The following is a 72,089-nucleotide window of genomic DNA, read 5'->3' on the forward strand; positions in this document are numbered from 1 at the left end:
GTTAGATTGTTTATCGGATCTCTTCTCGTTATTCTGAAAGATCTCCTACACGTGATCACGTTGTTGATATTGTTAATTTTATTGACATTTAATTATGTTGCTTTTATATTCAATAGATTTATTATTTGCAGTTAGTAACATAATAGTTGGTTATGATATAACAAGCTTTGACCAGACCACATTAAATTACAAACAATAATGTTTTGCTTACAACTGGGTCATACAACTGTTATACAAAATTTAGATAAAATGACTGCTCCATTCTTTGTTTTTTGTTCGTTTGTATGACTCAGTTATAAACATAGCATCGTTCAACTGCAAATACACATCCAAAAAGTAACTCCGCTAGAAAGTTGAAGGGCATTACGATTATTTTTGCTTTCCTAAACCCTAGATAAAAATAAAAAATGAAGAAAAAGAATAACATAACTTGAAAAAAAATTAAAAAATAAAAGGGGAAAAAAACTGAAAAATTAAAATAAAATCTGAAAAATGGAGAGAAAAATCGAAATTATGAGAAAATTGAAAAATGGAAATTTTTGAAAAGAAAACAAAAATAACTTAAAAATCTAAAAAAAAAAAAACAAAAAAAAAAACAACAACAAATGGGTAATTTTGGCTCTGTTAATCTCGTTTCTTTTCTCTCTCATGACCCCCAAAAAAGTACCCAAACAGAGAAGAATATCGAAACTCATCCAGTCTTTTCAGTCTTTCTGCAAACTCAACAAGGCGGTTTTTGGGGGCCAAATCCTGGGGTAGAGCATGACCATCACAGAGAGTCGTATCCTGATGCTGAGAAGATTGTGAGGTCAATATTGTATTGATGTGCCAGCTTTATTGTGAGCAGAAAGATGTCTCTGCCGCTCTCTTGCGCCTCTTTTTTCAAGACTCTTTCATCAGGGTATATATGTATGCTTTTTGTTGCTTCTTTTCTTGATTCTTACTTCATTTTGACCTTCTCTCAAATGGATTTTGTTCATTTCTTGTACTTCTCTTGATCTTGTGTGTTTTGTTGTAATGTGATTCTGTTAGTAAATTTTGCTTCTTAGCATTAATTTAATTGATTAAGGTTTTCAATCTCTTAAGCTCTTGATATTCTGTGGATTTTCTTGGATTAGTGGTGCCTTTTTGTTTATGTATGCTATCTTATGACTGTTTGAGTCAATCTTGTTATGATATTTGTTTTGCCTGAATTGTAACTTCGTGAATTTAATACTTGATGTGGTTTATTGCGTTTCTTTCTTTCATTTTGTGGGTTTTGTGATTATAATATAAGTTCTGATTCCCAAATGGTAATTATAAGTTTGTTGTTATGCCTTGGTTTGTGATCAGTTGATTCTACACTTTGTAGCTTGCTATTGAGCTTTTAGATAAGGGAATTGTTCTTAATTTTGAGAGTTTTCTTGAACCAGGCCTTTGATGCTTCATTGTTCTTGGATGATAGCAATGGAAATACTAACCATTCCATTGAGAGGTGGGCGGTTCTCCATAGCACCCTGAATTGTTTTGATAAAATTGATCTGATTAAGGCAGAGCTTGAAAGGGCTTGTCCAGGGGTGGTTTCTTACGCTGACACGCTAGCACTCGCCACAAGAGATGGCATTCTTCTGGTATAATTCAATGCTCAGCTCTTACTTTGTTGATTGATGAGTTTTCAGGCCACAGGATTTTGGCTATAATTAAGTTTAGGTTTGCATAATTCAATGCTCAGCTCTGCATGGTTTTGTTGTAGAAGACAAATTAGATTAATCTACTGCTTGGTCTTGTTGATAGAACTGACTGAACCAAACTTATCATGGCTAGATTGTGTTCTGAAATTTTTATGTGTTACTTCACAATCATAAATATATACTTGTGAATGATCAAATGTGGTAATTTTTAGAGTAATATTACACCCACAACCTCTTCTCAGAACCCCGATATGACAGCTCACTATTGGTTAGCTCGTAATGAGTTTCATCTGGGTCCCACCTGATAAATTGCGGCTAACCATTTGCTAGCTGCCACGTTGAGGTTGTAAGAAGAAGTTTGTAAGAAGAGGTTGTGAGTATAGTATTACTCTTATTTTTATTCTTATATTTCAGCTCCCTGATGTGTTTATTTGTATCTAAAAATCACAGCAAGCTGGCCCATACCATCCAGTATTACAGGCAGGATAGACAGTAGTGAATCAGACTTTCAGGAAACTATGTATGAGATTCCAAAACCTGATGGCAATCTTTCCCAGACATTTCACCTGTTCTCTCTCAGAGGTTTCAATGGAAGAGAAACAGTCAGTCTTTTAGGTACACACTCTTTAAATTTTCCCATTTATCTCCTGTGTTATAAACTTCATTGCTTGAAATAAATTTTTCACTTCGCTATTGCTATCTTTAGGGGCACATAACATTGGAAAAATGAGCTGTCAGTTCATTCAAGGCTGCCTCTACAACTTTACGGGGACAGGTAAACCAGATCCAACTATTGCTGCTGATTTTCTGAATGAACTGAGACTGAATTGCCAGGCCAACAACAGCAACAGCAGCCTCAATGATTCTGAAATTTCGTCTGGATCAGATTTGGACAACTATTTCCGGAGCTTGCTGAGAGGGAGAGGACTACTCTTTGCTGATCAGCAATTGATGGCTGATGGGAAAACTGCAACCCTGTTAAAGGCTTACACATCAGGCGATGGAACAATCTTCAGAATGGACTTTGCCAGGGCCATGGTTAAGATGTCAATCCTTGGGAGTCCTGTCAGGATCTCAAGGTCAGGTCAGGAGTAACTGTTCCTTGCCTGCTGAATATTCCTGGTAGTTTCAGAACCTCACCAGGGGTGAGTGGTTCCGAGTACCCTACATTTTTTAGGAGAACCGAGATTGGAACTGCACAGCGTAGGTTTCCAAAAAAAGGAACCGAAACCAAAACCTCATAGTACAGGTTCTTAAATTCAAAGAACCGAAACCGGAACCTCCTTTCCCGTACCCTGTAAAAAACTAACCCCCCTATTAGTTTAAAAAATGACAAAAATACTTTAAAAGTTTACAAATACACCCTTAACAAATTTTGATTACTCATTCATTTGTGTCCAATGTGACTCATAAATCCTCAAATCTCTAGGCAACATTTGAATTCAATCAATTCATCACAATTCACATAAAATTCTTCAATCAAAACCAAAACACAAACAATTAATTAAATTAATTAAATAATCATACTATAAATCTATAATTTAATATTATAATTAATTAAATTTCTAATCATTTAATTAAGTATTGTACTAATGTTTATAATAGAATATTATAATTAATTAAGTAATCATACTATAAATCTATATTGTGATGTTATAATTAATGAAATTTTTAATTATTTAATTAAGTAATGTACTAATGTAGTTAATTAATACTATTTATAATGTAATGATATAAATTTATAATTAATTAAGTGATTATAACATAATGTAATGTTTTAATTAATTAAATTTATAATTATTTAATTAGTATTGTACCAATGTTTATAGTAGAATATTATAATTAATTAAGTAATTATTTAATTAAGTAATCATATTATAAATTTATAATGTAATGCTATAGTTAATTAAATTTCTAATCATTTAATTAGGTATTATGTTAATGTATTAAATTACTAATGTTTATAATATAATGTTATAATTAATTATGTGGATAATGTAATGTTATAATAAATTAAGTAATTATACTATAAATCTTTAATATAATGTTATAATCAATTAAATTTATAATTCTTTAATTAAGTATTGTACTAATATTTATAATGAAATGTTATAGTTAATTAACTAATCATTTAATTAAATAATTATTTTTTTATAAAATAATATAATTAATTAAGCAATCATACTATAAATTTATAATGTAATATTATAATTAATTAAATTTCTAATCATTTAATGAAGTGTTGTGCTAATGTAGTAAATTACTCACGTTTATAATATATATCATAATTAATTAAGTAATTATTTAATTATGTGATCATACTATAATGTAATGTTATAATGAATTAAGTAATCATATTATAAATCTTTAATGTAATATTATACTTAACTAAATTTTTAATCATTTAATTGAGTATTGTTCTAATATTTATAATGGAATGTTATAATTAATTAACTAATCATTTAATTAAGTAATTATTTGTTTATAATGTAATGTTATAATTAATTAAATTTCTAATCATTTAATTAAGTAATGTATTAAATTATTAATTTAATGTTATAAACTTATAATTAATTAAGTAATCATTTAACTAGTAATGTATTAATGTTTATCAATTTATTTTATATAATTAATTAATTACTAATTTACTACATATATATATTTAGAACTTGATAATTGAAATAAATAACTAAATATTATATTATTATTCAATCAAATATATTATTTTATTCAAAAATAATTCTTTTAATTGGTCATAATTCCAATTATACACTTAATTAATCAAAACTTTAATATTAATATATTATAATATATTGAAGTTTTTTATATGGTATAGTTTATATGTAATAAGTATAATTGTATATTTATTTAATTAGGTTATTATAAAAATTTAATTTTTTCCATTTTAATTTTTTTATATGTAAAATTACAATAGACCTCCCATTCTTCATAAATATTTATTTTAGCCAAGGTTCGAAAACAGGGTACCCGCTGTGGGTTTTTTTTTCCAAGTTCTAGTTTTGGTTCCTCCACTTGTAGGAATCGGAATCAGAAACGCATAGTATCGGTTCCAAAAAAAGGGAACCAGAACCTACTTGCATAGTGTCAACTCTGGGTAGGTTTTGGTTCCGGTTTTGGTTCTACTCGCTACCCGTGCTCACCACCATAAACTCTTAGAGATCTCTTTTCATTATTTCATCAGCTGAATATTGTATATATATTTGTTCTGATTTATGTTGAGCCTGACAGGCTCATTTGCACACAAAAATAAGCAGGATTTGGGATTGAGCTCTGTTTGTTGGTTATAACGTTGAATCAGGAAGTTAGAACTGTAATGAAATTTTCCAGGCAGAGATTCCCTCCATACTCATTTAATAAATTTTTCCAGAAAAAAAAATAACATTGTGAAATAAATATTTATAAATAATCAAAGGAGTGAAACAAATCTTTGTAAATAATCAAAGAGTTAAACAAATCTTTGTAACTAATTAAGGAATTAAAGCATAGTTATAAAATATTGTGGTGGTATCGATAACATCACTAATACTATAATATGATCCACACAAAATTTTTGCTATTTAATAAAATTCGATCTCTATTAACTTATAACAACATATGCTGCTGGCAAGATAACATTTTGGTTGACAAGTTAAATTAGTTTCTTGGGGAATGTGACATGAATCAAGAATCATATTCCCTATTGATGTAACATTATTAAAGGGAAAATTTTCTAACCGTCCCCACTATAGCGAAATTGAATTTACCAATGTGATTTTTGCTTTTGGCTTTATAAAAGGGTTGGCAAAGAGTATAAACTGGACTTACTCATTCCCAATGGTTCATCATTTTGAGTGATTGAATTTGATATCACTAGAATGTCACTAAACAACAATGAGTTCAAAATAGGTATTACCCACATTTAAAAAATAATTAAAGAAAAAAAAGGACCTAACTTTGTTTCTTTCTTCATTTTTTAAGTGCCCTCTTCTTAGAGCACTTTATGTCTAAAACTTTTGACTTCAATGAGTTCAAGATTTTTTTCATTTTCTTTTTTGATTTTCCAGGAAACTTCCTCCCGCTCAATGTGATGTTTGGAAATTGCTATTGTAGTCTGTTACGCGATACAACCATGACCGTTGATTTAAAAATACTCGATATAAAAGTTACAGTTAATCACCTTTCTAATTTATTAGTTATTATATTATACAGTTGGATTATTTATTAGAATAAATTGATGAAATAAAAAAATTTTACAATTCAAATTCAAATATAATGGTATATAAGAATAGCTTTGATGAAACTAAATGAATCTAATAATAAAATGGCATTATTATATTAAATAACCATTTTTGGAGAGAATTAACTTCTGTTAAAACATAAAGTAGAGTTATTTTAATATGTGCCTTTAGGGCTTATGTTAAGATCATAATAAACAAACAAAAAAATGATTATTTTCATGCATGTTATTTATAAATACATAATTAAAACAAACTATTTCTAATATATTGATTCGATCAATTTTTTGTATGTTTGTTTCATTAATAGTTTCTTTCATAAAATACAAGAAAGAAAAATTAGTAATCACAATAGTCTCCTGGATTCTACGGAATTAGGCTTCGTTTGTTTCAATTTTTAGAATACTACTTTTAGTATTCCCAAAAAAGTTAAACATTAAAATACCCAAAAACTTTGATTTTTGGGAATACTACTCCCAATATTATTCAACTTTTTTTAAACCCCTTAAATTTGATAATTTAATTAAATACCCCTAAATATTTTTTTAAAAATTACAAAAACACCCCAATAATTCATATTTACCAGATTCCGGCCACTACTGCCGGAAAATGGCCGGAATCTGTTAGGATGGCGCACTACCGGCTGAATCTGGCCGGTAGTGCGCCGATCTAGCCTTTTCCGGTCAGATCCACTGTGGATCTGGCCGGAAAAGGCCAGATCTAAGGCCAAAGATCTGGCCGTTGACGGCCAGATCTTTGGCCATAACAGTTTATAACGACGGCCAACAAACGGTCGTCGTTGACCATCAACGACGACCGTTTGTTGGTCGTCGTTGAGGAGAAAATACGGCCAGATCTGGCCGTAGATCTGGCCTTTGTCGGCCAGATCCACCATGGATCTGGCCGGCAAAGGCCATATCGACGCACGACCGGCAAGATCCAGCCGGTTATGCGTCAATACGGTGAACCCGGCCACCCTCCGGCGGTGGTGGCCAGCTGTCCGTATTTGACATTGGGTTGGGGGTGTTTTTGTTAACTTTTAAGATTTTATTATAGGGGGTGTTTTGTAAATAAACAAATATAGGGGGTATTTTATTAATTTATAAATCCTACATCGTAATACCCGCCTAATTCAACTTTTTTTTAACTTTTTTCAGAAAACTTTTCCCAAAAACACCCAATTGTGAACCAAACGAAGCCTAAGTGTTCCGGTTTTGAATGGGTGTATGCGTGCATGTGCATGGATTGTTTTAGTTTTGGTATTCTTTATTCCTTAAAAAGTTATAAATGGGTCCCTACTGACAAAATTTGCTTGAATTTAATAGTTTGCAACATATAGAAGGCCATGAGTTTCACTTGAATTTTTTCTGATCAAAAGAATTCTTTAGGTTGAACACGGGGCATCAACATATGATATATTTCTTTGCATCTTAATAGTAATTTTGTCAGCATCATTATTAAATGTAGATCTTGACCTGAGAACCTTTATGTATATATATCCCAAATTTTGCCATTAAAACTAGGAATGCTTAAGAAAATAATCTTCTTTGTCGGCATCACATATTACATATTATATGTATCAAGCTAACTGGTAATAAGTAAAATAAATTTATTTTAAAAGAATGAAATAATATTCTTTTAAGAATTATTTTTATTTTATCCAATAAAATTATTAAACATATTCTTTTAAATCCTAAATTTGAAATCTACGAATGCCATCACCACTTTTGTTTCAGAGACATTATTAAAACACCAATAATTTTTTTTTTTTTTTTCAATTAATCATCACTGCTTTAAAGATTACTAAACACTAATTCATGTAACAACATTGGTTGTGATGTGGCTTTCCCACAAGCACATAATAGGACAACAATTTCAGAACCCAAGCAAGAGTTCACCTGAACCACTTTTTTTAGGCCAAATCAAGAGTTCGTAAAAATCTCAAATTTCGGGGGAGGGCAGAATTTATTTTGTTGGATGCGCTGGCAAGTGGTGTAAATATGAAGGGGGTGTGAAGCTTTTTGTCGGCTGGGCTGGATGGTACGCCGGTAGGACCTTTACGTACCTGGTTGGTGGCTGGCTTTTCGATTTATGATCTGCAATTTTTTTCAAAAAGTAATTTCATGTTTCATTCATTCACAATGAAGCTCGTCTGCTTTATATCAATTTTCTGCTTTAGTCACGCATGAAATTATACATTATGCATATATGTTAATTAAGCAATTCAAGTGGGGAGAAAGGGAGGGTAATTTATTTTCTAACAATCAAGTTTAGATAGAAAGTTTAGTATGTTAATTAAAGTACACAAGAAATTAAGGGAATTAATTAGTTGGTGTGAAGTTTTGAGAAGTAGATATTTAAGTCGCTTGTCAAAGATACGGAAATAGGGACAATAACTGAGTCCTTGGAAAGTTTTGTACAATATTCCTATGCTTTTTTGTTTACAAATAAGATAAAATCGTAAAAGGCGATGCGATGACGTTCAATTGACATTATATTTTAATTACTATAGTTGCCACTGATAAAGAAGATTTTAGACCAGAAAGCTGACAGTTACTTCCAAGACTTGTACACATCTTCATTTTCAATATCATTGCTCACATAAAATCTATAAATGTGAGAACAACTTCGTTTAAGTGACAATACCAGCCTGCATATTAAACGTTTAAGAGCCATGGAGGCGTTTAAGTGACAAGACCAGCCTGCATATTAAACCTTTAAGAACCATGGAGGTTTTTTCTAAGCTAGCAACATTCACCGATATCACAAGCAGATTGGAACTCCCCATAACAGCACTAGATCATATCCTCCTCCCGCTGGGAGAACACAAAGTCGAGCTTGCTGTAACAGATAGCTCGGGCGAGCCATGGATATTCTGTTGCTGCACAAGGCCCCAAGGGCACCGGAAACCTTGTTTAAGAACAGGATGGCTTGCTTTTGTTCGAGCCAAATGCCTTAGAGTTGGTGATCGAATCTCGTTACGCAGGCTTGAAGGAGGAGCGTTTCGAATTGAAGTTCGTAGAAGGATAGATTTCATGTTGTTTGGAAACCAAATAGGAGAAGTCGATGTCCAGGTCGCTTGACTGGTTGAAATGGGGAATCGGTGTTATTATTTGTTTTTGTTTTCGTTTTTGTTTCATAGTGTGTATGATGTAATAAGCTTTCAAGTGTTTTTTTTAATTCATGTCAGGTGGGTGTTTTAGCAATTCAAGACTTATTTCATGTGTGTTTTGGCGTCCACCAAAATTTATGGAGCCTAAAGCGTTGAGTTTTGGTCAAATTGTGTTATTTGAAGTGCTCTCTTCTTCTTGTCTTTTACTCTTTATATGATAGGTTCAATGAAGTTTCTTTAATTGAATTTTGTTTTTGAAGTACTCTTTTTCAAAGTTCGGTTTCAATTCTTGATCTGTATCAGCATCTTTAACAGAATTTTTTCTTCAAATGAGTGTTCCACACATTCTTAATCTCATTATCAGTCCTTCCAGGCAAATAATTCTTTAATTTCATGTATATATGAATGATGAACAGTTTGCTTTTTCTATCATTTACACTGCATTTTAAAATAGCCCCACATAGAAATTTTTAGTAGGTTTAACATTTTAATCATAGATTAATTTGAATAATTGAAAAATCAATGAATGAAACCATAAATTATACAAGAACAAATTATACAAAAAAGGCCGGGAAAGGGACTGCAAAAAGCCCGTTTGCGCAAAAGAGCGGGTCCGTTTTCCGACGAACGGTGAACGGAATGATGACGGGATGAAAAGAGTGAGAAAGAGGAGATCAAGGGCTAACCCATGGTCGTGGTTTGATTAGATTTCCGATGACAGAAACGCCCGGAAAACGGACTGCAAAAAACCCGTTTTGGCAAAAGAGCGGGTCCGTTTTCCGACGAACGGTGAACGGAATGATGACGGGGTGAAAAGGGTGAGAAAGAGGAGATCAAGGGCTAACCCATTGTCGTGGTTTGATAGATTTCCGATGACAGAAACCCCCGGAAAATGGACTGCAAAAAACCCGTTTTCGCAAAAGAGCAGGTCCGTTTTCCGGCGAACAGTGAACGGAACGATGATGGGGTTAAAAGGGTTTAAATGAGGAGATCAAGGGCTAACCAATGGTGGTGGTTAGCCATTGATTTTAAGTGAGATATTTGGGAAGGATGGGCGTGCCAATGAGCTGTGACTATCCTAACGTTGCATGGCAGCATATGTGCATGTGCGTAGTTTCATCTTTCAAGGAATAAAATTGACTGACTGGATGTTTGTCAAAAGAGCCCTGACGAACTATTTGACCCTTCGTGAGTCAGTGATATAATGAAGACCAATATTTCAGATCGCGAGTCGGACATCGATTACAACTGACAAACTAAGTAGAGTTATTTTAATATGTGCCTTTAGGGCCTCAAACAAAAAAAAAAAAAAAAAAAAAATGATTATTTTCATGTATTTTATTTATAAATACATAATTAAAAAAAAAAAAAACTATTTCTAATATATTGATACGATCAATTTTTTGTATGTTTGTTATATTAATATTCATAACAGTTTCTTTCATAAAATACAAGAAAGAAAAATTACTAATTATAATAGTCTCCCGGAAATTAGTGTTCCGGTTTTGAATGGGTGAATGCGTGCATGTGCATGGATTGTTTTACTTTTGGAATTAAAAAGCAAAGAACGGATGATTCTTTTTTAGATCATAACTAAAGCAAGAATATTTAATTCCTTAATTGTAAAAGTATGGATATAGAGACAAATAATGTTCTTGGATTTCCAGTGGGAATTAGTTTCGAAAGTTATAAATGGGTCCCTACTGACAAAACTTGCTTGAAGGACATATGAGTTTCACTTCTGATCAAAAGAATTCTTTAGGTTGAACACGAGGCATCAACATATGATATATATATATTTCTTTACACTTTGATATCTAACTTTACGTAACTTATAATCATGTAATCGAATCTTTTAAAGAAAGAATTCCTCTTTTTCACCCTATATATGCGTATTATCATGTTATCTTTCTCAAATTATTCTTCTTTCTTTTTAAGTTTAGAAAACGAGAAGAAAATTAAATTTTTTAAAAATATTTTTAAAGAAAAGAGAAAAACAGTTTTGTGCGGGAAATGGTTTAAGTTGTTGGCTACATTAGTATCTAATAATAATTTTATTTAATAATATATATTCTCTAATGAGTTAATATTATTTTTCCAACTATTTTTATTAATAACTAGTGACAATATGTAGATATTAGATGATGAGAAAATATGTATGATCCTTAAAACAATTATTTTCAGAAAATGAATTAAGAAATCCATTTTTTTTTTTTTTAAGATTGAAAAATATATTTGGTATTTTTTTCATCAGCAAATATGATTATAAAACCAGTTCTTTTGGAACAATTGCTGATGTGATTCTTCTTTAATATACTAAGTTCTTTTGGAATGTTTTGTTGCTTTTGAGGACACGAATCGATGACAAAATAAGTAATATTTAAAGTTAGTGGGATTTTTTTGTTATAGCTGTCTGTTACTGTAGCCTTTTTTATTTTTTATTTTATTATTGTTATTATTATTATTTTTAAGATAAGATCTCTGTTGTTACCGTCCTAGATTCCTATTTTTTGTTTATTTAATTTTTAAGCTGAATTTGTTGTCCAATAAGAAAATCGGGTGAAAACATTTTCCGTTTCAGACACGGTCAGAATATGTTCTCGTGAATTACCATGCATCGTATATTATTATACATTTCCTTTCATTTTTTTTCAATCTTAAAAAATAAAATAATTAATTTGAAGGATCATACATATTATCTCATCATCTAATATATACGTATTGTGACTAACGATTGATAAAAATAGTTGGAAAAAGAATATTCATTATATTTATATATATTAATTGAATTGCCTCAAGAATAGATTCGGCTCCAAATCAGGCGTATGTTGTTGTCGTATGCTTCTCTTTATACGGGGCTTGCCTGGTAATTTAAAAATGTTTATCCCTTCTCACGCTAATGAAAGTTTCAGCTTCCAAGTTTTAGTTTTTCTTTGATTTATATAATGACGGTATTCTGACGTTCTTGATTACGTCATGATAGCCACGTTCTTGATTACGTCATGATAGCCGTAGATCACGGTCCACCCTTAATTACTATGTTAAAATAATTTTTCTTTTTCCAACCATTTTTATGGCTAATTCTAATTCTACTACAACTTTAGAAAAGTAGACAACTGCAACTTTAGGTTTAGGACCCACTCATTACAAATTGAGTATTAAAATAAACCATGAAAATAAGATCACACGAGATATTTTTCTTGTCGTAAAAAAGAAAAGGTGACGGATGTAAATGTAAAAGCGTGTTGCATTATTTTGTCTAAGCAGCTCGATTTCTATTATCCTTTTCAATCCTGCTCTTGCTTCAAGTAGTTCATCTTCTCTATGTAGAAACTAGCTGCTTTGTGTTTGGTACTTTATTGTTAGTTTCTCTTTTCTTGTTTTGCTACACTTTATTATATGTATTTGATTAGATTTCAAATGGGAAATTAAACTTATACAGACATTAATTTAGTCCTTTGAAAAGGTGTGCGCAATTTTCTTTGCTTTTTGTTTAAAAATAAGATTTAACATTAATCGTGAAGGCTGATGGGATGAGGATCGTTAAAAGGTAGCTGTTACACAGCCATGAAACTAGGAAATACATATAACATTCTTAGAAAAATTTTTTGGGGACGCCTTTGAACTTTGTTTTGTGTAATTTCTTGTCTTATTGTCTTTGAAAATAGAGTGATATTACTTGAATACTTTGTGAAGAATATTTTGTTTTAACGATATTAGTGGACTTTACATCATACTCATGGTCTCAGCCACAATATTGGGTAAATTAAATTGTCCATAGAGTTAATGAATTAACTAATCTGTCTTTAATCCAATAATAACCTAGAATGGCCATCAAATTAAATTGCCACATAACAAATGAATATGAAATCTGTCTTTCAATTAATAATAACTCACTGATTAAAAGTGCCTAGTGGAGCATCGGACTATCAAAAGATATTAAAAGGCTTAGTAAAGAATATGGGATGGATGGACATGGATCTACCCGATCAATCCCACTGGTCCATCCTTTTGGGGGTGTAATTCGTCACTCACTCAATTTTAAGGACTGAGATGAACTGTCAATATGAAAATTATTGGAAGCTTTGAGGTGCCCTACTTTTGCGTACGTGGTGCTCTACTTGATTGATAATCGACGCATGGGCCATGAAGTATCAATATGAAAAGAGTAATGCTACAGTCACCGGGAGTAGTGCACCAAATTTGTGCACCGAATAACGTGACGAAATCCTGACCGTCGATTAATTATAACTTAATATTAATCAACGGTCAAGATTTTGCCACGTTATTCGGTGCACAAATTCGGTGCAATATTAAAGCTAAAAGCTTATTGCGATTTGAGAGCTTAGAGCTGATCGTGATCTAACGAGCTAGAAGTTGATCGCGATTTGATAGGAGCTCGACCTGAGAGTTTGAGGCATGCGATCTGAACGATCTAGTGCACACAATCTCAAGTAAACAAACGAGCTTATGAGCTCAATCAGTCCATAAGAGGCTCAATCAGAGAGTATAAAGAGCTTGATTTGAGCATAAAAAGCTCAATTAGAGAGCATAACGAGCTCGATCTGAGAGCATAACGAGCTCGATCTAAGATCAGAAGGAGCTAGATCAGAGAGCATAAAGAGCTCAATTTGAGATCATAAGGAGCTTGATCAGAGCATAACGAGCTTGATCTGAGATCATAAGGAGCTCGATCTGAGAGCATAACGAACTCAATCAGAGAGCATAACGAGCTTGATATGAGATCATAAGAAGCTTGATCAGAGAGCATAAGGAGATCGATCAAAGAGCATAAGGAGCTCAATTTGAGATCATAACGAGCTCGATTTGAGAGCATAATGAGCTCGATCTGAAAGCATAACGAGCTCGATCTGATATCATAAGCAGCTCAATCAGGGAGCATAATGAACTCGATCTGAGTTCATAAGGAGCTCGATCTGAGAGCATAACGAGCTCGATGAGAAAGCATAAAGAGCTCGATCTGAGAGCATAAAGAGCTCGATATGAGATTATAAGGAGCTCGCTCTGAGAGCATAACGAGCTCGATCTGAGATCATAAGGAGCTCGATCAGAGAGCATAAAGAGGTCAATCTGAGATCATAAGGAGCTCGATCTGAGAGCAAGAGATTAGCAATATATACGTATTGTGACTACATACACATAGTGACTACATATTAAAATTGTGTAAACTCTCATAGATTATATAGTCCCATTCCTACTAGGTTGTGAGGATTTTTTCATTTTCTTTTTCTATTTTCCAGGAAACTTCCTCCCCAATGCGATGTTTGCAAATTGCTATGATACAACCATGACCGTTGATTTAAAAATACTCGATATAAAAGTTACTATATCCATTAGTTAATGACCTATATGCACTTTACTCTCTCTCACATTTGACCCCTGTAATTTATTAGTTATTATATTATACAGTAATTTTCTATCTGATATAGTTTTAGTCAACAATGATTCATTTTATTAAAAATAATTTGATGAAATAAAATATTTTACAATTCAAATATAATAGTATATAAGTATAGCTTTGTTGAAACTCAAAGAATCTAATTTTTTGTATGTTTGGGTAGGATGGGAGTGTCATGACTCATGAGGTTCAAATGTCATAAAGTTACAATTAGAGTTACTTTAACTAGGTTTTCAGTTAATTGATTCAAAACATTTAAGTTAATAAATTTACAATAAAATTTTATGGGTCAATATGAATTTAAGTAAGGTCAAAATTGTAAATATTATAAAATATAAAGGCTCTGTTTGTTACACTATTGGGAACATTATTCTGGTTTTTCCCAATAAAGTTAAACAGTAAAATTGACTTATTCTCAAAATATTATTCTATATTATTCAGTTTCTTTTAAACTCCCCTAAATTTGTTAATTTAACTAAACACCCCCAAATTTTTTTTTGAAATTACAAAAACACCCCAGCAATGGCACACTACCGGCTGAATCTGGCTAGTGGTGCATCGATCTAGCCTTTTTCGGTCAGATCCAAGGTGGATCTGACAGGAAAAGGCCAGATCTACGGCCAAATATCTAGCCGTCAATGGCTAGATTTTTGACCATAGCCGATCGTCAATGATGGCCAAGATATGGTCGTCGTTGACCATCAAAGACGGACGTATCTTTGGCCGTCATTAACGACCAAATGCTGCTAGATCTGGCCGTCAATGGCTAGATCTAGCTGTAGATCTGACCTTTTTTTATCAGATCCACCTTGGATCTGACCGGAAAAGGTCATGCGCATGACTGGCAAGATCCAGCCAGTCATGCGCCGATACGACGACTCTGGCCACCCTCCAACGGTGGTGGCTGGCTGTCTGTATTTAATGGGTGGGTTAGGGGTGTTTTTGTTAACTTTTAATATTTTATTATAGGAGTGTTTAGTAAATAAACAAACATATGGGGTATTTTTATTAATTTCTAAATCCTACATTGTAATACCTACCCAATTTAACTTTTTTCAAAATATTATTCTAAAAAGTATCCAAATAATGAACCAAACGGACCCAAAAAAACTTTTTTTTTTTTTCAAAATTTGAGTATTAGGTTTAACAAAATTTAAATGGGGTTAAAATTATAAATACTATTAAATATAAAGCTTTTTTTTATTCTTTTGCTTTTCGAAGTTCAAATAAGTTTAATTGAACCCATAAATTGTAGTGTGGCTACGCACTAATTGCATGGCAGCATATCAATTGCGTGACTGGATGTTTGATAAAAAGGCACCAAAAACCTAAGAAAAGCAATACAATAAATGACCTTTGGTGATTAGTCTATATAAACTTATTCCCTCTTAGATTTTTCTGAACAACTTTCTATACTTGGGTGGCTTCTAAGAATTAGAGAAAGTGTTCCCGAGACTTTTAGCTTTGCTGCCAACCCATTGTGCTGCCATTTTCCTGAGAAAATGATTTCTTAAATCAATAATGATTGAAGATTAACCCATTTGGGTGTTGCAAACAGAAGACAGTGTCCGTGTTAAATGCCTAAACTACAAATACATACCCAAAAGGTAACTCCGTTAGAAAAAACAAACAGCATAAGGGTATTAAAGTTATTTTCGGTTTCCTAAACCCTAAATCTTAAAGCTTGGAATAAAATCTAGAATAAAAGACAAAATCTTGAAAGTTTTTATTATTTTCTACTACTAAATAACAAAATTTTAGATGTGATAAATTAACAAGATTTCAAAAATTCTGGTTTTGATCATTGTGTGTTGTTTGTGCTCCAGCCTCCATGAACAGGAAAAAGAGACCAAAAAGAAAAGGTGTACGTTGTGAATCTAGCTTAGGGTTTGAGAGAAAAATGAAAAAAAAAAAAAAAATCAAGAAAATGTAACTAATTTTGTTAGTGAAGAATGGATTCGTAACGTAACAATACAAGTGAGAGAACACACTTCCTTTTTATACAAAGTGTAGACTACCAACTACTTTACAACTAATTCTGTTATAGACAAAACAACACCGTGTTGCAAAATATAATTGTCCTCCTGTTGCTTGAGATTTTTACACTTCTGTCCTTTGGTCAACATCCCCTCTCAAACTGGACACTCTTCCTCTACCACTTTATTAGTTCTATCCAGCAATTCTTTGACCAACATCCCCTCTCAAACTGAACACTCTTCCTCTGCTACTTCATTAGTTCTATCCAACAATTTTTTGACCAACATCCTGTCTCAAACTGAACACTCTTCCTTTGCTATTTCATTATTTCTATCCAACAATTTTTTTACCAACATCCCCTCTGAAGACAAAGATTCAATACCTTCAATGTATTTTCAATTAATAACCCCTCTGAATATGAATATGCAGTGCCTTCACATGTAAATCAGTTGCGTATCTCACCATTTAAATCAACTGAGTAAGCAACCAACAAAGAACTATCATAACAGATAGTGAACAACTATGCAGTGTGTTATGCTATACTGCATTCTTTTGTTTTTTGACTTCTGCATTTGTTCCAGCTTTCTTAATCAAATTCAAGCAGAAGGGGTATCAAGTACAAGGTATTAACAATCAATTTTTAGCATAAGGCAAAGCAATCACGTTTAGTTTTTGTCTCAGTTCCGCAAATTGAACAGCAGACAGTACCTTTGTCAATATATCTATAATTTGTAGTTTTGATGATACGTACTGAACAATCAGATTCTTGGCAAGAACTTGCTCTCTAATATAGTGAACAACTATTTCTATATGCTTTGTTCTTGCGTGGAAGACTGGATTTGAAGCTAAGGCCCTTACACTTATATTGTCACACCAAATAACAGGTTTTACGTGCAGATTAAGGTTGAGTTTAGAGAACATACTTTGAAGCTATGCAACCCCTGTGGCAGTTTGTGCTAAAGCCCTGTATTCAGCCTCAGTGGATGACAATGCAACTACTTTTTGTTTCCTAGAACTCCACTAGATTAGGTTAGCACCAAGATAGATGCAATACCCATTAGTGGATCTTCTATCTTTAACATTACTACCCCAGTTTGCATCAGTATAACATTCAACATGCAATGAACTTGTTGGCTTAAACTGGAGGCCAAAATTCAGTGTCCCTTTAATGTATTTAAGTACCCTTTTGCAGGCTTGCCATTGTAACTCAGTTAGGGCTTGTAAAAACTAATTAAGTCGATTAACGGTGAAGCTAATATCTGGTCTAGTGAGTGTTAGGTATTGTAAAGCTCTTATGGTGCTTCGGTATAAGCTAGGATTCTCAAATGGGGCATTATCATCACTACTAAGTCGAGTGCCGATAGCCATTGGTGTGGAACACGGGTGAGCATCCATCATTCTAGTTTTAACAAGAAATCTGAAGCATATTTAGACTGCCTGAGATGTATACTGGTTGTTGTTCTGAGTGCTTCCAGTCCTAGAAAATACTTGAGTGACCGTAAGGTTTTCAAGGCGAATTGAGCATTAAAGTCTTCCATCAACTGAGTGATGTAGGCTACATCAGAACTAGTGATGAGTATATCATCTATATAAACAAGAACATAGATTAGGCCCAATGATCTTTTAAGAACAAACAAACTTGAGTTTGAAATTGAGTTTTGAAAGCCTTTATATTGCTGGGTAGCCTTGAGCTTATCAAACCGAGCCTTAGGGGCCTGTTTAAGGCCATAGAGTGTCTTGTTTAACTTTCACATGAATGAGGGAGTAGCTGATTCAAAACCACTCGGCTACTGCATGAACACTGTCTCACTTAGAGTTCCATTAAGGAAGACATTATTTACATCAATTTGTTGAATATCCCATGCAGTGGTCACTGTTAAAGTAAGAATTATTCAAATGATGGAGGGCTTTATAACTGGATTAAAGGTTTCAAAATAGTCCAAGCCAGGAGTCTGCTGGAATCCCTTAGCCACCAATCTAGCTTTGTACTTCTGCAGAGTACCATCAGCATTAAATTTTGTCCTGAAAACTCATTTGTTATCCACAATGTTCATGTCTGAAGTAAGAGGGACAAGAGTCTAAGTGTTGTTCTTCTAAGTGCTTCTAGTCCTAGAAAATACTTGAGTGACCCTAAGGTTTTCAAGGTGAATTAAGCATTAGAGTCTTCCATCAACTGAGTGATGTAGGCTACATCAGAACTAGTGATGAGTATATCATCTACATAAACAAGAACATAGATTAGCCCCGATGATCTTTTAAGAACAAACAAACTTGAGTCTGAAATTGAGTTTTGAAAGCCTTTATCTTGCTGGGCAGCCTTGAGTTTATCAAACCAGGCCCTAGGGGCCTGTTTAAGGCCATATAGTGTCTTGTTTAACTTGCACATGAATGAGGGAGTAGCTGATTCAAAACCACTCGGCTGCTGCATGAACACTGTCTCACTTAGAGTTCCATTAAGGAAGACATTATTTACATCAATTTGTTGAATATCCCATGCATTGGTCACTGCTAAAGTAAGAATTATTCAAATGGTAGAGGGCTTTATAACTGGATTAGTGGTTTCAAAATAGTCCAAACCAAGAGTCTGCTGGAATCCCTTAGCCACCAATCTAGCTTTGTACTTCTGCAGAGTACCATCAACATTAAATTTTGTCCTGAAAACCCATTTGTTGTCCACAATGTTCATGTCTGAAGTAAGAGGGACAAGAGTCTAACTGTTGTTCCTAATTAGAGCATCAAACTCTGTCTGTATAGCTTCTTTCTAAATTGTGCTTTTTAGTGCTTCAACAACTGTCACAAGTTCTGATTCTCTAAGTGGCTGACTAGCTGTAAGGTAAACAACATGATCCAAGGACTCATATCTTTGATTAGTATAACCAGTAGCAGATTTAGCTGTTGTAATCATAGGGTGAGAATTAATAAATGCAGAAGGTTGAACATTAGTGAACTGTGAAGCAGTAAGATCAACCTCTAGTTGACAGTTTGGTATAATACATGTTGGTGGAATAATAGGTAAGGCTGAAACTGGATGAGAATAATTGAAGATGGATGAAGAGGATTAGGATTGAGTAGTGTTTAGGTTTGTATCGGGACTGACAGAAGTGTGTAGTTCTATGTTTGGACTTAAAGTAGTGGATTCAGTTTTGTGTGATTGATTAGGAGATAACACTGGGGTAGTTAAATCAACTTCAATTTGACAAGTTGGCAAAGTGCTAGAGGAATGCATAACAGATAATTGGGAAACTATATTATGATTGGTTGAGGTAGATGGGGAAGAATTTTGTTGATTGGTATGTAAGGTAGGTCTGGATTTCAAGGTAGTAGACTCATGTTCAAATTACGATGAACTAATACAAGAATTAACATGAATTTGAGAAGTAGTATCTGAGATAAATCAGAAGTATGTGAAGGAGATATACCTACTGCTAAAGAGTGAGTACCAACTATTAGAGCATGCTGGAATGTTTGAGTGTCAGTTACTACTTGGGGGACATGACCTACTGGAGATGAGGTATGTTGCAAAATGATACAAGGTAATGTTGAGGAGTTATTGTGACAAGAACCAGTAGAATTTTATGAAGAATCAGAGTTAGATAAGACATAGAACTTATCAAAATTTTGAGAAAAAGGAAACTCATCTTTAGTGAATTAGACACTAGGAGTGATGAAGATTTTACCATCAGCCCTTAAACATTTATAACCCTTATGAAGTAAACTATATCCTACAAAGACACATTTGGAGGAATGAAAATCAAACTTGTGGCTATAAAAGTTTCGAAGGAAAGGAAAGCAAGAGCAGCCAAAGATTTTAAGGCTATCATACACAAGAAATTTATTGAAAAGTTTGTGATAAGGTGTGTCATTATTTAAGACAGCAGTGGGCATCCTGTTGATGAGAAAGGCTGATGTTTCAAAGGCTAGCCACCAGTATTTTAAAGGCATAGAGGCATGAGCTAACAAAGTAAGTCCTGTTTCAATAATGTGTCTATGTTTCCTCTCACTATAGCCATTTTGTTGGCGAACATAGGCATAAGAATATCTAGTTTGAATACCATTTTTAGTGAGGTAAGGAATGAGAGTTTTATACTCACCTCCTTGATCTGATTGGAGACATTTTAGCTTAATTCCAAACTGCCTCTTAGCAAGGTGATGAAATTTAATAAAAGTTTATTTAACTTCAGCTTTAGTCTGAAGAGGAAACAACAAGGTAAAGTGGCTGAAATCATCCAGAAATTGCACATAAAACCTGAAACCTTCTATTGAAGAAATTGGTGCAGGACCCCACACATCACTGTGTACTAAGGCTAAGGGTTCAGTGGTATGAGGTTGCGATAAGGGGAAGCTATTTTGATGAAGTTTTTCTAGCTGACATGCATCACGGAAGTTAGATAATTGGGTAGGCAGATTCTGATTTGTAGTGTGAAAAGTGAACTTGGGAAGTGTTGATAAGATTTTATGCAAAGTAGTAGAGTTGGGATGACCCTATCTCTTGTGCCAAAGCATGTATTGATGGGAATGTTTGTCAACGGTCAAACAATTAAATTTGGAAGCATTAGAGTTTCTGTTATTAGAAGTGCAATAGGAAACAATAGACTTTCTTTCATCAGACATGCAATGTGCAATAAGTTCAATAGTAGATTTAGAGGACTCAACTGAAGATCCTTCAGCATAGGCTTTATTAATATTGAAGATAGAACAAGCATTGGAATCTGTACGAATACATTGTGAATCGCAACTAGAACAAGAGGGATGACATTGTGTAGCAGAAATAGTAACATTGTCACAGCCAATATTCAAAACTATAATAGGAGTTTTATTAACATTTGCAACTAACTCTAGAGACTTATTTGAGAACTAAGGTATGGACACAAATTTATTTGAAGACTGAGGTAAGTACTTGATTAAGGAATGCATAGATGTGTAGGAGCTACAAAGTTTTGTGACAGGTAAGATGTAGTCAGACTAGGTTGATAAGGAGAGATACATGATTTTGGTAGGGCAGTGGTGTTGGATGAGATTTCCAATTGATAAAGCCCTTCTTTAAGGCCCTCTTGCAGTAACATGGCCTTGGTTCACTTGTCCTTAACAATACAAAAGTTAGCATCAAACTCAACAACAACATTGTTATCCCTTGTAAACCTAGAGATACTAAGTAAATTCTTTGTAATTTTAGGAACACAAAGTATGTTTTTAAGATAAAGACACCTGGAATGTAGATTGCTAGGAATAAAAGAATGACCAATATGAGAAATGGGAAAGTACTCACCATTGCTAACTTGAAATTGGTCCTCATCTTCATAATTCTTGCTAATGTTCAATTGGGACAGGTTAGAGGTTACATGATCAGTTGCTCCGAAGTCCATATACCATGCTGGATTGACTGGAGTAGAAACAAAGGCTTGTTGATTATTGTACAACGTTGTACAACTATGAGCAAAGAGGGAATTGCTTCTAGGATACACTGCTGAGTAGAGGTGGAACAAATGGGCCAGGTTAGGTGGGTCAACCCTAACCCGACCCTTAATGAAAACGGTTGAACCTGACTCACCTTAATGGCGGGCCGGGTTGAACCCAACCCACCAACAACCCCCGGGCGGGCCGGGTTGCAAAACGGCAACTCGACGGCCCGTGAGTTGCTATTTTGTTCTCTCTGCACAAGGACCGCCAACCCGCCGGGTTGGCAAGCGGGTTGGCTGCTACACCAACGGCCAACCCGTCGGGTTGGCCCAAAAAAAATAAAAAAATTTGTAAAATTTATTTATTTTTTCAAATTACCCTTTACCCTTGAAATATAGCCATTTTATAGCCATTGGAGGGGTCTTTTTCGTCATTTTCTTTCCCCATTTTTTTCTATAAATTGGCCCTAAACTCTCATATTTTTCTCACAACTCAAATTCTCTCATTCTCTCATATTCTCTAATCTCTATTCTCTCAGTTATTCATTTATTCTCTTAATATCTTTGTTATCAATTTGTTCTTATTTTAATTTTTATTAGTTTTTGCAATTTTCAATTCATATTTCCAATTTTCCAAATTCCAAATTCCAATTCTCTTTATTTAATTTTTATTTCTTCTACATCAATTTTTTTTTCAACTACAATGGATAGATATTTCTTTCCCATCAATTTCAATGATGAAGGAAACTACTATCCTAGTCCTAGTCCCGCTGATTTTACTATGAATGCAGGAGATTCAAATAGCTCCGCTGTCCTAGTCTCAGAATCTAATACACCTCAAAATATGCCCTCGATTCCAACAGCTCTCGGTGGTTCTAGCAGTCGTCCTTGTAATCGTCGTCCTCGTCCAACTCCATCTCAAGCTAAGGCGGGTTCATCAACTGTCGTCGAAACCAAAGACAGGCACATATTAGACGTTTGGGCACATTTCGACAAGTTTTACGAAACAGAAAATGGCATTCAAGTCAAGAAAGCAAGATGCAAATATTGTGGAAATGTTTATAAAGCTGATTCAGGTAATGGTACTAGTACTTTAAAAAGGCATGCTAATAAACATATTAATCAACATGGAAATAGGGAAAGCAATCAAACTCAAACAACTAATATGGGTACTACTTGGCATTATAATTCTGATGTATATAGGAAACAGTTAGCTTTATATATTGCTGTAGCTGATCAACCTATTAATATGACTGAAGATAAATATTTTGAAAGATTTGTTCAAAATTCATTTTTTCCAGGATTTAAAAGTTATTTTAAAACTACAACTAGAAATGATTTAATAAAATTGTTTAAAAAAATGAAATTAGAATTAAAAAATAAATTACATACTTGTCATATTAGTGTGGCTCTAACTACCGATATTTGGAGTGGTAGAGCTAAACAAGATTATATTTGTATAACTAGTCATTATTTTGATAATGAATTTAAATTAAATAAATCTTTATTAGGATTTAGATTAATGGATGTGGATCATAGTGGTCAACAAATTTATAATAAAATTTTTGAAGTTTTAGAAGATTATGATATTATTGATAAAGTAATAAGTTTAACTTTAGATAATGCAAGTTCTAATAGTAAAGGTATAGATTTTTTTTCAAATTAATTATCCTTTATATAACAATTTGAAGTTTTTTCACCAACGTTGTGCATATCATGTTAATAATTTAATTGTGAAAAGTGGTATGCAAACAATTAAACAAAATATTGATAGAATTAGGGAATCTTTAGCTTGGATTACTAGTAGTAATAAAAGAAATGCTGAATTTCAAAAAGCTTGTATAAAATCAAATATGTCTCCTAGAACTTTTGCATTAGATATGCTTGGTAGATGGAATAGTACTTATTTAATGCTTGATTCATGTTTACCTTATGCTAATATAATTAGTTATTTTGTAGCAAATAATAGAGGTCCTCATTATTTGGTAGAAAATGATTGGTAGATAGCTAAAATATTTTATTCTTTTCTTAAATTTTTTTACCAATCCACTTTACAACTTTTTGGTGTGTATTATCCTACTAGTCCATTGGTAATACATACAATTATAAAAATTTCCGAGTTATTTACAAAAAACAAAGACAATGAAATTTTAAATGCACCAATAAAGGCAATGGAATTTTTTTTTTTTTTTGAAATATTGGGAACCCATTCCTTTTCTTTATTGTTTAGGTGCTATATTTGATCCTATAATTAAATTAGCACGTTTAGAAAATGGTTTTGACAGTTTAAGTGAAAATTTACAAATCGAAGCATATGTCAATCAAATATGAGAGGTAAAAAATATTGTTTTCGAAGTATATTTCCAATATGAAAATAGGTATGGGAACCCGCAAAGAGGCGAAATATCCAGGAAAGCTGCATCAGAGGAAACAACAAATGAAGACTTCTACTCTTGGAATGCACTGAATAAGCTGAAGAGGACCCGAATCTGAAGCATAACCTCCTCTTCAGAAGCACCACCACCAACAACAACAACAACTAATATACTGTCCTCCATGGAGTCGCAAAGTAATGAACTTCAACAATATTTGGTAACCCCCAAAATGTTACCAATAGATCACTTTGATATCTTAGAGTATTGGAGAGCCAGAAAATGTATTTTTCAGGTATTATGAAGACTTGCCTTGGATGTTTTCGTTGTTCCTATCTCAACCGTCTCATCCGAACAAACATTTAGTGCAAGTGGAAGGATTTTAAATGAAAGGAGGACTAAACTTGCTCCAAAAATGATTGAAGTCCTCACATGTCTTCGAGATTGGGAACGATCGCGCCATCAAGATCAATACGAGGTTATCGACAATGCTTTAGTAGAATCATTTCAATTTTGTAATATAGATGATACAGATGAGGGAGGTCCTAGTGAACCACCCCCAATTTAGTTGTTTTGTAAAATGTAATTTGTAAATTAATTGTCAATTATTGCACTCTTTTTTCTTTACCAAGTTTTTCTCCCATTGGGTTTTTCTTGGTGAGGTTTTTAACGAGGCAATAATTGTTGTAATTTCTTATTTTATTTTTTGATAAATGAATAAGTCTAATTTTTCTTATATTACAATTTTATTGTATTAAAATTGAATTAATATTTGAAATGTTAACAAAAAAAAAAAAATTAATTGAATTGAATTATTGATATTTGAAAAGTTAACTAAAAACAATTACATTTATAATTTATTCATTTATAAATTGTTAATTATTTATTTGAAAAGTTAAATAAAAAAAATCGGGCTAACCCGGTCCGGACCGCCGCCTAACCCTGCAGGTTAGGGTTGGCGGGCCGAGCTGGGCCAGCCATTTCCCTCAAAATGGCGGGCCTAACCCGACCTGCCTTTGTTGGCAGGCGGGTTAGGCCCGGCCCGCCAAAGCTCGTAACCCGCCGCGGGCCAGACCGGGTAGGTTACTTTTCCACCTTTACTGCTGATTTAGCACCAGTATGAGCCAAATTTGCTTGACTATTTGGTTCCATCTGTTGACTAGGGAGTCCAAAGGTTGGAGAAGAGCTAAAATTGTTCTTAGGAGGAGGAGTGTAATGTGATTGCTATGAGTTGTAATGTTGTTGCTGTGGTTGAAATGCAGTATCAGAATTCTACTGTGAGGTACCAAGATGAGTAAATGGTACTGTTTCAGTAGGATAAGTGTGGTGATTGTGTTGTGACATCGGATCAACAAATGAATTGTTTTGAAACTCTGAGATGAGACATTTCCAACTTGAAATGCACCACTGTAGGCTAAGTTATATCAGTGATAACACTATATTGCTAAGTGACCAGCTTTATTGCAGACTTGATAGATAATTTTTCCTCTTTCTGTTCCCCTTCCTCTGTCTCTTCCATATGTGTTAAAGCCAGAAGGTCTGGGGTTGAAGTTATTGGTATGATAGGGTGAGAAGGAATGAGCAGATGGACCAAGAGTAGAATAAGGTTGAGTGGTAGTATTGCATATAGAAAGTGAAGACTGAAGAGGTGAGAGAAGAGACTAAACATGTGAGTTTACATAGGGAGGTAATGCAACATAATTTTGAGAAGTATGTGGATTCTCGAGAGACATTAGAGAATGTATGGTACCACTCAAGTTATCTATAGTTTTGACAATAGAGTTTAACTGTGAATTTGTGCCAGAAACGTTATAACACCCAAGACTGGTCATTGAGGCTATGTTTGCTGAGGTATTATACAAATATGTGGAATTGAACTTCTTAAGCCATATTTCATATTTTTGCAATAGAAACTAGGCTTCTTGTAGAGTTACAGTGTCTACCTTTGACTCCAATCTAGATGTAAGTGTCATCACTACTGGATCATATTCAAGCCCTAGGCCATCTAACACATATTGCAATAAGTCTTCATCGGAAACAACTAATCCACTAGTAGCTAAACTCTTTGCAATTTCTTTCATTTTCTTCACATAATCACTAATACTCAAACCTCCTTTATGAGTGGTTTGAAGTAAATTTTTTAGATTTAAGGCTCTAGCCTTTGAATCTGTGATAAACTCATTTTCTAAAGCTGGCCAAATCTCATTGGAAAACCAACACTTAGACATAGAACGAAATATGCTTTCATTGATTGAAGCTAGTAATCAACATACTAGGAATGTATCAGTCTTTTTCCATATAACGTAAGTTGGATTTAGACTCTTTCCAATAGTGTTATTGCTAGTTTCTATTTTAGAATCATTAATTAGAATTAGAGGAGGACAAGGCACTCTACCTAACAAGAGATCTTCCAATTCATGGGAACCAACTGCAAAGAAAACTTGGGAGCTCCAAAAATGATAGTTGTTCCTCTCTAGCTTGGGATTGATTACTTGTAAGCTCAAGGCAAGAGCTGAGGTAGTTCGATTCTGTAGCTCAAGCATCATCTTCCTGGTGCTGTTAAGCGATTGAGAAAGATTAGGATCTGAGGCCATTTGACGTCAATCAAAGCTCTGATACCATGTGAATCTAGCTTAGGGTTTGAGAGAAAAACAAAAAAAAAAAATAATAAAGAAAATGTAACTGATTTTGTTATTGAAGAATGGATTCGTAACGACAATACAAGCGAGAGAGAACACACTCCCTTTTTATACAAAGTGTAGACTACCAACTACTTTACAACTGATTCTGTTATAGACAAAACGACGTCGTGCTGCAAAATATTGTTTCCTCCTGCTGCTTGAGATTTTTATACTTTTGTCCTTTGGTCAACATATGTCACTGAGAACTTGGGATGCAAAACCTTTGATTTAGTCAATGCGTTAAGTACTGACTATAAAGAAAAGCCAGAAGCTAGACGCTCACTGCTTGCCTGTGAATTTCTGGGAAGAGGATGGAATCATATATTTGTGCTTTTGTCCCCAGTCTTGGAACAACTTTGGATTACTTGAAGCTGCGGCCTAAATTCTTTGAAAATATATTTATTTATAATAATATTGGTTTTCTTTTCTAATTTAAAAATTCGGAGAATTGCTAAAAATCACAAAACTATTTCAAAATCAATTTTTTTTTTTAATTATTATCTTGTTATGCCTCAAACCAAATCAAGACCTTTTATCTCATCTCGAGCAAAGCTAGATATAACTACATACACTTAGTGATTACTTGTTGATGCTCGTTTTCGGCACCAACCAATTGTCACGTGGATTTTGCTCTTTGATGAATTAATGCACGTGATAATGGATATATGAAATGAAATAAATGCAGGGAAAAACTTTTAAAGTGGTTCGGATGCTAAGGTAGCAAGTCCTACGTCCACTGAGTTGTATTGATTTTAGTGTGGGTCAGGTCGCGAAGCGGACTGACGTACAAAAAGTTATGAAAAGTAAATGTCTCTTTTTTTTACAAGAGAGAGAGTTATTCTTTGTAAAGAATGGCCCAATCCCCTTAATGGAGGGGTCTTCTTCATTTTATAACAAATTGTGGCGTGTAATCATCATTAAATCCATGGGTTGGTGTGATTGTCAGGATGTAATCCGGCTTTACGTCCCATTTTCCTTTTTCCAAGCTGACTTCGCACGACTTGCTGCAGAGGAATGGACGCGTGTGAGCTCCACATTACTTTGCAGGTCTGACGTGTGCATGTTGCCCTGACGGGAGCAGGTCACCCGTAACGTGACTCTTCCCACGTCAGCCCTTTGCTTTCCCGGGTATAACAGAAGCCCCCTAGTTTTTAAGGTTCGAGGAACGAGCCTTGGAAACTAAGTCATACTGGAGACTTTGGTCGCTCCGACCTGGATGGGGTGAGCTCGCCTCAAGACTCACAGCGAACACCATCTCGCGCGATCCCTTGCCTAAGCGACCTGGCAATCTTTATTTCAGCGACCTGGACTTGACTGACGCTCCTTTCTGCACCTTAGTGGTTCAATGAATCTGTCCCTGCGCTGTCAGGCGCTCTGCATGCGTTACAGCGCTTGTCAGACACATTTAATGCGCGGTATGATGACCCGACGCCGTTTTGACAGTATTGACCATTTAACGCGTTTAAAACCGACAGCCCATATCACTGCATTTAATGCGACGTGAGTTTAAAATGGCGCCCCTTTTTACGGCATTTAATGCGACGTGGGGGCGCATTTAATGCGGAGGGAGAGGGAACTGCCGTTTCGACTCCGAGGGGTGGTAACCGTCATTTCGCTATCCATATAAAAGCTTGGTATTTTTCAGATGAGGTCACCGAAATTTCTTTCGCTTTGAGTGACAAACTTTGGCAAACCAAGAGTCATTTTCTCCCGGTCGACGCTTTTCAGGCAACCGGAACGAGTCTCGGCCCCAGCTCCATATACCACCGAGTAAGGTTATCTCTCTTCTTTCTCTCTTCTTTTTTTTGGATTGGTTTGGTTGAACCACGGCGTTGGGTCTTCCGGTGTTTCACCAGAGTCGCGACGCCGTTATTGGATTCGAGCCGTGAATGGCGGCTTGAATCACCACTAGGTTTTAACTATTTGTCCCTTGCTGCCGTACGGGACAAACACGAAGGCCCAAATGATCGTGTTTGTCGATGTTGCAGACTGGAATGGAACCGTCAACATCCAGGACCGAGGGAGGAGCCAGCTCGTCCTCGCGGGGAGCTCCCGAGGACGCAGCTCTCGACGTCTATTCGGTCCTTACCTCCGAGGAATTATGAACTGCGGAGAAACTTTCACTTGATGCATGCACGCATGCTGCACAGAATGATCGATTGCCTCTAAGAACTGTTGTCCAGGTAAGTTTCCTAAGGACTTCATACCAGAAATTTCTCATCCCCATGAACTATAGAGATAACAGAAATTTTGCTAGAATTTTTGAATTATCACTTTGCGGACATGATTTAGTACAGAGAAACAGGCCATGTGCTTAGCATTCACCATATGTCATGCAGGTGTTATTTTCAGAGCAAGTAAAAATGAGGACAGCAATGACACGAGGTGAAAATTCAGAACAGGATGAAACCCGTCATCTACAAGTGTAGAGATCAAGAACCTGAAAGTTGAACTGGAGAATGTAAAGACAAGAATGACAGAGCTACAAGCTGACTACTCCGAGCTGCAGCAAGAGTACGAGAAGCTAAGCAACAAGCAGAAGTCATAACAGGATGGAGTTCAGGTGGAGGAAGATCAAGGGATCATCCATTCAAAAGTCGATCAGATGAAACTGGTGATGACAACAGAGACCCAGCTCAACTAGCGTCCGAACCAGCTTCAGACGAAGGCGGTCAATAGCCTAAATCTCACTGATATCTTATTTTCTGTATAAAAAAATCTTTTTCTATAGCATCTCTTGTAGAAATATATAGCCGAACTCAAAGTTTGTCCTTTTTGCAATATATCATGTTTATTAAGATAAAAAAGTTCAATCTTTGCCAATAACTATCTATACCATGTCACTTTACATAACATAATGGGTAAACATGTCATTTCACACTGAACTAGTATTATATTACCGAACACCATCACACATTGCTATAAATTAAACTAACTAAAAATAAAACTCAAAACTTTCATCAAACATAATACAACATAACTGGTAAAGGTTATCGTTTCCACTAAAACTAGCTCAGCACATTACCATAGGCCATAACATAAAATCAGCAAAGCATAAAAAATCTAAAACTTCATCATTATTCAATGAAGTACAACAACCCATTATCACAAGAACAACAAACCTTAAAAACCATAATTAATCATCCATAAACTCTGATAATCGATAAACAAGCATTTTCTACCTCGACCTCATGCTACTCCATGGAAACTTCACAGCTGCCCCGTCATCAACCAACCCCTTCCCCTTCTTCTTCTTGTTCTCTTCACTTCTCGTCTCTCCTCAAGCAATGCTGTTCTCTCCCTTCCTCAACAAAACTCGACTTCTTCTCTTTTTTCATCGCTCCTTTCATCCAAACTCATCCAACAGGAAACAAATCTCGCGACAATGAAAGGGGATTCTTTAGAGTGAATAAGCTTCTTGTAGTCGGGTTTCGCGATCAACACGCCGCCCGCTTCATCTTCTTTCCCTCCATGTTGAGCGTACGGACCTTCTCGACTCGAAGCCGTAGAGGGACTCGAGGACCCGTTTGATTTCGATTCTCGAAGCTGATGGGATGGTTTTGAGCGCGATTTCTGAGATGCTTGTTAAGTTTGGGGTGGTGGGCATCAAGAGTTTGATGGGAAGATTTGCGAAGTGAACTACTCTTCTCTAGTCTACCCGCCATTGTTGTTGCACTGTGTTTGTGTGAATTGTGAATGAAGAAGAAAGGTTTATTTGGGGTTTTGTAGTCTGGGCTTGGGCTTAATCTGGCCGGAGAGATTAAGCCCACTAATTGGGAATTTGAGAATAGTTTTTGAAAGAATGATACGTTACCGTTCAACCTATCAATCATTTATATGTCTGATTAATGAATAAAACTGCTTTATTCTTTATTAATTAAAGATTATATAACAGAAAATTTATTGATTCACCATAAATACACGCTAACCTTTTTATTTTCTAAAAAATTTATAATATAAAACATATCACATCATTTATGAAAATGCAGTCTTATAGAGTTTATAAAGATTCATACCATTCACTATTAAATCATTGGCATGATTTGGTCAGTTCAGCCACTCTTCAACATGCTATTGCAGGCAGCTCATGTAGCTGTGAGAAAGAGGCTAAGGAATCATCGTGCAATATATATATATGTTTAATAAATATTGTATTATTAGAAATGTTATATTAATGGAAGATAGATTTTGAAGATCATTAGGAATGTATATTAATAAATTCGGTTAGATCGAAATAAATTTGTGGATATAAATAATTAATATGTTTGGTTGAGAGGAATAAATGAATTATAAGAAAAACTTTTACTTAATTACCCTGCTTTTTTAAATTATTAATATAATATATACTGGTATATTATAATTATGGTAAAATTATAACATAATTAATATTAACAAGTAATTTTAGAAAACTAAAAAGAGGTGATATTCAGATTACCCCTATATAATATTATTGTGATTATTATTGGTATTGGAGGATTACTAGAATTTTTGTTACTGACAACCAAACATGGTAATGATGACTATTGGCATTTGAGGATTATTGAAATATTTTATTACTTGACAAACAAATATAGATAATGACAGTAATATGAAATGACATTATTGAAGTAATAGGGGATTACATTAATCAAACCCACCCTAAATAGGTTGAATTTAGCTGTAATAAATTAAACTCAATTGAAAGAAACGGTTGTTAATATGAATAGAATCTCAAATTGAATGAGCTAGAACATAGGACCAATGAACAAGGGTGAGCATGGGTAAAAATACCCAAAACCGACCTTTATGGGGCTGGTTTTGGTTCTCTATGGATGAAACCAATATGTGCAGTTCCAGTTCTAATTCCACCAGTTCAAATAACCAAATCGACTTGGTAACTGGAATTGGAATTGATATCCGAGTACCTAGGTTGGAACTAGTTTAGGAACCGTGGTTAAATTATACTTCAGAAAATAATGAGGGTTATTATGTAATATGGGTATTGAATAAGAGTTAGGGTTTGGGAATCAAAGATTTATGGAGTACTTTCTCTATCCTCATATATGCTAAGTAGCACTTGTATGGTACAGTTGTGTTCTATAAAAGCAGCAGAAAGGCCTCTTTAGTAAAGCATAGGCAATAACAAAACATTCCGAACCAAGCATTATGAAAGTTGGAGCCACAGAATAGCTGGTCCAGTCAACCTGTACGTGGTTGAAAATGGACGATTCATACCCAATATTCTCTCTGCTTGCCCATAAATGTTCACCTGGACGTTTGGTCTCTATCAAATTTTTGAGACATTTTGGCCAACAAAAAGGACTTGTATTAACAGCCCACCAAACCCATTTAATGTTACTACCATTCCAACCACAGACTCACTTCTCAAAATTATTTAAGCCATGCCCCAGTCTCCTATAACTTGATCCTCTTCACCAGATGCTTCACACAGTGAGCCACCATGAAGTCATCATCTTCGGCAATTCAGTTGCGAAGCCCTGGCAGTGATTCTGATTGCCCTGCTCAAGCTTATGAACAAAGTATAGTAATTCCCAACAGATTCATCATAGCCGATAGCATCGAGAAAAAGGAACACTCATGGTACACAAAAAGAATGTGTTACATATGTGAACTCAATAACTTGAAATAGCATATTGTGTTGTTACATTACATCTCACCTTTACTTGGTTGTGTTCTACAGGTTTGTCAGTTCTCAAATCCCAACAGATCTATCGATTCAAGTTCAAGATGTCACCTTTAATGTTCACAAGGTAACAATTATAGACAAGAGTTGAAGTATACTGCACAATCATTGAATCCTTCTCTTGCAGAGCTAAAAGAAACTAAGTAAATATCTTGAATATAGAAAATTACTTCATATATTCATATAATAGTCTTGCAAATTGAGACACTGCATAACATTCAAATCCTGCAGATAAGTAGATATCTTCATTACGAAATAGTTGACATTCAATAGGCACTTAGTTTGACGACTCTACTTTCTATAGACAGTTTTCTGGTGTATGACTTGAATGAACTGTTAAGGGTGCAGAACTGTGTATTCCATCATCTGATATCTCATATGATTTTCCTGAAACAGTATCCCTTGGTGTCAAAATGCGGGTACATAGGCCGACTGGAGCTTCAGCCTTCCATCTCAAAGTTTGGGTATGACGTTAAGCTTGAAAACTTCCCAGGAGGACCAGATATTTTTGAGATCATTTTGAAATTTTGTTACGGCCTCCCAATAGACTTCAGCCCTGAAAACATTACTCCACTAAGATGTGCAGCAGAATTTCTAGATATGAGCGAAGAATATGAAGATGGAAATCTAATCTCCAAAACAGAATCTTTCCTAACATTGGTAATCCTTTCTTCATGGAAAGCAACCATTACTGTTCTCAAATCTTGTGAAACTTTATCTCCGTGGGCTGAAAACCTTCAAATTGTCAGAAGATGCTGTGATTCAATTGCTTGGAAGGCTTCAAGAGAAAATTCAACAAACGGAGATATTGTTAATGAAGAAGGATGGTGGTTTGATGATGTGGCTACCCTTCAGATTGATCACTTCACAAGGATTATAACAGCAATAAAGGTGAAAGGAGAAAAAGCAGAGGTAATAGTAAAATGCATCATGCATTATGCCAAGAAATCGTTGCCAGGCATGGAAGTAGAGTTAGAAGGACTAAGAGGATACGGGTATGGAAAGAATGAGCTGCAGTTCAGTATTTTGAATGCAGGAAAGGAGGAAAGGGGGGTTGGACACAAGGAGCAAAGAATGATTATCGAAAGCTTAGTAAGTATACTTCCTCCTCAGCAAGAAGCTGTTTCTTGCAAGTTCTTCTTGCAGATGCTGAAGATGGCAATAGTTTATTCTGCGTCACCAGCTTTAATTGCAGAGCTTGAGAAGAGAGTGGGAATGATGTTAGAAGAAGCCAATGTCAACGATCTTTTGATTCCTAATTATAAAAATGAAGATCAAGGAAAACCATACAAGTGAGTAATCTAATCTCTTTATTCTAAATTGTTTGACACGTGTTAAAATATCCAAAGAGGAACTCTTATGAAGAGATTTCATCATTAACAATTAACTAATTTGCAATATTGTTTATCTGCAATCATGATGCAGTTCACTTGAACGACACACAATGCACAACACTGATGTGGTGCAAAGGATTGTGGAATACTTCTTGATGCATGAACACCAGCAGCAGCAGATGCAACAAAAATTTGGAAAAACTAACGTAAGTAAGATCTTAGACAGTTATCTTGCTGAAATTGCTAGGGACCCAAACCTCTCCATCACCAAGTTTCAAGTGCTGGCTGAATCCTTACCAGACAATGCTCGAACATGTCATGATGGTCTCTACAGAGCCATAGATACCTACCTAAAGGTTACCTATCATTTGTCCATTGTATCTCTCCGAATTTATAGGTTATTCAATTTTTTAAACCTAATAATCTAATATGCTTTTTCAGTCTCATCCTTCTGTACCTGAACATGAACGAAAAAGGCTGTGCAAAATAATGAACTGCGAGAAACTGTCACTTGATGCATGCACGCATGCTGCACAGAATGATCGATTGCCTCTAAGAACAGTTGTCCAGGTAAGTTTCCTAAGGACTTCATACCAGAAATTTCTCATCCCCCATGAACTATAGAGATAACAGAAATTTTGCTAGAATTTTTGAATTATCACTTTGCTGGACATGATTTAAGTACAGAGAAACAGGCCATGTGCTTAGCATTCACCATATGTCATGCAGGTGTTATTTTCAGAGCAAGTAAAAATGAGGACAGCAATGACACGAGGTGAAAATTCAGAACAGGATGAAAACCAGTCATCTACAAGTGTAGAGATCAAGAACCTGAAAGTTGAACTGGAGAATGTAAAGACAAGAATGACAGAGCTACAAGCTGACTACTCCGAGCTGCAGCAAGAGTACGAGAAGCTAAGCAACAAGCAGAAGATCATAACAGGATGGAGTTCAGGTTGGAGGAAGATCAAGGGATCGTTCCATTCAAAAGTCGATCCAGATGAAACTGGTGATCGACAACAGAGACCCAACTCAACTAGCGTCCGAACCAGCTTCAGACGAAGGCGGTCAATAGCCTAAATCTCACTGATATCTCTACATTTTCTGTATAAAAAAATCTGTTTCTATAGCATCTCTTGTAGAAATATATAGCCGAACTCAAAGTTTGTCCTTTTTTTGCAATATATCTCATGTTTATTAAGATAAATAAAGTTCAATCTTTGCCATATAACTATCTTATACAATGTCACTTTACATAACATAATGGGTAAACATTGTCATTTCACACTGAACTAGCTCATTTATATTACCGAACACCATCACACATTGCTATAAATTAAACTCAACTAAACATAAAACTCAAAACTTTCATCAAACATACATAACATAACTGGTAAAGGTTTATCATTTCCACTAAAACTAGCTCAGCACCATCACCATAGGCCATAACATAAACTCAGAAAAGCATAAAAAATTCTGAAACTTTCATTATTATTCAATGAAGTTCACAACAACCCATTATCACAAGAACAACAAAACCTTAATTAAACCATAATTAATCATCCATAAACTCTGATTAATCGATAAAACAAGCATTTTCTACCTCGACCTCATGCTACTCCATGGAAACTTCACAGCTGCCCCGTCATCAACCAACCCCTTCCCCTTCTTCTTCTTGTTCTCTTCACTTCTCGTCTCTCCCTCAAGCCAATGCTGTCTCTTCCCTTCCTCAACAAAACTCGACTTCTTCTCTTTTTTCATCCGCTCCTTTTCATCCAAAATCATCCCAACAGGAAACAAATCTCGCGACAATGAAAGGGGATTCTTTAGAGTGACATAAGCCTTCTTGTAGTCGGGTTTCGCGATCAACACGCCGCCCCGCTTCATCTTCTTTCCCTCCATGTTGAGCGTACGGACCTTCTCGACTTCGAAGCCGTAGAGGGACTCGAGGACCCGTTTGATTTCGATCTTCGAAGCTGATGGGATGGTTTTGAGCGCGATTTCTGAGATGCTTGTTAAGTTTGGGGTGGTGGGCATCAAGAGTTTGATGGGAAGATTTGCGAAGTGAACTACTCTTCTTCCTAGTCTACCCGCCATTGTTGTTGCACTGTGTTTGTGTTTGTGTGAATTGAAGAAGAAAGGTTTATTTGGGGTTTTGTAGTCTGGGCTTGGGCTTGATCTTGGCCGGGGATGATTAAGCCCACTAATTGGGAATTTGAGAATAGTTTTTGAAAGAATGATACGTTACCGTTCAACCTATCAAATCATTTATATGTCTGATTAATGAATAAAACTGCTTTATTTCTTTATTAATTTAAAGATTATATAACAGAAACTTTATTAGATTCACCCATAAATACACATAGAACCTTTTTATTTTCTAAAAAATTATATCATATATAAAACATATCACATCATTTATGAAAATGCCAGTCTTATAGAGTTATATAAAGATATCATACCATTCACTATTAAAATCATTGGCATGATTTGGTCAGTTCAGCCACTCTTCAACATGCTATTGCAGGCAGCTCATGTAGCTCGTGAGAATAGAGGCTAAGGAATCATCGTGCAATATATATATATATGTTTAATAAATATTGTATTATTAGAAATGTTATATTAATGGAAAGATAGATTATTTTGAAGATCATTAGGAATGTTATATTAAATAAATTCGGTTAGATCGAAATAAATTTGTGGATATAAATAATTAATATGTTTGGTTGAGAGGAATAAATGAATTATAAGAAAAACTTTTTACTTAATTACCCTGCTTTTTTAATATTATTAATATAATATAATACTGGTATATTATTAATTATGGTAAAATTATAACATAATTAATATTAACAAGTAATTTTAGAAAACTAAAAAAGAGGTGATATTCAGATTACCCCTATATAATTTATTAGTGATTATTATTGGTATTGGAGGATTACTAGAATTTTTTGTTACTTGACAACCAAACATGGTAATGATGACTATTGGCATTTGAGGATTATTGAAATATTTTATTACTTGACAAACAAATATAGATAATGACAGTAATATGAAATGACATTATTGAAGTAATAGGGGATTACATCTAATCAAACCCACCCTAAATAGGTTGAATTTAGCTGTAATAAATTAAACTCAATTGAAAGAAACGGTTGTTAATATGAATATGAATCTTCAAATTGAATGAGCTAGAACATAGGACCAATGAACAAGGGTGAGCATGGGTAAAAGTATACCCAAAACCGACCTTTATGGGGCTGGTTTTGGTTCTCTATGGATGAAACCAATACTGTGCAGTTCCAGTTCTAATTCCACCAGTTCAAATAACCAAAATCGACTTGGTAACTGGAATTGGAATTGATATCCGAGTACCTAGGTTGGAACTAGTTTAGGAACCGTGGTTAAATTATACTTCAGAAAATAATGAGGGTTATTATGTAATTATGGTTATTGAATAAGAAGTTAGGGTTTGGGAATCAAAGATTATGTTGATGCTCGTTTTCGGCACCAACCAATTGTCACGTGGTTTTTGCTCTTTGACGAATTAATGCACGTGACAATGGATATCTCCCCTGAAATATATGCAAAGAGGACTTTTAAAGTGGTTCGGATGCTAAGGTAGCAGATCCTACGTCCACTGAGTTGTATTGATATTAGTGTGGGTCAGGTCGCGAAGCGGACTGACGTACAAGAAGTTTAAGAAAAGTGTTTTCTTTTGCAAGAGAGAGAGAGTTATTTTCTGTAAAAAATGGCCGAATCCCCTTAATGGAGGGGTCTTCTTCATTTTATAACAAATTGAGGCGTGTAATCATCATTAAATCCATGGGTTGGTGTGATTGTCAGGATGTAATCCGGCTTTACGTCCCATTTTCCTTTTTCCAAGCTGATTTCGCACGACTTGCTGCAGAGGAATGGACGCGTGTGAGCTCCACATTACTTTGCAGGTCTGACGTGTGCATGTTGCCCTGACGGGAGCAGGTCACCCGTAACGTGACTCTTCCCACGTCAGCCCTTTGTTTTCCCGGGTATAACAGAAGCCCCCTAGTTTTTAAGGTTCGAGGAACGAGCCTTGGAAACTAAGTCACACTGGAGACTTTGGTCGCTCCGACCTGGATGGGGTGAGCTCGCCTCAAGACTCGCAGCGAACACGATCTCGCGTGATCCCTTGCCTAAGCGACCTGACAATCTTTATCTCAGCGACCTGGACTTGACTGACGCTCCTTTCTGCACCTTAGTGGTTCAATGAATCTGTCCCTGCGCTGTCAGGCGCTCTGCATGCGTTACAGCGCTTGTCAGACACATTAAATGCGCGGTATGATGACCCGACGCCGTTTTGACAGTATTGACCGTTTAACGCGTTTGAAACCGACAGCCCATATCATTGCATTTAATGCGACGTGGGTTTAAAATGGCGCCCCTTTTCACGGCATTTAACGCGACGTGGGGGCGCATTTAATGCGGAGGGAGAGGGAACTGCCGTTTCGACTCCGAGGGGTGGTAACCGTCGTTTCGCTATCCATATAAAAACTTTGTATTTTTCAGATGAGGTCACCGAAATTTCTTTCGCTTCGAGTGACAAACTTTGGCAAACCAAGAATCATTTTCTCCCGATCGACGCTTTTCAGGCAACCGGAACGAGTCTCGGCCCTAGCTCCATATACCACAGAGTAAGGTTATCTCTCTTCTTTCTCTCTTTTTTTTTATATTGGTTTGGTTGAACCACGGCGTTGGGTCTTCCGGTGTTTCACCGGAGTCGCGACGCCGTTATTGGATTCGAGCCGTGGATGGCGGCTTGAATCACCACTAGGTTTTAAGTATTTGTCCCTTGCTGCCGCACGGGACAAACACGAAGGCCCAAATGACCGTGTCTGTCGATGTTGCAGACTGGAATGGAACCGTCAACATCCAGGACCGAGGGAGGAGCCAGCTCGTCCTCGCGGGGAGCTCCCGAGGACGCAGCTCTCGACGTCTATTCGGTCCTTACCTCCGAGGAATATGCTAGAATAAAGCGGCAGTTCGATATCCGTAAGGAGGTGTTCCTCGACCACACTAGGCCGTCACGGCGCCCACCCGACGGCCTTGCCGCGATCTCTGAGGAGATCTTCAAGGGTGGAGGGAGGATTCCCTTCCATCCTTTCATCAGGTCGGTCCTGGATCATTTCGGGATCGCACCAATGCAGCTGACGCCAAACGCGTATGTCATCGCCGTCGCGATGTACATTGCGTGCTGCGAGAACGGCTTGGGGGAGCCGTCGGCGGTGGAGCTCGGTGTCGCCTACTACCTGAAGAAGAGTAGGGACAAGGATTCTTACTATTTGTCTCGGCGACCTACCATTGCTGCGGGGATACACAGCTATCCCAGCAATGCGGGGGCCTACGAGACAAAGTTTTTCTTTTTCGTTTATAACGGTCACCGCCACTTCCAGGATCCAAGTAGGTTTTCTTTTGCTGGATTTGTTATCTGCTCGCACGATCGTTAGCTAACGACCTGTTTTCTTATGCAGTTAATAGAACGACCAGCCAAGAATTACTCGCCGACCCGAACAGGCTCGTATCTTTCGGGGTACTAGACGAGGAACAGCGGGACGCGAGGAAGCTTGTGACTACCGCGAACCTGCGAAAGTACGGTTTTTTCACCGACAAGGCATCGTTAGAACCCTTGGACGGTAAGTTATGCTGGTAGCTTTCTAATCGTGATATAAATTCCCTTACTGACAAGTTTAAATGCAGAGACCATGCCCCCAAAGGAGTCCGGGCAGTCCCGCCGAGCGCCATTTGTTTTCCCTCGATCAAGGAGGGAGAGGGAGAGGGAGAGGGAGGCCGAAGTTGCTCGTGCCATTCCCGCACAACCGCTGCGAACTTCCGTGCCTTCGCAGCCTCGTCCTGCACAAGAAGCGACCAGAACAGAACAGGTCGCTCTGGCACCTCCTGCTCGCCCCAGGCGGAAGGCTCCGGCCCAAAGGTCCAAGAAGAGGAAACAGGTCCAGGTCGAAGAATCTGAGACCGAATCCGAGGAGGAGCCCCTCAGGACGCGCCAAGAATCCAGGAGGTCGGGAAAGGATCCCGCGAGTGGGGTGGTGACTGGCGACAAGGCGAAGGACGCGCCTGTTCTGGACTCGTTGGGGAGTCTGCCCGAGTACCTGCAGCCAATTGTATATGGCTTGCTCGAGAGCGAGCTATCGGAGTCGTACAGCGAATTTGCAGACATTACAACCTTGATGCAGTGAGTATCTCTCAAAACTCAAAACATGAAAGTTGTAGATATATTTCTTAGCGTTCTACAGCATTTTGAATCATCTCGATCAGAGCTCGGATGAGAGAGTTATGCCTAGATTACGTGTCCGAATTCACTTAATTAGTTCCGTTTTGCAATTAACGCCTCCATTTGCATCCTAAATCAAAATAGAATAATAATGAGTACATTTAGGCAACAAATGCCTATAAAATACTAAACATTAAGGGGGGTAAATATGATATTTTGCATTCCCATCAGGAATCATCTTCTTCAGAGTTTGTATCGTTGGAAGATTTGGAATAATTTTCTTTACAAGTGTCAGCCATTGTTTTATGGCTCTGATATCATGAAAAAAAGGAAAACGATACAGAGGAAAAAGAAAGACAGAATTGCAGAGAGAAATATCCTCTTCTGTATTGAATGATGCCAATGATACAGATATATACAATAACCAAAAATATCCTAACAAACTTATCATGTACAATGACAATACTATCCTTTATATACAACTCATTACAGGCCTTATGTACAACTCATTATAGAGGCGACAAATAACAAATAAAACAAGAAACAGAATTCAGTTAACCATGCCATCCTTTTCCTTTTCCTCGTTGACGTGGTGTTGTGATGATTCATCCTCTAATACCGTGGTCAATGTTATCTCTCAATTGGACTTTTGGATCGTATGATAGTGCATCGTGATTTATTGATTCAGATGGAGTATGACGGAAGAATATATATAAAAATTATGTGTTTTGCACATCATATTATATTGAACTGGCCTTTATGACAAATTTGGATTGAATTAGATAGAAATTGGACAGGCATACATGCAGTGAACAAGCTCAAATTAATTAAAGTAAACTTATATATATGTAAATTTTAATAATAATATACTTAAAAAATGTTATTACATATATATAATCCTACCTTTTTGACAATTCTATTAAATTAAAGTATTTAACCTTGTAAAACAGTCAAAAATTTAAATCACAAATTTAAGTTGATATAATTTAAACTCATAAATAAAATACTTATTGTTGATGCTCGTTTATGACACCAACCAATTGTCACGTGGGTATTGCTATTTAATGAATTGATACACGTGATAATGGATATATGAGATGAAATGAATGCAAAGAAGGCTTTTAAAGTGGTTCGGATGCTAAGGTAGCAAATCCTACGTCCACTGATTTGTATTGATATTCGTGTGGGTCAGGTCGCGGAACGGACCGACGTACAAAAAGTTATGAAAAGTAAGTGTTTTTTCCTTTACAAGAAAGAGAGAGTTGTTTTTTGTAAAGAATGGCCGAATCCCCTTAATGGAGGGGTCTTCTTCGTTTTATATCAAATTGAAGCGTGTAATCATCATTAAATCCATGGGTTGGTGTGATTGTCAGGATGTAATCCGGCTTTACGTCCCATTTTCCTTTTTCCAAGCTGATTTCGCACGACTTGCTGCAGAGGAATGGACGCGTTGAGAATGAGAATTTTAAAAGTACCCACTTCTTATGGGTCGTTGTATGGATACACATTATGAATCCGGATACACAGTAGAATTTTAAAACTCTTAAGTCACCATCTGTTCTCAGAACACATGTTCCCAATAGTTAAAAACATTAGTTACTAGATTCTAGACAAAAGAAAAAAAAAATTAACATGTCTTTTATACTTCTACGATTATTTTATCAAAATTATATTAACTTTGTACCTTTTGTTTAAAACTCAATATATTATAGTGCATATGTATTTATAATATATGTTTAAAGTTAAATCTTAATAGAAATAAAATATAATAATTATAAATGGTTTTTTTTTTTCAAAATTATTAATAGTTATAATATATGTTTCAAGCTTTATATATTTGTAATACAGGGCAAGTTACCCTTCAGTAATCCTCTCTTGAAGAGTATGGTTTTTTCTTTAGAATGTGAGTAGTTTGAGAGAATTTGAAATTTAAAATACTTCACAGTACAAAAAGATATTATATTTTTATGTTTATCGACTAATTTTCTTCTTTTAATTTACAGAATTCGTTTCTACACCATAGGGAGAGATTTCATTAGCTTATTAGAACAATTTTGTTTTATTATTTCTATCGTTCAATGCCGTCAGCTTTATAAGCAGGGTGGGAAAATTGGTTAACCGAACCAGTTTTCCCATTTTATGAACCGAACCAAAAAATTGGTTCAAGTAGCATTCAAAACCGAAACTGAACAGTTCTCTGCTTGAACAGGTTTTAAATTGAACCAAATTATCGGTTTGCTTTGTCGTTAACCGGTTTTGAACCTTTTTTTTAAATTAATTATTAAAAGGATAAAAATTGACCTATTCAAGAAAAACACATACCACATAATCCATTTATGATTCCTTTTTCTATGGTAACAAAAAAGAAACCAAATGGGCAGAAATAAAACAAGAACTTTCAACAGATCCAAAGCAAATAAAAGCAAAAAGAAGAGAAAGGGGGATTATAATGAGGTTGTTGACATAGAAGGTCTGGTTATTAGCCCAGTAAGTGTAGTTGATGTCGGGGTTCTGGCCTTTTTTGGCGCCAACAATGTGGTCAACGCGGATGCGTGAGTGAAGAAGAAGAAGGTGAAGTAAAAGAGAAGAGGTGAGGTGGACATGCTGGTGGGTTCAGTGATCGCTTTTGTGATTGGTGATATAGCTCTTTAACAAATACAAAATTTAGAATTTCCCATAGAGAAGAGAATATGAAGATTACTGATGTGCAAATTATTAAGATCAGCAGTGATGTGCTGGTTAGCACCACTGTCAGCTAGCCAAGATTGATATTCAGGACTGATATTCTGATTGGAGTCAACCATGCAGCAAGTTGGGCTGGAGGATGACACCCTTTGTATGTAAAATCCATTCTGTGATAGCAGTTAATGGCTAGGTGACCAGTCTTGCCACAAATTTGACACTGAGATCGAGTGGAGTTTGATGCAGAGGAGACATCAAAGCGAAACTGTTTTAATGGTTCTGCTTTCTTCGGATTGAATGTGTGAGGAGGCTTAGATTGCCCTTCAGAAAAAAATTTCTTGTCTTTTGATGAGAATATAAAGCAAATCCTCCTGATTCTGTGGTGGAATTATGATTCTGCACCATGAGCTCATAGTTGAGTAGTTCAGTCTGAAATTCATCAATAGAGAGTGATGTTTGTCGAGTGGCAAAAGAATAAGAAGTAACAAATGGATGAAAAGAAAGATTTAAACCACTGATCAAATATGATATGAGATCATCATCATCAACTGGCTTTCCAACAATAGCCAACTGATCAAATAATGATTTGGCAGTTTGAAGAAAATCAGTGTAGGATTTTGATCCTTGGCGCAATGATTGAAGTTGTCTTTTGAGATGAGCCACTCGAGATTTGGATTGAGAAGCAAACCGAGAGGCGAGTTGATTCCAGACTTGCTTGGAAGTTGTGAGACCGTATACAGAAGACAAGACAGTCTCGAATAGAGTTGCATTTATCCAACTAAGAAGATATTGGTCCTTTCTTTGCCATAAGGCAAAGGCTGGATCAATAGTTGAAGTTTCCTTACCCTCATAATCAAATAGAAATTTGGGAGGGCAGGGTTCAGATCCATCAATGATGCTAAATAGATCAATGCTTCGGAGAGCAGTTGTGAGTTGGGAAACCCAGAGTAGATAATTTGTGTGATCTAGTTTGATGGAAATGAGGGGAGCCAAATTTTGTGCAGTGAAGGGAGTGGTGACAAAAAGATTGTTTGCGGAAGACATGATTGAATCGAAGAAGGTGTTAACCTAATAAAGCTCTGATACCATAATAGAATTTGAGGTGGGCCTGAGTCCTCACCCAATAAGGCCTTATTGAATGGGAGGATTACCTCCTCTTATAACCCAATAGACTTGAGCGTGCCTAGTCGATGTGGGACTCTAACACTCCCCCTCACGGTCAAGCCCATATGTTGGGTCATGCCTGTTATTGGAGATAGTTGCTGGCTCTAACTCCTCACCCGCTGGTCAAGCGCTCAGCTCAATTGAACCTGGGCTCTGATACCATGATAGAATTTGAGGTGGGCCTGACTCCTCACCCAATAAGGCCTTATTGGGTGAGGAGTCGGGCCCACCTCAAATTCTATTATGGTATCAGAGCTTCATTAGGTTAACACCTTCTTCGATTCAATCATGTCTTCCGCAAACAATCTTTCTGTCACCACTCCCTTCACTGCACAAAATTTGGCTCCCCTCATTTCCATCAAACTAGATCACACAAATTATCTACTCTAGGTATCCCAACTCACACCTGCTCTCTGAAGCATTGATCTGTTTGGCATCATTGATGGATACCATATAAGAATTGAGACTTGAAGATAATGAAGTGCAGTGCTCGCTGCTACGATTGTATTGATCAATATATATAGAGTTTACATGAGGTTGTATAAATCCTATCTATATACGTAAACATGAATTCAAATAACAAGATTATTAGGATGTGGTGATAACTGCATGATCTGTAACTGCATGAGCTGATGTGGCCTCCTTATCACATATTTGAATTTGATTCTCCTTAACAGAAGAAACCTTCTTCCTTCTTCATTTTTCAAGAATTTACTTGAAGAAGCAAAGATGAAACACCGTAAAAGGAGGTCACATTGCAGCAAGAGCAAAGCCAATGACATTGAAACCATAGACAAGATGGAATAAAATCTTTGAATTGTTGCAAACTGGGGCCTTTTCCCAACCAACAGGGCACAAAATGCACCTGAGAAGGAGAAGACGATGCAGATTAGAAAGGCTTGGCAGAGGGGCGTGTTTCCAGTAAAGAAATAACGAGGGCTGTAGATTCCGTATGCTGAGTTTAAAAGAAGAAAAAGGGAGAAAAGCACTATTTGGAGAAGGATTGTATCTTCAATGCGACGTCGTCTTTCCATGCTATAGGCAGATGCTAGCCTCTTGTAATAAATTTCCATTCTAAATTGCAGATGAACAATATTGCTCCAACCATGTATTAATAATACTGAACTCTGAAAGTAAACTGCAAGGAAATTTACACTCGAAATTTCTCATCCACATTGAAATTTCAACGTTATTGCCTTCACCTTCAAGTTTAATGAAGTTCTTCTTCTCTTCCTTGCCGCGTGATTTCCATTTAACTTTAATCAGAATTAAAAATTATATCTACTTTGGGGAAATTATATGGAACTTTCCCTTACGCGCGCGTGACTTCCACTCTGGATGAGAATGAGAATTTTAAAAGTACCCACTTCTTAATGGGTCGGGTGTATGGATACACATTAATGAATCCGGATACACAGTTAGAATTTTAAAACTCTTAAGTCACCAACTGTTCTCAGAACACATGTTCCCAATAGTTAAAAACATTAGTATAATACTAGATTCATGGACAAAAGAAAAAAAAAAATTAACATGTCTTTTATACTTCTACGATTATTTTATCAAAATTATATATAACTTTGTACCTTTTGTATTAAAACTCAATATTATTATAGTGCATATGTATTTATAATATATGTTTAAAGTTAAATCTTAAATAGAAAATAAAATATAATAATTAATAAATGAGTTTTTTTTTTCAAAATTATTAATAGTTAATAATATATGTTTCAAGCTTTGTAATTTGTAATACAGGGCAAGTTACCGTTCAGTATTCCTCTCTTTGAAGAGTTATGGGTTTTTTCTTTAGAATGTGACTGTAGTTTGAGAATAATTTGAAATTTAAAATACTTCAACAGTACAAAAAGATATTATATTTTTTATGTTTATCTGACTAATTTTCTTCCCTTTAATTTACAGAAATCGTTTCTACACCATAGGGAGAGATTTCATATAGCTTATGTAGAACAATTTTGTTTTATTATTTCTATCGGTTCAATACCATCAGCTTTATAAGCAGGGGTGGGAAAAATTGGTTAACCGAACCAGTTTGCCCATTTTATGAACCGAACCAAAAAATTGGTTCAAGTAGCATTCAAAACCGAAACTGAACAGGTTCTCTGCTTGAACAGATTTTAAATTGAACCAAATTATCGGTTTGCTTTGTCGTTTTAAATTGAACCAAATTATCGGTTTGCTTTGTCAGTTAACCGGTTTTGAACCTTTTTTTTAAATTAAAATTAATTAAAAGGATAAAAATTGAACCTATTCAAGAAAAACACATACACAATATATCCATTTATGATTCCTTTTTCTATGGTAAACAAAAAAGAAACCAAATGGGCAGAAATAAAACAAGAACTTTCAACAGATCCAAAGCAAATAAAAGCAAAAAGAAGAGAAAGGGGGAGTATAAATGAGGTTGTTGACATAGAAGGTCTGGTTATTAGCCCAGTAAGTGTAGTTGATGTCGGGGTTCTGGCCTTTGTTGGCGCCAACAATGTGGTCAACGGCGGATGCGTGAGTGAAGAAGAAGAAGGTGAAGTAAAAGAGAAGAGGTGAGGTGGACATGCTGGTGGCGGTTCAGTGATCGCTTTTGTGATTGGTGATTTAGCTCTTTAACAAAATACAAAATTTAGAAGTTCCCATAAGAGAAGAGAATATGAAGAATTGAAGACAATAGACTAGTTATTATCTAGTGGACTTACGCTAAAAAGAACCTAAAAACTGAAGACTGAAGTGAAGATTGAGAAATGAAAAGTGAGATCGTAAAAACAACAGTCAGTACTCGGGAGCAACAACTAACCAACAGCAGTGTGAACATGAATATAATTTGGGTGTTAGGGCAAAATTAAGTTGGTTGCTATTTAGAATTGTTTAGATTCAAGAATTAGGATGTTTTATTATTTTAATATTTTATAAAAAACCGGTTTATAAAACTTGAAATATATAATTGACGGGAAATGCTATCTAGGATTAGTCTGGGATTGTTGTAACTTTAAGTTTAATAAGTTGTTACCTAATGTTGCAAACTGGGGCTTTTTCCCAATCAAAAAGGCACAAAATGCACCTGTGAAGGAGAAGACGATGCAGATTAGAAAGGCTTGACAGAGGGGCGTGTTTCCAGTACAGAAATAACGAGGCCCATATATTCCGTATGCTGAGTTTAAAAGAAGAAAAGGGAGAAAAGCAGTATTTGGAGAAGGATTGTATCTTCAAACCGACGAAGTTTTTCCAAGCTATCCGTAGATGTTAACTTCTTTGAATAAATTCACATTCTAAATTCCAGATGAACAATATGGCTCCAAGCAGGTATTAATAATATCCGAACTCTGAAAGTAAACTGCAAGAAAATTTACCCACGAAATTTCTCATCCACATGGAAATTTCAACCTTCAAGTTTAATGGAGTTCTTCTTCTCTTCCTTGCCGCGTGATTTCCATGTAACTTTACTCAGAATTAAAAATTATTTCTACTTTGGGAAATGTTCATTTTGGTCTATTTCTAACTCATATCTTGCTCGAGGTTCTTGCGATGAGGATGTCCATGGAGAAGTCACGGCTGGGGGCCGCAAAGGGACGAGCGACCTGCAAGAGGAGGTCGCGAAGCTGAAGCAAAGTTGGAGTGCCGCTGAGGCGAAGAGAACCCAAGCGTTCGAGCAGCGAAAGGTATCTAACCAAAAGGACGCTGCTCAGCGAACAGTGGACTTCCAAGGGGGAGCTCGATCGCGTGCTAGGAAGTCAGAGAACTTCAAAGGACACCGCAGGCTCTCTAGAGAGTCGGAGAAAAGGACCAGGAGCTTCAGGCGACCTTCGAGCGCCCAGCGAGCTGAAGAGGATAGGCATGCCTCCGAGCAGGAAGGCTGCCTTTGAGGCCGAGCTCCAGGAGAGCCGGCAAAGTCGCTTCTCTGACTGATGAAATGCAGAATCAGTCGAGGAAATGGAGGAGAAGGCGCGGACTGGGCTATGGGTGTATCTAACCCACGGCAGGAACCCGAATTTGGACAATCCACCTCCCAGAGTTGGCAGGCGACCTTGCGGATTATGGCGAGGAGGACGACCAGGCTGCCGCCGCCCAGGGACCCGACCAGGCGTGGCTCTGGCTCGAAGATATCCCGACCACCTTAGGCAAACGTCGTCTTTTAATCGGGTTTTGACTTGTCGTTTATAAATGAATGAATTCATTTACAGTTCGCCTTTATATTATGTGCACGTTTACAATTTGTGATTTACATAGCAATTGTTACGATTACAGCGACAGAACACGAACTGTTTGAGCGAAAGTAATACTTAAAAAGAAATTAACAAAAATAAATGAGTTCAGGATTATGATAGTACGGCCGGAGGTGCTCGGCATTCCAAGCTCGGGGTACTTTGGAACCATTCAACTTTTGAGATGTAGGTCCCCGGTCTGATTACTTTGTCGACCGGTATGGACCTTCCAGTTAGTCCTAGTACCCCCGCACTTGGCTCTCTGGCTCCGAGGAGAACTTCCTTTAGCACAAGGTCTCGACCTGGAAGTCTCTTCGTTGACCTTAGTCAGAATCTTTTGCTCGCTTTGGTAGGCCGCTATCCTTAGAAGCCTTGTTGCGGTGTTCTTCGACCAGCCAAACTTGCTCTCATTAGGCTTCGTTTCGTCTCATTGTACAAGTCCCTCCGAGGACCCTTCCACCTCTACAGGGATCATTGCTCACAGCCGTGGCTAGCGAAAAGGAGTTTCCGGGTAGAGTCCTTGGAGTTGTCCTGTACGCCACAAGACTTCGGGGTCTCAGCCCAATTTCCTTTGGCTCCCGAGCTTGGCTTTCAGAGTGTGCTTGATGTTCTTGTTGACTGCTTCACTTGGCCATTCGCCTGCGGTCTGGCGACTAGGCAAATTTTTATGGATGCCCAGCTCGTCGCAGAACTGCTTGAACTCCTCATTTCGAACTGTTTCCATTGTCTGGATAAGGGTGTGAGGAATTCCGTAGCGCGCACACTATATTCTTAAACGAAGTCCTTTAGCTTTCTTCGTGATCGCGGCTACGGCTCGGCTTCGACCCATTTAGTGAAGTAGTCTACCGCGACCACGGCATACTTGACTCCTCCCTTTCCAACCGGCATGGGGCCGATGAGGTCGATCCCCCATGGAAAACGGCCAGGGCTAGCATAGTGATCAGCTCGTGAGATGGGGCTCGCGGATGTTCGCGAACCGTGACTTCGATCTCTTGACGAAGTTGTGCATCTCTTGGATTCGGGGCCAATAGTACCCTGGCGCACATCTGTTGCAAGAGACCGAGCTGCTGTGTGTTACCGCAGATCCCCTCATGAATTTCCCTCATGATGTATGTGCTTCCTCGCTGGTCACACATCGGAGGAGCGGGCACTGAATCTCTCCTTACAGCTGATCCCCGATGAGGGAAGCGAGCAGACCTTCCTCAGGACCCTCGCCTCGACTTTATCGCTGGGCAAGGTCCCGTCTTGAGGTACTGTACAATGGGAGTCATCCAGGAATCTGGCTGAACCTCGTTCACGGCCTGTTGGCCGAGCTGATACTTGGATATTGACAAAACGAACAGGAATGTTATCAGGAGCCTCTGAATCTAGTGACGAGGCAATCTTTGCCAAGGCGTCCGCTATTGAGTTGCTCTCCCTGGGGATCTGAGCGATCTCAAGTGCTTGAACGACCCCAAGAGACCTTAGCTTCTTTCAGGTAGCGGATCATGTTCTCTTCCTTAGCTTGGTACTCCCCTGATCTGGTTGACGACCAGCATAGAGTCCTATAATACTGATCGCGTTGCACCCATTTCTTTGGCGAGTCGCAACCCGCGAGCAGAGCCTCGTATCGGACTCATTGTTGTCGCTTTAAACCCGAACGAGAATACCATGGATTCGGATCCCCTCGGGACTCCTAGGAGAAGACCCCACCGCTCTTTTCTGTTCGATGACCCTCGACGTAGAGGTTCCATGTCGACAGGTTTGATAGTTTCTTGCCCGACTCGCTAGACTGTTGTCGCTCGGGAGATAGGAGAATTCCGAGATGAAGTCTGCAACAGCCTGCCCTTTGATAGTCGACCTAGGCGTGTACCTTAAGTCGAACTGGCTCATTCCATGGCCCATTGAGCAGTTTACCCAGGCCTCCGTTTCTGGAGGACCTGCCTAGAGGGTAGCTCGTCATTACATTGATTGTGGGGCATGGAAGTAAGGTCGCAGCTTTCTGGACGCGACCAGCAGGCAAAAGCTAGTCGCTCCATTTCGGTACCCATCTCGGCATCCGAGACGCTTACTTCATAATATACCGGCCACTGAACTTTTTCCTCTTCTCTTATAAAGCTCACTGACCGCGAACTGAGACACGGACAGGTAGATGAGCAGGATTTTCTTGGAGGCTTAGAGAGGAGTGGTGGCTTCCCAAATGCTCTTTTATACTTTGAATGCCTGCTCGCATTCGGAAGTCCACTCGAATTTCTTATTGGCTTTCAGTACATTGAAGAATGGTAAACAGCGGTCGTTAGCCTCGATATGAAGCGACTAAGTGCCGCTATTCGCCCGTTCAGACCATGACCTGCTTTTGCTGGTCGGACTTTCATATCGAGCAGGCTTGGATCTTTTCGGGTTCACCTCTATGCCTCGCTGATTACCATATACCCAGGAACTTTCCTGAGATACTCCGAACGAGCATTTGAGAGGGTTCAGCTTCATTCTGTAGAGTCGGAGTATGTCAAACATCTCAGCGAGATGCGAAATTATCTGTGGGGCCTGGGATTTGACCAGCATGTCGTCCATAGACCTCCATTGTCCTCCCGATCTGTCGGAGAACATTCGGTTACCAACCTCTGGTAGGTCGCCCTGCATTCTTGAGGCCGAAGGGCATGACTTTGTAGCAATATAGCCCCCGTCCGTGATGAAGGTCGTAGCTCCTCGTCTGGCTTGTACATCGGGATTTGGTTGTATCCCGAATATGCACCATGAAGCTTAACAGCTCGTGCCCCGAGTGGCGTCAACGAGCGGTCGATTCTTGGAGGGGGAAGCTGTCTTTCGGGCAAGCTTATTCAGGTCGCTGAAGTCTACGCAGTCCGCCACTTGCCTTTGGCTTCTTGACCAGACCGGTTAGCAACCCAGGTCGGGTAGAGAGCCTCGCGAATAGACCCATTGCGGAGAAGGTTCTCCACTTCTATTTTAATGCGGGTACCGCTCCGGATCCATTGCCTTCTCTTTGGCGAACTGGCTTAGCTTCACTGTGACGTTCAGTGAGTGGCAATAACGTTCGGGCTGATCCCGACCTGTCTGCGGACCAGGCGAACACATCAATGTTCTCCTTCAAGAAGCTTACTAGCTCGGGGCGAGCTGAGGGTTGAGACAGCTTCCGATCTTTAGTGTCGGCTCGGCTCTTTTGGATCAACCGAAACCTGACAGATCCTCAACCGGGCCGCTCGGGATTTCCTGAACTCGGATCTATGTTATCCCTGCAACCAGGCTGTGGCTCGTCCGGCTGATCGCCATGGCATGGCGGGGTGCACACGCGTAACGCCCTTTCCTTTGTCGCGCATTTGGACGATTTACATAGCATTCGCGAGATCGCTTGCGACGCTTACCTCCCCTATCCCCGTGGAGTGGGGAACTTCATTTGAGGTGATAATGGAAGTGACTGCCCTGAAGGTCCTCAGTAGAGGTCGCCCAAGATCCATTGAAGCGAGGACAGTCCACGACCAAAATTCGTAACCCTAGTCACTTCGTCGTAGTCGCCGAGCGTGACTGGGAGCTGGATCTTCCATTGGGGATCAGGTGATCCCCTGTAAAATTACAGAGGCATCGAGGCGGCTTCGGTCGGCCTCGACCAGGTTCATTCTTCGAAAACGGATTTGAACAGGATGTTCACAGCGCTTCCGTTGTCTACAAGCATTCTGCAGACATTGTGACACCTATCAGGGGGTGATTACCAGAGCATCTTCGTGAGGATGTGCAAGCGAGTTGCTCTTTCTCACAGAAGGTGATGGTCCTCTTTTCGGCTTTTGAGGTCGCTGGAAGTGTTCTTACCTATCGGGTCGTGGCGAGCTCGCGCAGCATATCGTTCCTGCGCTCCTCGCGTGTTTCCCGCGAGGCGGGCCCCCAAAGATTATATTAACACTGCTAGCCGCTGCGATCACGGCGTTTTCTTTCGCTCCCCTTGTTTTCTTTTGGGAGTCATCAATGTACTCTTGAAGTGCCCCTTCTTGATGAGCTCTTCGATAGCCTGCTTTAGAGCTCGGCACTCGTCAGTGAGGTGCCCATTATCCCGATGGTAACGCAATACTTTTTGTTGTTTCTGGCCGTAGCAGGGTTTTCATGGTCGGCTCGCCGAGCAGGCTGGCCCCTCGGATTTGTCGAGGATTGGGATACAACACTTCAGCGGAGTATATTGGGTCCCGTCGCGATCGCGACGAGAACAGGAGCATAGGACTTTTCTGCTCACGCGGGTTTTTTCCCTTTCGCTGATCGGCAATATCTCCTTTGCGATCAGCTCGCCTGTTTCCCCCGACAGGCGTACTGCTGGTGTCCGTGATCGCGCAGCGGAGTACTGCCAGTGAATTCTCTATCGAGATCTTTTCGCCAGGTATGGACTGGTGAGGGAAATGTGTCCTCAGCCTGCTTCTTTCACAGGTCGGTTTGCGGGCGAACTCCGCTATTATAAGAGTTCGGAGGACTCTCTGGTGCGTGAGCCACTTTGTTGAGCTCCCTGTGGAAGCGATCAATGTAGACTGCAGGATTCGTCTCTCTCTTGCCTTATATTGCTGAGGTAGCTCAAAGGCATTGAAAATTTCCGGTTGGCTTGGAAATGCCGCAGGAACGTGTGCTCATCTGAGCCACGAACATAGATCCCGCTGAGCGACCTGAACCACGTTGGCATGAGAGGTCAGTGTCACGGCCAACAGCGGCACTTCGCAAGGTCCAAACCTGGTGGAGCTCCATCAGGTCGTTGAACTCATATAAATGATCCTGCGGATCGTAGTTTCCATCAACGGCCGCATATCTGGCATTCTGAACCCTGGTGGAAGCGGAGCAGCAATCTTCAGGAAAAACGGGGATGTAGGCGACCTGCGCCTGCTCGTTTTGCTGCTCCCTAGCCTATCAGAGCTCGCTGGAGCTCCTCAATCGCGGTAAAGGAGCCAAATGGGGGTTTTTTCACCCATGCGAGCCCGGCCTTCCTCGGTTGCGGTTCAGGAGAGTTCGGAGGTCGGATCCCCTCACCTCACTCGCATTTCCAGCCCGCTCCACACGCTGACTAGAGCGCGTGAAGTGGTGGATAGCGGGGCTTTCACACCGCGGTGGTACGAACCGCCCCGCGAGGTGTGGTGGCCACCCGCATGAGAACGATGGGGTCGTTCTGCTGGTGTGATCGAATCATCGGCCCAGCTTTTCCTCGGGTTTGGTTGCACGTGCAGGGAACTCGGATTTACTTTTTCGCGAGTCTCGCTTGCCGAACCTGCTCGGGCGCCTTTGTACTTGCTGGCCCTTGGGAGCTCGTAGGCTTATTTTTGCCACTTCTTACCCTTGCGCTTACGCGCTGCAGTGCCGCGGCCGTCTATCCCCTTTGCCGCGCTTTCGCGCGACTTCAGGCGTTTTTGGCGGTTGCACCGCACCGGCTGTCGCGGACACATGCCTGGTCCAGACGGTCCAACCTCTGGTTGACCGTCTGGAGAGTATTGTCGAACCTTCCAGGTAGCTTCGATGGCAGGGTCCAGTTGCGGGCCGTGGGTATTCCCAACAGCATTTTGCGAAACTGGAGGTACGTGGAAGGGTGCCCCTCTGGGCTGGGGGACTCCTTCTGCATTTGATTCCCCTGCTCAGGTTCAGATTGGCGGGCCATTGTAGCTGTAAGACCAGTAGGTCAAAGTTTCCTGATGAAGGAGACGCTAAATCAGGCCCTCCTTCTAGGCCAAACTGTTGATGTCGTTTTGCGGCACCAACCAATTGTCACGTGGGTGACATGTTTTGTGAATTTAATGCACGTGACAATGGATGTCCAGTAAATATGAAAGAGCTTTTAAAGTGGTTCGGATGCTAAGGTAGCAAGTCCTACGTCCACTGATTTATTGTATTGATGTTGGTGTGGTCAGGTCGCTAAGCGGACTGACGTACATAAGAGTTAATGAAAATATGCTTTTCTTTTACAAGAGAGAGAGTTGTTTTTTTGATAAGAATGGCCGAATCCCCTAATGGAGAGTTTTCTACATTTTATATCAAATTGAACGTGTAATCATCATTAAATCTACGGGTTGGTGTGATTGTCAGGTATGATCTGCTTCACGTCCCGTTTTCCCTTTTTCCAAGCTGACTTCGCACGACTTGCTGAGAGAGAAACGGACGGTGTGAGCTCCATGTTTATTTGCAGGTCTGACGTGCGCACATTGTCCTGACGGGCAGTTACTCCTGACGTGACTTTCCCACGTCAGCCCTTCACTTTCCGTGCATACAGAATGGAGAGGTTTTCTACATTTTATATCAAATTGAAGCGTGTAATCATCATTAAATCTACGGGTTGGTGTGATTGTCAGGATATGATCTGGCTTCACGTCCCGTTTTCCCTTTTTCCAAGCTGACTTCGCACGACTTGCTGCAGAGAAACGGACGCGTGTGAGCTCCATGTTTATTTGCAGGTCTGACGTGCGCACATTGTCCTGACGGGGGCAGGTTACTCCTGACGTGACTTTCCCACGTCAGCCCTTCACTTTCCCGTGCATAACAGAAGCCCCCTAGTTTTTGAGGTTTGTGGAACGAGCCTTGGAAACTAAGTCACGTTGAAGGTTCTAGTCGTTTCGACCTGGATGGGGCGAGCTCGGCTCAAGACTCGCACCGAACACGATCTCGCGCGATTCTTTGCCTAAGCGACCTGACAATCTTCGCCCTTACGACCTGAATTCGACGAACGCTCCTTTCTGTACCTTTTAGGTTCAACGAACCTGGCCCTGCGCTGTCAGGCGTTCTGCAGGAGGGACAGCGCTTGTCTGACACATTAAATGCGCGGTATGATGACCTGACGCCGTTTTGACAGCATTAACTGCGTGGCACGTTTGAAACGGCAACCCTTATTGCCGCATTTAATGCGACGTGGGTTTTGAGTTAACGCCCCTCTTCACGGCATTTAATGCGACGTGGGGCGCATTTAATGCGGGGAGAGAGAGGGAACTGCCGTTTCGGTTCCAAGGGGTGGTAACCGTCGATTCGCTTTCCATATAAAAACTTGGCATTTTTCAGATGAAGCCACCGAGATTTCTTTCGCTTCGAGTGATAAACTTTCACAAACCCGGAATCATTTTCTTCCGATCGACGCTTTTCAGGCAACCAGGACGAGTTTCGGCCCCGGCTCCATATTTTATAGAGTAAGACTCTTTTCTTTTTGCTTGCCCCCCTCCTCTTTTTTTTTTTTTTTTTGGTGGTTTGATTGACCCACGGTGTGGGGCTTCCCGGTGTTTCACCGGAGTCGCGGCGCCGCTATTGGTTTCGAGCCGCGGATGGCGGCTTGAACCATTGCTAGATCTTAAGCATTTGTCCCTTGCCGCCGCACGGGACAAACACATAGGCCTAAATGACCATGTCTGTCGATGTTGCAGACTGAAATGGAACCGACGACATCCAGGCCCGAGGACGGAGCCAGCTCGTCCTCGCGGGGAGCTCCCGGGGACACAGCTCTCGATGTCTACTCGGCTCTCACCTCCGAGGAATATGCTAGAATAAAGAGGCAGTTCGATATCCGCTCGGAGGTGTTCCTTGACTACGCTAGGCCGTCTCGGCGCCCGGATGATGGCCTTGCCGCGATCTCCGAAGAGATCTTTAAGGGTGGAGGGAGGATTCCTTTCCATCCTTTCATCAGGTCGGTCCTGGATCATTTCGGGATCGCACCGATGCAGCTGACGCCAAACGCGTATGTCATCGCTGTTGCGATGTACATCGCGTGCTGCGAAAATGACCTGGGAGAGCCGTCAGCAGTGAAGCTCGGTGTTGCCTACTACCTGAAGAAGAGTAGGGATAAGGACTCGTATTATCTGTCTCGGCGACCTACTATTGCCGCGGGGATACACAGCTATCCCAGCAACACGGGGGCCTACGAGACAAAGTTTTTCTTTTTCATGTACGACGGTCACTGCCATTTTCAGGATCCAAGTAGGTTTCTCTTCGCTCGGTTCGTCATTTGCTCGCACGATCATTATTAATGACCTGTTTCTTTTGCAGTTAACAGAACGACCAGCCAAAACCTACTCGCTGACCCAAGCAGGCCCGTATCTTTCAGGGTATTGGACGAGGAATAACGGGACGCGAGGAAGCTCGTGACAACCGCAAACCTGCGGAAGTACGGTTTTTTTACTAACAACGCATCGTTGGAACCTCTAGAAGGTAAATTACGCTGATTTCTTTCTGGTCGTAGAATAAATTCCTTTTCTGACGAGCTTGAATACAGAAACCATGCCTCCAAAAGAGTCCGGACAGTCCCGCCGAGCGCCGTTCGTTTTCCCTCGCTTGAGGAGTGAGAGGGCGGCCGAAGCTGCCCGTGCCATTCCAGCACAACCGCTGCGAGCTTCTGCGCCTTCGCAGCCCCGTCCTGCGCAAGAGGCGACCAGGACAGAACAGGTCGCTCGGGCACCGACTGCTCGCCCCAGGCGCAAGGCTCCGGCCCAAAGGTCTAAGAAGAGGAAACAGGTCCAGGCCGAAGAGTCTGAAACTGAGTCCGAGGAAGAACCTCTGAGGACGCGCCAAGAGTCCAGGAGGTCGGGCAAAGAGCCCGTGGCAACTGGCGACAAGGCAAAGGACGCGGCTGTTCTGGACTCATTGGGGGGTCTGCCCGAGCACTTGCAGCCAATTGTCTATGGCCTGCTCGAGTGCGACCTTTCGGAGTCGTACGGCGAGTTTGCAGACACGGGCGACGACCTGATGGCCACGTCGTTCCAGCATCTGAGCAAGGTAAGCCAGCCGTACTTGAAATTTCATTTTGGTCTATTTCTAACTCATATCTTGCTCGCAGGGGTTGCTTGCGATGAGGATGTCCATGGAGAAGTCACGGCTGGGGGCCGCAAAGGGGACGAGCGACCTGCAAGAGGAGGTCGCGAAGCTGAAGCAAAGTTTGGAGTCCGCTGAGGCGGAGAGAACCCAAGCGTTCGATGCAGCGAACAGGTATCTGAACCAAAAGGACGCTGCTCAGCGAACAGTGGACTTCCAAGGGTGGAGCTCGATCGTCGTGCTGAGGAAGTCAGAGAACTTCAAAGGACAACCGGCAGGCTCTCTAAGGAGGTCGGAGAAAAGGACCAGGAGCTTCGGGCGACCTTCGAGCGGGCCCAGCGAGCTGAAGAGGATAGGCAGGCCTCCGAGCAGGAAAGGCTTGCCTTTGAGGCCGAGCTCCAGGAGAGCCGGGCAAGAGTCGCTTCTCTGACTGATGAAATGCAGAATCAGTCTGAGGAAATGGAGGAGAAGGCAGCGGACTGGGCTATCGGGTCCATCTATACCCTACGAGCTAGGAACCCGAATTTGGACACATCCAACCTCCCAGAGAGTTGGCAGGCGACCTTGCAAGTCATGGTCGAGGAGGACGACCAGGCTGCTGCGGCCGCCCAAGGGCCCGACCAGGCAGGCGGCTCTGGCTCGAAAGATATTCCCGACCAGCCTTAGGCAAACTGAATCGTCCTTTACTATAATCGGGTTTTCGGACCTTGTCGGTTTATAAATGAATGAAATTCGATTTACAGTTCGCCCTTTATATTATGTGCACGATTTACAATTTGTGATTTACATAGGCAATTGTTTACTGATTCTTACATGCGAACAGAACACATGCGAACTGTTTCGAGCGAATAAAGTAATACTTAAAAAGAAATTAACAAAATAAGAACTAAGTTCAGGATTATTGATAGTACGGCCGGAGGTGCTCGGCATTCCAAGCTCGGGGTACTTTGGAGCCATTCAATCTTTTGAGATGATAGGTCCCCGGTCTGATTACTTTGTCGACCCGGTATGGACCTTCCCAGTTAGGCCCTAGTACCCCCGCACTTGGCTCTCTGGCTCCGAGGAGAACTTCCTTTAGCACAAGGTCTCTGACCTGGAAGTCTCTTCGCTTGACCTTCGAGTCGAAGAACCTTTTTGCTCGCTGTTGGTAGGCCGCTATCCTTAGCGAAGCCTTGTTGCAGTGTTCTTCGACCAGGTCCAAACTTGCTCTCATTAGTGCTTCGTTTCCGTCTTCATTGTACAAGTCCCTCCGAAGAGACCCAGTTCCAACCTCTACAGGGATCATTGCCTCACAGCCGTGGGCTAGCGAAAACGGAGTTTCCGCGGTAGAGGTCCTTGGAGTTGTCCTGTACGCCCACAAGACTTCGGGGAGGTCATCAGCCCAATTTCCTTTGGCTGCCCTGAGCTTGGCTTTCAGGGTGTGCTTGATGGTCTTGTTGACTGCTTCAACTTGGCCATTCGCCTGCGGTCTGGCGACTGAGGCAAATTTTTTATGGATGCCCAGCTCGTCGCAGAACTGCTTGAACTCCTCATTATCGAACTGTTTTCCATTGTCTGAGATAAGGGTGTGAGGAATTCCGTAGCGGCACACTATATTCTTGAAAACGAAGTCCTTTAGCTTCCTGGTCGTGATCGCGGCTAACGGCTCGGCTTCGACCCATTTAGTGAAGTAGTCTACCGCGACCACGGCATACTTGACTCCTCCCTTTCCAGCCGGCATGGGGCCGATGAGGTCGATCCCCCACATGGAAAACGGCCATGGGCTAGTCATAGTGATCAGCTCGTGAGATGGGGCTCGCGGGATGTTCGCGAACCGCTGACACTTATCGCATCTCTTGACAAAGTTGTGCGCATCCTCTTGGATTCGGGGCCAATAGTACCCCTGGCGCACAATCTTGTTTGCAAGAGACCGAGCTGCTGTGTGGTTACCGCAGATCCCCTCATGAATTTCCCTCATGATGTAATGTGCTTCCTCGCTGGTTACACATCGGAGGAGCGGGGCACTGAATCCTCTCCTGTACAGCTGATCCCCGATGAGCGCGAAGCGAGCAGACCTTACTCGTAGGACCCTCGCCTCGACTTTATCGCTGGGCAAGGTCCCGTCCTTGAGGTACTGTACAATGGGAGTCATCCAGGAATCTGGCTGAACCTCGTTCACGGCCTGTTTGGCCGAGCTGATACTTGGAGTATTGACAAAACGAACAGGAATGTTATCAGGAGCCTCTGAATCTAGTGACGAGGCAATCTTTGCCAAGGCGTCCGCTATTGAGTTGCTCTCCCTGGGGATCTGAGCGATCTCGAAGTGCTTGAACGACCCCAAAGAGACCTTAGCTTCTTTCAGGTAGCGGATCATGTTCTCTTCCTTAGCTTGGTACTCCCCTCGGATCTGGTTGACGACCAGCATAGAGTCGCTATAAATACTGATCGCAGTTGCACCCATTTCTTTGGCGAGTCGCAACCCGGCGAGCAGAGCCTCGTACTCCGACTCATTGTTGGTCGCTTTAAACCCGAACCGGAGAATACCATGGATTCGGATCCCCTCGGGACTCACTAGGAGAAGACCCGCACCGGCTCTTTTCCTGTTCGATGACCCGTCGACGTAGAGGTTCCATGTCGACAGGTTTTGGATAGTTTCTTGCCCGACTTCGCTAGACTGTTGTTCGCTCGGGAGATAGGAGAATTCCGAGATGAAGTCTGCAACAGCCTGCCCTTTGATAGTCGACCTAGGCGTGTATCTTAAGTCGAACTGGCTCAATTCCATGGCCCATTTGAGCAGTTTACCCGAGGCCTCCGGTTTCTGGAGGACCTGCCTGAGAGGGTAGCTCGTCATTACATTGATTGTGTGGGCATGGAAGTAAGGTCGCAGCTTTCTGGACGCGACCAGCAGGGCAAAAGCTAGTCGCTCCATTTCTGGGTACCGCATCTCGGCATCCGACAGACGCTTACTTGCATAATATACCGGCCACTGAACTTTTTCCTCTTCTCGTACTAAAGCTACACTGACCGCGAACTGAGACACGGACAGGTAGATGAGCAGGATTTCTCGTGGAAGAGGCTTAGAGAGGAGTGGTGGCTTCCCAATATGCTCTTTTATACTTTGGAATGCCTGCTCGCATTCGGAAGTCCACTCGAATTTCTTATTGGCTTTCAGTACATTGAAGAATGGTAAACAGCGGTCTGTTAGCCTTGATATGAAGCGACTAAGTGCCGCTATTCGCCCGTTCAGACTCATGACCTGCCTTTTGCTGGTCGGACTTTTCATATCGAGCAAGGCTTGGATCTTTTCGGGGTTCACCTCTATGCCTCGCTGATTTACCATATACCCCAGGAACTTTCCTGATGATACTCCGAACGAGCATTTGAGAGGGTTCAGCTTCATTCTGTAGAGTCGGAGTATGTCAAACATCTCAGCGAGATGCGAAATATGATCTGTGGTGGCCTGGGATTTGACCAGCATGTCGTCCACATAGACCTCCATTGTCCTCCCGATCTGGTCGGAGAACATTCGGTTGACCAACCTCTGGTAGGTCGCGCCTGCATTCTTGAGGCCGAAGGGCATGACTTTGTAGCAATATAGCCCCCGGTCCATGATGAAGGTCGTATGCTCCTCGTCTGGCTTGTACATCGGGATTTGGTTGTATCCCGAATATGCATCCATGAAGCTTAACAGCTCGTGCCCCGAGGTGGCGTCAACGAGCTGGTCGATTCTTGGGAGGGGGAAGCTGTCTTTCGGGCAAGCCTTATTCAGGTCGCTGAAGTCTACGCAGGTCCGCCACTTGCCGTTTGGCTTCTTGACCAGGACCGGGTTAGCAACCCAGGTCGGGTAGAGAGCCTCGCGAATAGACCCATTGCGGAGAAGGTTCTCCACTTCTAATTTTAATGCGGTGTACCGCTCCGGATCCATTGCTCTTCTCTTCTGGCGAACTGGCTTAGCTTCACTGCTGACGTTCAGTGAGTGGCAAATAACGTTCGGGCTGATCCCGACCATGTCTGCGTGCGACCAGGCGAACACATCAATGTTCTCCTTCAAGAAGCTTACTAACTCGGAGGCGAGCTGAGGGTTGAGACAGCTTCCGATCTTTAGTGTTCGGCTCGGCTCTTTTGGATCAACCGAAACCTCGGACAGATCCTCAACCGGGCCGCTCCGGGGGATTTCCTGAACTCGTGGATCTATGTTATCCTCTGTCAGACCAGGCTGTGGCTCGGTCCGGCTGATCGCCATGGCATGGCGGGGTGCACATCGCGTAACGCCCTTTCCTTTGTCGGCCATCTGGACCGATTTTACATAGCATTCGCGAGACGCGCTCTGCGATTCGCTTACCTCCCCTATCCCCGTTGGAGTGGGGAACTTCATTTTGAGGTGATAGATGGAAGTGACTGCCCTGAAAGTCCTCAGTAGAGGTCGCCCTAAGATCCCATTGAAGGCTGATGGGCAGTCCACGACCAAGAATTCTGTAACCCTAGTCACCTCGTCGTAGTCGCCGAGCGTGACTGGGAGCTGGATCGTTCCATTGGGGATCAGGTGATCCCCTGTAAAACNACCAAGACCGGGTTAGCAACCCAGGTCGGGTAGAGAGCCTCGCGAATAGATCCATTGCGGAGAAGGTTCTCCACTTCTGATTTTAATGCGGCGTACCGCTCCGGATCCATTGCCCTTCTCTTTTGGCGAACTGGCTTAGCTTCACTGTTGACGTTTAGTGAATGGCATATAACGTTCTGGCTGATCCCGACCATATCTGCATGTGACCAGGCGAACACATCAATGTTCTCCTTCAAGAAGCTTACCAGCTCGGAGGCGAGCTGAGGGTTGAGACAGCTTCCGATCTTTAGCATTCGGCTCGGCTCTTTTGGATCAACCGAAACTTCGGACAAATCCTCAATCGGGCCGCTCGGGGGGATTTCCTGAACTCGCGGATCTATGTTATCCTCCGCCGGACCAGGCTGTGGCTCGATCCGGCCGATCGCCATAGCATGGCGGGGTGCGCACCGCTAAATGCCTTTTCCTTTGTCAGCCATCTGGACTGATTTTACATAGCATTCGCGAGATGCGCTTTGCGACCCGCTTACCTCCCCTATCCCCGTTGGAGTGGGGAACTTCATCTTGAGATGGTAAATGGAGGTGACTGCCCTGAAGGTTCTTAGTAGAGGTCGCCCCAGGATTCCATTGAAGGCCGACGGACAGTCCACGACCAAAAATTCGGTAACCCTTGTCACCTCGTCGTAGTCGCCGAGCGTGACTGGGAGCTGGATTGTTCCATTGGGGATCAGGTGATCCCCTGTAAAACCGTACAGAGGCATCGAGGCCGGTTTCAGGTCGGCCTCGACCAGGTTCATTCTGTCGAAAGCGGATTTGAACAGGATGTTCACGGCGCTTCCGTTGTCTACAAGCATTCTGCAGACATTATGAGACCCTATCAGGGGCGTGATTACCAGAGCATCCTCGTGAGGATGGTGCAAGCGAGCTGCCTCTTTCTCACAGAAGGTGATCGGTTCCTCTTTTCGGGCTTTTGGAGGTCGCTGCGAAGTATTCATTACTCTGATCGGGTCATGGCGTGCTTCGCGAACATATCTTTCCTGCGCTCCTCGCGTGTTTCCCGCGAGGTGCGGACCTCCGAAAATTATGTTAACACTGTCGTACCCGCTGCGGTCACGGCACTTTTTCTTTCGCTCCCCCTGGTTTTCTTTTGGGGAGTCATCAATGTACTCCTTGAAGTGCCCCTTCTTGATGAGCTCTTCGATAGCCTGCTTTAGAGCTCGGCACTCATCGGTGAGATGCCCATTTTCCCGATGATAACGGCAGTACTTTTTGTTGTTTCTAGCTGTAGCGGGGGTTTTCATTGGTTCAGGCTCTCCGAGCAGGCTAGCTTCCTCAGATTTGTCGAGGATCGCAGATATGGACGCATTCAACGGAGTGTATTGGGTCCCGTCGCAGTCGCGAAGGGGGACAGGAGCGTAGGACTTTTTCTGCTCGTGGCGGGGTTTCTTCCCTTTTCGCTGACCGTCAATGTCTCCTTTGCGATCAGCTCGCCTATTGTCTCCCCGACCTGACATACTACTGGAAGTGCCGCGATCGCGACGGCGGAGCGCTGCCAGCGAATTCTCTATTCGAAGATACTTTTCTGCCAGGTTATAGAATCTGGTGAGGGAGATATCATCCTCAGCCTGGAGTTCTTTCCACAGTTCGGTTTGTGGGCGAACTCCAGCTATTATAAGAGTTCGGATGGACTCTTCTGGTGCGTGAGCCACTTTGTTGAGCTCCTTGTGGAAACGATCAATGTAAGACTGCAGGGATTCGTCTCTCTCTTGCCTTATATTGCTGAGGTAGCTCAAAGGCATTGAAAATTTCCGGTTGGCTTGGAAATGCCGCAGGAACGTCGTGCTCATCTGAGGCCACGAACAGATAGATCCCGCTGGGAGCGACCTGAACCAACGTTTAGCGTGAGAGGTCAGCGTCACGGCCAAACAGCGGCACTTCGCAAGGTCCGAAACCTGGTGGAGCTCCATTAGGTCGTTGAACTCATATAAATGATCCTGCGGATCATAGTTTCCATCAAACGGCCGCATATCTGGCATTCTGAACCCTGGTGGAAGCGGAGCAGCTAGCACTTCAGGAGAAAACGGGGACGTAGAGGCGACCTGCGCCTGTTCGTTTTGCTGCTCCCTTAGCCTAACTAGAGCTCGCTGGAGCTCCTCAATTTGTGGTAAAGGAGCCATACCTGGGTTGTTTTCACCCATGCGAGCCCGGCCTTCCCGGTTGCGGTTCAGGAGAGTTCGGAGGTCGGATTCCTCCTCGCCTCGGCCGGTATTCCCTGCCGCGCTCGATACACGCTGACTAGAGGCGTGTGAAGGCGATGTATTGTGCGGGGCATTTTCACGACCCTCGCGGTGGTACGAACCGTCCCGCGAGGTGTGGAGGCCACCCGCATGAGAACGATCGGGGTCGTTCTGCTGGTGGTGATGGGAATCATCGCGTCCAACATTTTCGCTTGGGTTTGCCTGCGACGTGGCATGGGATAGCTCGGGATCTACTCTTTCACCGAGTCTCAGCTTTGCCGACACCCTGCTCGGGGCGCCTTTCGTATTCGCTGGCCCTTGGGAGCCCGTAGGCTTACTTTTTGCCACTTGCTTACCCTTGTGCTTACGCGCTGCAGTGCTCGCGGCACGGGCTATCGCCCTTTGCCGCGCTTTCGCGCGACCTGCAAGCGTCTTTGGCGGTTGTACCGCTTCGGCTGTCGCGGACGACATGCCTTGGTCCAGACGGTCCAACCTCTGGTTGACCGTCTGGAGAGTATTGTCGAACCTCTCCAGGTAGCTTCGGATGGCAGGGTCCAGTTGCGGAGCTGCCGGGGTATTCCCAACAGCATTTTGCGATACTGGAGGTATGCTGGAAGGGGTGTCCCTCTGGGCTGGGGGGACTCCTTCAGCATGTTGGTTCCCCTGCTCAAGTTCAGATTGGCGGGCCATTGTAGCTGTAAGACCAGCAGGTCAAAGATTCTCCTGATGAAGGGTAGACGCTAAATCAGGCCCTCCTTCTAGCGCCAAACTGTTGATGCTCGTTTCTGCACCAACCAATTGTCACGTGGGTTTTGCTATTTGATGAATTAATGCACGTGATTATGGATGCATGAAGTGAAGTAAATGCAAAAAAGACTTTTAAAGTGGTTCGGATGCTAAGGTAGCAAGTCCTACGTCCACTGATTAGTATTGATATTTGTGTGGGTCAGGTCGCGAGGCGGACTGACATACAAGAAGTTTGAAAGTGTTTTCTTTTACAAGAGAGAGAGAGTTATTTTCTGTAAAGAATGGCCGAATCCCCTTAATGGAGGGGTCTTCTTCGTTTTATATCAAATTGAAGCGTGTAATCATCATTAAATCCATGGGTTGGTGTGATTGTCAGGATGTAATCCGGCTTTACGTCCCATTTCCCTTTTTCCAAGCTGACTTCACATGACTTGCTGCAGAGGAATGGACGCGTGTGAGCTCCACATTATTTTGCAGGTCTGACGTGTGCGTGTTGCCCTGACGGGAGCAGGTCACCCTTCACGTGCCTTTCCCCTGCTAGCCCTTTGTTTTCTCGGGCATAACAATGTGATACGTGACATGCTTTTATGGATAGCTAATGATATTGAGAAGGAAAAAGAAAATTATTTAGTTGAAGCAGGCACTGGATTAACTCAAGCACCAGAGATTGGAAAATGGGTTGGAGTAAGAAAAATATCATTAATGGGCTTTGATATGATTTCGGTTTTCTCACAAACACCTAGATGCCATGATCTCCAAACTTTGTTTCTCAATAAATGTGCGTTATCATTTGTCTGTGATAACTTCTTTGACTTTATGCCTTCTCTTAAAGTTCTGGATCTGTCACTTAATCATAATCCTTCTAAATTACTGGTTGGAGTATCAAAATTGGTTTCATTACAATATCTTAATCTATCAAGTACTCTTATAAGAACGCTGCCGGTTGAACTAAAAGCCTTAACAGATCTTAAATGTTTGAACTTGGAGGATACGATCTTGCTACAAACAATTCCGCGTCAATTGATATCTAATCTTCAAAGTTTACGTACATTGAGAATGAGCAAATGTGGTACCAGTACTAAATATAGAACAAAGGATAGTGTTTTATTGGATGGTGGTGGTGAAGTATTGGTGGAGGAATGTGATTGTTTGGAATATTTAAATGTGCTGTCCATCACCTTGCGAAGTTACAATGCTCTCCAAAGACTTTTGAGCTCCGTTAAGTTACAGAGTTGTACTCAATCTCTATTCCTTAACGACTTTCATCAGTCAACGTCGTTCAATATTCCAGCTCTAGCAACTGTCAAGCATCTTTGTGAACTAGAAATTCGTGAGTGGGGCGGCTCTGATATGGTGAAGGTAGGGGATGTACAAAAAATACAGGAACCATCTAGTTTCTACAGTCTTCACAATATAAGACTATCAAATTGCGACTGTTTGAGGGATTTGACATGGATCGCTTTTATTCCAAACCTCAAGTTTCTTTCTATAGACAATTGTGATGCGATGAAAGAAATCATTAATGTTGAAAAATTGGGTGAAGTTCCAAGGATGATGTTAGATCTAATCCCTTTTCAGAAACTCCAATTTCTTTGGTTATATAGTCTAAAGAATTTGAAGAGCATCTTTGGGAAGGCCTTGCCCTTCCCACATCTAAAGGAAATTTATGTACTTGACTGCCGAAAGCTTATGAAGCTTCCACTGGATGCCAATAGTGCAAAGGAACATAAAATTGTTATCAGGGGACAGGAAGAGTGGTGGAAAAAGTTGCAATGGGAGGATGAAGCCACTCTGAATGCTTTTCTTCCTTGTTTCAAATCTTTCTGGTATGCAATTTTATCTATATTTGTTTCAAAAATTGTTGATTACTGAATGTAGCTTGTAGTGTTGTCAAGATCGCTTGAAAAATTCTTTAAAATTTTATCTAATTAAAACAATAATTATTTATATGAGCATCACAGACTCATTGAGATCTCTTTAGATTATTAATTAATTACTTCCAATATCAAATCTAACCCCAACTGCCATTTAGGATTTCTTTAAAGACTTTTCAAATATTACTTGAAGATTGGTTAGACTGAAAACCCAGAACAAATTTTTCCGTTGTTTTGAAGTATTTGTTATTTCATTAAAATGTGAAGAGCATCTATTGTGGAGGCCTTGTCTTTTGCACATCTGAAATAAATTTATTTCCAGTGCCAGATTGTTGGATGTGAAATTTGCATCACTCGCTAACTAGTTTCTTGACATATAGAATGTACTTTATGTTTTTATGTTATCGAGAACAAAGAATTTGAATCTTCTTCTCACATAAAAAATATACTAAATTTAAAATTTGCAGAAAAACATATTAGATCCTTTGTTCTGGAATGGATAGATTATTGGAAGAATATTAAACAGATTTTATGTTTTTATGTCACATAGAATATACTTTATTATCTTCTTGCAATTACCATGAATCCGCGGACTTCAAACATCTGATCTGAAAACTATGTTTATTGAATTATTTGCAGATAAAGCAATCACAATGGTGAATTTATGAGGCACTGCAAAATGCTGTTGAATGTGGCATTAGAAGCTCTACTTTGTGGTGCAAACCTGTGGAAGGTAGATAAATAGGGTTTAGATAGTTAATATACTTAATTGTGTTCTGCAATTTAATTTAGAATGGTTATTGATTGATTACTTACATGTTCTGTTAATTTCCTTTGTTTAATAGTACAACTAGTAGCCTTTCTTTCAATGGACGTTCAAAACGAGGCCATTCAAAATGATCAGCTTGATAAGAGGAATGCATGTTGTATCACATTTAACCGCCGAGCGGCAAAGCCTGATACAGCTTTTGGACAGTATTTGCATTTTTATGTGAGTGCTACAGAAGACAAGCTAGACAATGCATGCAGCCTTTTGAAGGTCAAGGATTCGAACCTCCTGGATCAACTTTAGTGATACATTCTGCTTTACCATCAGTAGTCAGATTAATCTTGACAGCATGTACTCTAAAGTCTGTGTTGTAAAGATTTTTAAAGAACTAATTCAATTCTTCCTTTCTGTGCCCAAGTTTGATATTCAAAATGGGACTGTGTTCCAGAGGAGCTAGTTTTAGCTGTGGCGCAACACAAGTGACCAAATTTTGCACTTTTACTTGCCTGATTGGGTTTTTTAGTTAGCTTCTCCTCAGTTGCAAGTCTTGTTTAAAGTAGTAATTCAATACTTCCTTTCTTTGTCCAATAAAAAATCAATTATTATTCCAAATTAATAAGAAATTTAAAGTTCATCATGTAAACTAAAGCTACAGAGTATTGAAGAGATGATAGAATTATAAGAGAGTTCAAACCTTTCACAAGGAAGAGAAATTTCTGTAACTCATTCAATAGTAGGTCTGCTGGTTGTTAAACTACCGAGTATGAAACAACAGAAACAGATGATAGAATTATACACTGAATAGATGCTCTTCAAAGTTTAAAGAATTCATTTTGCTGCAGCCTGTTCTATGAACAATTAGAAGTCTAATGGGAATTTCATCGAAGTTCACAAGGCAAACCAAAATAGGAATTAAAAGTAAGAAAGAAAATGCATAGCCAAAGTTAAATATTATAAAATTCGCTTCATCATTAATAATTATACTAATCTTGTCCTTTGAGTGCGAAATATTTGTAAAAGTACTAATCCAATTTTTCAAAATTATAAAAGATTAGATCAAACCTTGGGAAAGGAGGAGGTATGGACCTCTAATACAGTTCTGAAAAAGTAGGCCCAATGGTTGTTGCACAACCTTTCATTTTCCTAGCTCAATTAGTGCCCTCACCCTCCGAGAGATTTGAAACAAGGAAGAAAAGCATTTAGAGTGGCTTCATCCTCCCATTGTAACTCTTTCCACCACTCTTTCTGTCCCTTGATAACAATTTTATGTTCCTTTGCACTATTTGAATCTAGTGGAAGCTTCTTAAGCTTAGGGCAGTCAAATACTTCAATTTCCTTGAGATGTTGGAAGGGCAAGGCCTTCCCAAAGATGCCCAAAGATGCTCTTCAAATTCTTTAGACAATAAAATGAAAGAAACCGGAGTTTCTTAAAAGAGATTAGATCTGACATCATCTCTGGAATTGTGTTCCAGAGGAGCTAGTTTTAGCAGTGGCACAAGTGACCAGATTTTGCACTTTTACCTTTTTTTTTTTCAGTGCCCATAGTTCCAATTTTTTTATTTTCTAGATTTTGTTTTTTTTTTTTGGATAGGTGTAATCCAATGGTTAATATAGATTTATTTTTCTTTTTTGCAAGATGAAATATATCAAAATCCAACGACAAAGATAGCTTCCGGTAACCATAAACTTGGTCTGACACAGCGAGTTAGCATAACAACAAGACTAGCACTCGACTACACCTTTAAAACTAATAATAAGTCTCAATCACAGAAACTTAAGCCTTAAAATCTGAAATAAAATCTGAATAATTCATTGAGTAGCATCCAAAATGAAAAATAAGTTTATATAGAGTAACAACCAACCCTAATAAGACTCCTAATAACAAAAGGAAACAAAATCTAAATTAGTCAAAACAAGAAAACCCGAAATAAAATAAGACAAAACGCGAAAAAAACTAAAATAACCCTAAAACACGTCAAAACGGTGGATTTTGACCTCGAAAATGACCTCTAACCAACTAAACACATTGTCGGGCTCTTAAAGAGCTTTCTGTTAATATCTTACAGGCCCCAAAACTCCTCCCTAATAAAAAGTTATGGCAGTTTGAACGGGATATGCTCATTTAGGACTTTTGGGCTTTACGTATGGGCTTCTAACGCTCAGTCCGCTCTAGGAATTCATCCGCTAGACGTTCTATGTCATGGTCCAATCGAGTTGGATGATAAACAGGACAAGCAACAACAATACCTTTATTGGATACATTAATAAAGTAAAGAAACATAAAATAATCACAACAAAATTAAACTAATTGACAAATAACTGTCACAACTTACTAAATTACTACAACAATGGTAAGTCCAAATAACGGCCAGTTCCAACCTTTGTACCACGTGTACTAATAGCAAAGTCATGAATTACATTCTCAATATAGCAACATGGCAAATTAACCATCACCTTGTCTCTACAAAGACACTAGCTGCCTATCTATGAATCTCAATTTGCTCTAGATCATGCTCGATTAGGTTACCTCTTACTTTAACTTCTTCAAAATCTTCAACTGTAGCAAGAGTTGGTTTTAGGTTTTCTTGGTTTTGGTTAACCCAAGTGATGAAGATGGTAGGAAATTATGGTAGAGGGTGAAGAAGGCAGTTGAAGAAGCATTCAGTTAGACTCCATGTAGTGCATAGAATGGAGTATGATAATGAGAAACAAATAGGAAGTAAGAAATATGAGGGTGGTAAAACGAATGATGCTAGGATCGACAAAGTTAGGAGAAGAGAAAATTTTTCGGGACGCAAGAAGATGGCTTGGCCAAATGAGTATATTGTTGTTTCTTGTTTTGAGATTAATTACAAACAATATCCAATAAGTGATTTTATTGCATAAAGAATAGAAAAGTTTTCCCAAGTATATATATCAAAAGAAACATCAAAGAAATAGAAGTTTGGTTTTGGATTAAATACATGACCATTTTAGAAATTGATTGGTATGAGTATAGTTTTCATGCCTTACTATATATTACAAGCTATAGAATTGTGCTAGAAAATCTTGAGAATAGGTTGTATTAGCCAAAGTTTAGTTAAGAATGTTAGAAAGAAATTAGAATTTAGCCAAAGTATATATGTTATGCCATATGTTAGATTGAATTTACAATGATTAATATGGCGATATTGATTAATGTATAAAATGTAGCCCAAAGAAAAGAAGAAAGAAGGGCATGTATAACAATTGAAGTTGATGGTCATGTAAGAGAATGCAAATTTATGGCATTAAGATTTGTATTTAGAATATTGTACAAGGCGTATTTGTTACATTAGAAAAATATTAGAGAGTTTGATATGGTTATATGACATATAAGTTTCAGAAAAACTAGTAGTATAATTAGGCAAGTTAGTAGACTTAATACCTAAGTTGTGGCAAATTAGATTGCCCAAAATGTAGAATTCATTCCCTAGTTGAATTGTGCCATTTTAATATCTCACTAATAGAATTATAGAAGAGTAGAATTTACGATAGCTAATGTGTTTGTTTATGTGTATATTTTACATAGCATGATAAAATTGAAGAATTACAGAATTATGTAGAAATTATAGAATTATGTACGTACACATGATGCATAGAATTCAGAAATAAAGAATAAAATGGAAGATGTTTAATTTAAGCGTGTTAGTAGAATAGAACTTTGGGCTTTCCAGAAAAGTATAGAAATAAAAGCCTTAGATTTAATAGAATACATGCCAGAGTCAGACATGTATTTTAGGATAATGCATAGACAGCATATAAATGCATGACATAGCATAGCATCTATTTTAGAAATTTTATAATTATTGGAAATGTCTAACTAGTTATTTTGTAGATTTATAGAGCATGTTTTCAGAGAGCTGTTGCAATGGGGAACCTGTGAGCATTTGTTGCGTTAGCTAGTGGCGACAGAGATGTAGAAATTTCCCACATGCATGCCGCCATCAATGAGCGGCCTCAGAATAGAAAAACAGAATTGTACAGTCCGCTAAAAGTGCATATAGGTGAGGATTGTACCCAGAAAGAATTTCAGAATATGCTCACACGGCCAGGATTCCAAATCCATGCCTCAGCCTAGTCCGATCGGCAAACCAGAATAGAAAACAAGGAGAAATTCAGAAAGAAAGAAAAATAGAATAAGAAACAAAAACAGAAAGAGTTTCAAAAAGAAAGAAAAATAGAATAAGAAATAGAAAACAGAAAGAATTTCAGAAAGAAAAGAACTTTCAAAAAGGATACAAACATGATAATTTGCATATGCATCAAACATTTCATGTGCACTGCATCTTATGCATAGATTAAACAGTTTATTTATTATTCATGTCTGACTAGCTAAGAAAAGAAAATAGAAACCCATGAGAACAGAGAAGAAAAGAAAATTGAAACCCATGGGAATATAGAAAAAAAATAGAAGCCTACGAGAATAGAAAAGAAATTAAAGAGATATACAAGAAAATGACAGAAATTAGATACATGCTAGAAAAGAACAGAAAGTAAAAACATGACAAATAGCAAGAAAACTTAGTGATTTGTTGAGTAGAGAAAGAAACAGAAAGTTATAATCTAGCAGAGAAGAGAAATAAGATGATAAAGAATAGCACAACCTTAGAAGGATTTAGAAAGATTTGAGAAAAATGAAAGACTGCTAAGTAGTATGCCTAAGAATAAACAGAGAAAGCAAGCAGAAATTTAGAAGCAATACCATAGAAACGGGGACAACAAAGTAAGGGCATAATTAGATTTGGTTTACTACTGAGCATTTATAGCTCACCTTGTTGCTTTCTTTATTTTTTCAGGTATTAAATTATAGTGGTCAGGAGACATCAAGCTGGCAAAAGGTTTGCATACACTGTCTCAATGAAAAATTTAATGTGGATTTGTATATGTGAGAAATAATATTTGTGTAATAGTATGTTATAATTGGATTAAAGAGGAAAATTTTAGAAGAACACCCTTTTTAAACTAGCAAT

The 72,089-nt window shown here is 39.5% G+C and overlaps 3 protein-coding genes, 1 long non-coding RNA gene and 2 pseudogenes across 4 annotated transcripts; 4 read left to right on the plus strand and 2 right to left on the minus strand.

The window, feature by feature from the left end:
- Window positions 1-605: 605 nt before the first annotated feature.
- Window positions 606-2,999, plus strand: LOC116142882 (annotated as a pseudogene).
- Window positions 3,000-30,218: 27,219 nt separating this feature from the next.
- Window positions 30,219-30,695, minus strand: LOC116143052 (annotated as a pseudogene).
- A 1,532-nt stretch (window positions 30,696-32,227) lies between these two features.
- LOC116143680 (BTB/POZ domain-containing protein DOT3-like) lies at window positions 32,228-35,105 on the plus strand. Its single transcript, XM_031429146.1, has 6 exons — window positions 32,228-32,442; window positions 32,543-32,612; window positions 32,942-33,837; window positions 33,971-34,235; window positions 34,321-34,449; window positions 34,609-35,105. The coding sequence occupies exons 1-6, from the start codon at window positions 32,303-32,305 to the stop codon at window positions 34,957-34,959; spliced, it is 1,851 nt and encodes a 616-aa protein (XP_031285006.1). The 5' UTR covers window positions 32,228-32,302; the 3' UTR covers window positions 34,960-35,105.
- A 241-nt stretch (window positions 35,106-35,346) lies between these two features.
- LOC116143766 lies at window positions 35,347-35,991 on the minus strand. The gene has a single exon (XM_031429254.1). The coding sequence runs from the start codon at window positions 35,974-35,976 to the stop codon at window positions 35,479-35,481; it is 498 nt and encodes a 165-aa protein (XP_031285114.1). The 5' UTR covers window positions 35,977-35,991; the 3' UTR covers window positions 35,347-35,478.
- Window positions 35,992-38,131: 2,140 nt separating this feature from the next.
- LOC116143146 lies at window positions 38,132-57,072 on the plus strand. The gene is made up of 5 exons (XM_031428600.1): window positions 38,132-38,554; window positions 38,766-39,315; window positions 39,387-39,548; window positions 39,613-40,088; window positions 56,854-57,072. The coding sequence occupies exons 2-5, from the start codon at window positions 38,772-38,774 to the stop codon at window positions 57,070-57,072; spliced, it is 1,401 nt and encodes a 466-aa protein (XP_031284460.1). The 5' UTR covers window positions 38,132-38,554; window positions 38,766-38,771.
- Window positions 57,073-65,806: 8,734 nt separating this feature from the next.
- On the plus strand, window positions 65,807-67,545 carry LOC116142538. Its single transcript, XR_004130006.1, has 3 exons — window positions 65,807-66,281; window positions 66,969-67,062; window positions 67,175-67,545. It is a non-coding gene; the product is annotated as an uncharacterized LOC116142538 (long non-coding RNA).
- Window positions 67,546-72,089: the final 4,544 nt, after the last annotated feature.

The sequence above is a fragment of the Pistacia vera genome, unplaced genomic scaffold, assembly GCF_008641045.1.
Source record: "Pistacia vera cultivar Batoury unplaced genomic scaffold, PisVer_v2 Contig1006, whole genome shotgun sequence".
Lineage (NCBI taxonomy): Eukaryota > Viridiplantae > Streptophyta > Magnoliopsida > Sapindales > Anacardiaceae > Pistacia > Pistacia vera.

Bases quoted from the DNA above. Each gene is read 5' to 3' on its own strand.
- LOC116143766 (XM_031429254.1), bottom strand. From the start codon at position 35,976: ATGGCGGGTAGACTAGGAAGAAGAGTAGTTCACTTCGCAAATCTTCCC.
- LOC116143680 (XM_031429146.1), top strand. From the start codon at position 32,303: ATGAAGTCATCATCTTCGGCAATTCAGTTGCGAAGCCCTGGCAGTGAT. The intron at 32,443-32,542 runs GTACACAAAAAG...TGTGTTCTACAG, and splicing joins GAGAAAAAGGAACACTCATG to GTTTGTCAGTTCTCAAATCC. The intron at 32,613-32,941 runs GTAACAATTATA...TTCCTGAAACAG, and splicing joins TCACCTTTAATGTTCACAAG to TATCCCTTGGTGTCAAAATG.
- LOC116143146 (XM_031428600.1), top strand. From the start codon at position 38,772: ATGGAACCGTCAACATCCAGGACCGAGGGAGGAGCCAGCTCGTCCTCG. The intron at 39,316-39,386 runs GTAGGTTTTCTT...TTTCTTATGCAG, and splicing joins CCGCCACTTCCAGGATCCAA to TTAATAGAACGACCAGCCAA. The intron at 40,089-56,853 runs ATTACAACCTTG...GAGTTTGCAGAC, and splicing joins CGTACAGCGAATTTGCAGAC to ACGGGCGACGACCTGATGGC.